The sequence below is a fragment of the Lolium perenne genome, chromosome 4 (genome assembly GCF_019359855.2).
Source record: "Lolium perenne isolate Kyuss_39 chromosome 4, Kyuss_2.0, whole genome shotgun sequence".
Taxonomy (NCBI): domain Eukaryota; kingdom Viridiplantae; phylum Streptophyta; class Magnoliopsida; order Poales; family Poaceae; genus Lolium; species Lolium perenne.
The window spans coordinates 144,781,252-144,853,340 of NC_067247.2; the positions used below are offsets into that span (position 1 = coordinate 144,781,252).

The 72,089-nt window shown below is 46.9% G+C and overlaps 1 protein-coding gene and 4 long non-coding RNA genes across 7 annotated transcripts; all 5 read right to left on the bottom strand.

Moving 5' to 3' along the window:
* Positions 1–23,408: 23,408 nt before the first annotated feature.
* On the bottom strand, positions 23,409–26,545 carry LOC139830532 (uncharacterized). Its single transcript, XR_011742869.1, has 3 exons — positions 26,039–26,545; positions 24,854–24,938; positions 23,409–23,644 (listed from the first exon to the last, which is right to left on the bottom strand). It is a non-coding gene; the product is annotated as an uncharacterized lncRNA (long non-coding RNA).
* A 997-nt stretch (positions 26,546–27,542) lies between these two features.
* LOC139830533 (uncharacterized) lies at positions 27,543–30,793 on the bottom strand. The gene is made up of 2 exons (XR_011742870.1): positions 30,157–30,793; positions 27,543–29,056 (listed from the first exon to the last, which is right to left on the bottom strand). It is a non-coding gene; the product is annotated as an uncharacterized lncRNA (long non-coding RNA).
* Positions 30,794–37,325: 6,532 nt separating this feature from the next.
* On the bottom strand, positions 37,326–46,160 carry LOC139829952 (uncharacterized). 2 transcript variants are annotated; one of them, XR_011742871.1, is made up of 4 exons: positions 44,101–46,160; positions 43,831–43,941; positions 43,266–43,350; positions 37,326–37,652 (listed from the first exon to the last, which is right to left on the bottom strand). It is a non-coding gene; the product is annotated as an uncharacterized lncRNA (long non-coding RNA). The 2 variants fall into 2 exon arrangements; XR_007846377.2 differs by lacking the exon at positions 37,326–37,652 and adding an exon at positions 41,721–41,952 and having other exon boundaries at positions 44,101–46,159.
* Positions 46,161–47,159: 999 nt separating this feature from the next.
* LOC127294126 (uncharacterized) lies at positions 47,160–53,413 on the bottom strand. Of its 2 annotated transcripts, none has more exons than XR_011742873.1 (6): positions 52,601–53,413; positions 52,331–52,425; positions 51,766–51,850; positions 48,354–50,455; positions 48,084–48,194; positions 47,160–47,603 (listed from the first exon to the last, which is right to left on the bottom strand). It is a non-coding gene; the product is annotated as an uncharacterized lncRNA (long non-coding RNA). The 2 variants fall into 2 exon arrangements; XR_011742872.1 differs by having other exon boundaries at positions 52,331–52,441.
* A 1,030-nt stretch (positions 53,414–54,443) lies between these two features.
* LOC139839153 (uncharacterized) lies at positions 54,444–55,403 on the bottom strand. The gene has a single exon (XM_071829198.1). The coding sequence runs from the start codon at positions 55,401–55,403 to the stop codon at positions 54,444–54,446; it is 960 nt and encodes a 319-aa protein (XP_071685299.1).
* Between the last annotated feature and the right edge of the window lie 16,686 nt (positions 55,404–72,089).

The window sequence follows — 72,089 nt, forward strand, 5'->3', positions numbered from 1 at the left end:
AACAATTGTATCATATGTATAGAACCGTCGCAACTGTGCGATATTCCATGGGTTCTCAACGTCTTTTTCTGAAGTTGGGTTTTTGAGCCGATATGCTCCTCCTGGTATCACTTCAGTGATGATGTATGGTCCTTCCCATGGAGATTCGAGTTTCAAGGGTCTCTCTTGCTTCAGCCGCAGTACCATATCTCCAACATTAAAGCTTCAACTGTGTATTCGTCGGTTGTGATAATTTCTCAACGCCTGCTGGTATACCATCGTTCTTGCCAAAGCAATATCTCGAGCTTCGTCAAGGAGGTCCACAGCATCCTGCAGCGCGATGTTGGAGGTGGATTCTGTGTATGCTGTCACCCGAGGAGCTTCGAACCGAACGTCGGCTGGCAGGGCTGCTCCGGCTCCATGTACCAGAAAGAACGGGGTGTATTGGGTCGACCTGTTAGGTGTAGTACACAAACTCCAAAGTACGGATGGTAATTTCTCGACCCAGGCCCCAGCCGCACCCGTAAGGCGTTTCTTGAGTCCGTCCCTTATTAGACCGTTGATCCTTTCCACTTGGCCGTTGGCCTGTGGGTGGGCCACTGATGCAAATTTCAGCTTGATTCCTCCATCATCACAAAATTTTCAAAACTCTTTGGAGTCAAAGTTAGTTCCGTTGTCTGTGACGATGCTGTGAGGCATACCAAATCGACAGGTTATTCCCCTGAAGAACTGAACGGCGGTTTCGGCTTTCTGGTTTCGAACAGGTACTGCCTCGATCCACTTGGTGAACTTATCGACTGGGACCAGTAGGTACGTTGTAGCAGAAAACGCCGCGTGGGGTGATGAACGCAATTAACTCCTGGTCTTCTTTCTTGAGCTTGATCTGATTATACTCGGAGTATGCATCGAGGAAGGAGAGACGGTCGCATCCAGCTGTGGAGTCAACTATCTGGTCAATACGAGGCAGCGGGAAGTGGTCTTTCGGGCAATGCTTATTAAGACTGGTGTAATCGATACACATGCGAAGGGCGGTTGTGTCTTTTTTCGGCACCATGACGGGATTAGCCACCCACTCGGCTTCCTTGAGCTCCCGAATGAATCCTGCCTTGCGGAGTCGACTAACTTCTTCGTCAATTGCTCTTCTCTTCGGCTCGGAAAATCGGTGCATCGACCGTTGTACTGGTTTGGCTGTTGGGTCAACATTAAGGGCGTGCTCAGCGAGTTCCCTGGGGATACCTGGCATGTCGGCTGGTTCCCATACAAATATCTCCCAGCGCTCACGGAGGAACTCGATGAGCGCGTCTTCCTATGCCTTCGTAAGGTCTGCCGACATATTGACCGTCTTCTTCGGGTCAGTGGGGTGCACCTGTAGCTTCTTGGCTTCCTTCGCAGCGTCAAACTCGTCGGATCATACGTTTCGATTGTCGGCTGGTGGCTGTGTGTGATCTGTAACGGCGTCGACTGCGTTGAGTTCTTCCTTGGCTTCGAACTTCGAGGCGATCTTTTGGAAATCTCTGTTGCAGTTGTCTGAACGGGTAAAGCTTCCATGAACGGTTATCGGTGTCCCATTGTTGCCTGGCATCTTCAGTTTCAGGTACGCATAATGAGGTACGGCCATAAATTTGGCAAACGCAGGCCTGCCGAGGATGGCGTGGTACTGAGATTCCCAGTCAACTACTTCAAACTCGATCTTTTCCTTCCTGAAATTGCCAGGCGTGCCGAAGACTACAACCAGTGATGTTTTACCGAGAGAATAAGCGAGTCGAGTCGGTATAATGCCACGTAATCCTGTGTCGGGCTCTCTTAGCATGTCGACTGTTAAACCCATTGCTCTCATTGTGCTGGCAAATAACAGGTTCAAGCCGCTTCCTCCATCCATGAATACTTTGCTCATACTGTACCCTCCGATCTGTGCTTCAAGAACAAGGGCTGCATGACCAGGCCTTGGAACGGCCTTCGGGTGATCCACCTTACTGAAGGAGATGCTCTGATCTAACCAGTCGATGAATTCGGGTGTATCGACCATAGCGACTTCCAGATACTTTACTTCTCGTGAGAATTTTTTGATTTCTCTCTTTGAAAAGCTGGTTTTATGGATCATGCTGACCTGCCCGCATGGTTCCGGAAAGACCTCAGCTGGTATGTACTTGTCTCCTCCTGCTGGCACGTATGGCTCTGGTACGTATGGTTCTGGTGGATAACTGTAGGATCCTGCCCTTCTCTCCATTATGTGAACCCTTGACATAGCTTCGGCATTCAGGTCATCGCAGAACTACCGAATTTCCAGGAAATGTCGACAGTTTCTTAGCAGGTGGCTGGATTTCTCTCGACCATCCTTCGGATCGATGTAAGAGTGAAGATAGCACGGTGCCTCGAGCTGCTCCGTAGCCGATAGATACAGTGATCGAGTGCGGCCCTTGATTGATTGTGTGTCCTGGTATCCTCGTTCGAGTTGATGAGGGTGAGTCGCTATTCGTTCTTCCTCTTCGCGGCGCGAGTCCCTTCGTCTTTTCCTTCGCCCCGTCGTGACGTCGAAATTTCCTCGGTTGCCTTCTTGCATATTCCTGGATGAGACTTTTAGGGTTGTTGTCGGAGTGACACCTTCCGAAACTGAGGTCCCCGGGCTAGATGCACTCGACGTAGGGAGGCGAAGGAAGCCTCCGGAGTCGATGATGAAGTGGACACCACCAAAAGTAGTATTCATGCCGCCACACGATTCTGCAGGGATCTGATACGTCTCCAACGTATCTATAATTTCTGATGTTCCATGCTAGTTTTATGACAATACTTATATGTTTTGTTCACACTTTATATCGTTTTGATGCATTTTCCGGAACTAACCTATTAACAAGATGCCGAAGTGCCAGTTCCTGTTTTCTGCTAGTTTTGGTTTCAGAAATCTTACACAGGAAATTTTCTCGGAATTGGACGAAATCAACGCCCACGATCTTATATTTCACGGAAGCTTCCAGAGCACCGAAGAGGGGCCAGAGGAGAGCCAGGGGGCCCCACCCCACATGGCGGTGCGGCCAAGGGGGGGGGGCCTACTGTGAGGGGCCCCCGTGGCCCCTCCGACTCCGACTCTTCACCTATAAGACTCCCCGTGACCTAAATCCTCGACACCGATTGACGAAACTCCAGAAAACCTTCCAGAGCCGCCGCCATCGTGAAACTCCAATTCGGGGGACAGAAGTCTCTGTTCCGGCACCCTGCCGGGACGGGGAATTGCCCCCGGAGTCATCTCCATCGACATCACCGCCATCTTCATCGCCATCGCTGCTTCCCATGATGAGGAGGGAGTAGTTCTCCCCCGAGGCTGAGGGCTCTACCGGTAGCTATGTGGTTAATCTCTCTCTCCCATGTACTTCAATACAATGATCTCATGAGCTGCCTTACATGATTGAGATCCATATGATGAGCTTTGTAATCTAGATGACATATGCTATTCAAGTGCTTAATTATGTGAACTTTGGAGTTACTGTGACCTCGGTGTAATGGTGACAGTGTGTGCGCCGTGTGTAACTCCCTTATGAATTGTGGTGTGTTAGTACCTCCTATGAATTGCTCACGGTGACGGCGTGGGGTGTTTATAGTACTTGGGAATACGCCTTTGAGGTGTGCTTTTGCACACTTGCCCAATGAATTTGAGTTCTCTGTCCAATAAGAGAGTAGTATGATGAAGTGCTTATATTTATATTCAATTATGATTGCAATGTTGAGAGTGTCCACTAGTGAAAGTATGATCCTTAGGCCTTGTTTCTAAGCATTGAATCACCGTTTACTTACTGTTCTGCTACATGTTTACTTACTGCCATCTTTATTTCAGATTGATATTACTACTCATAATCATCCATATCACTTGTATTTCACTATCTCTTCGCCGAACTAGTGCACCTATACATCTGACAAGTGTATTAGGTATGTTGGGGACACAAGAGACTTCTTGTATCGTAATTGCAGGGTTGCTTGAGAGGGATATCTTTGACCTCTACCTCCCAGAGTTCGATAAACCTTGGGTGATTCACTTAAGGGAAACTTGCTGCTGTTCTACAAACCTCTGCTCTTGGAGGCCCAACACTGTCTACAGGAATAGAAGCGTGCGTAGACATCAAGCTATTTTCTAGCGCCGTTGCCGGGGAACGAAGAAAAGCTACACCACAAAGATTTCTACCTCCCACGTCAACCACGCGCCAGTTGTGGGCAGCAAGCTATTTTCTGGCGCCGTTGCCGGGGAGGTAAGGTAAAAGGTATTCACATCCTCCGACTATTAAGCTATTTCCTAGCATTGTTGCCGGTGTGTGAGTGCTCTAAGCCATTTCCTTTAGATCCTGCAATTGCATCTTTTTGTTTCTTATTTTTATTTTCACTACTTAGGCATAATGGAAAACAACAAAAAATTTAGTGAGCTTTTTAATCTATTTCCCGAGTTAAGACATGAATTATTTGATGCGAAAATTAAAAAACCTATGGAACCTTATTTTCATGCTAGTAGCAATGTTATTAGTATGAACGCAATTACTGCTAATGCTATGGAGAAGTCTAAGCTTGGGGAAGCTAGTTTTTATGATCTTTTTAGCTTCCCATCTTTAGGGGAGAAAATTTGCTCTGATAATGCTTTATCTCCCATATGCGATAACTCTAATGATGCTTGTGATATTTTAAATCCACCTACTGAAAGTATTCCTTTCAAGATACCCATGAAAATTACTGAACATGTTATGGATAACCGCTATGAAGGAGATGGAACTGTTCATCCTGGAGATCATTTACTGTTTTTGCATGAATTATGCGGGTTATTTAAGTGTGCAGGAATCTCTATGGATGAAGTGAGGAAGAAACTATTCTCTATTTCGCTGTCTGGTAAAGCGGCGCATTGGTATAAATTGCTGAAGAATAGTCATTCTCTTGGTTGGGAGGAAATTGTACCTCTCTTTTATTCTAAATTTTATCCTCCTCATGAAGTGCATACTGATATAAATTACATTTATAACTTTTATCCTCGTGATGGAGAGAGTATTTACCAAGCATGGGGGAGATTGAAGTCACTAATGCTCAAATGTCCCATTCATGAGCTCCCCCGTAATGTTATTATTAATAATTTTTATGCAAGGCTTTCAAGACACCACAAGGACTATCTAGATGCCTGTTTGGAGGGATCTTTCACAAGCAAGGAGGTTGAAGCTAGGTGGGATCTTCTTGATCGGATTGAGGAGAACGCTGAAGATTGGGAGAACGACAAAGGTAAAGAGTCAGGTATAAATTATGATTATGAATGCATTGAAACTTTTATGGATACTGATAAAATTCGAAATATGAGTGCTACTTATGGTCTTGACTCTCAAGTTGTTGCAAATCTTTATAAAGCTTTTGCCTCTCATTTTGAATTGCCTAAGAAGAATTTTGATAAGTATCATGAACCTTTTAAAGACACTTGCATGAAGGATGAAACTGTTATTAATGATTGCAATAAACATGCCCAAACTTCTGAAAATGCTATTTCTTATAAGCATGTTAATTTTTGTGGAATGCATAGACCCTGTGGAATTAATCAAATCGAAGATGAATATTGTATCCATCATATGAATGAAAAAACTAGAAAGTGGTCCAGGGCTCTAGATGATCTTGGTAAAAAAAGTTTGTGCCCTCTATCCTTTTATTTGTGAACTTTGCCATAGAGCGGGTCATTTTAATTTTCAATGCTCCTCCAATGATAATTCGAACCCCATGAGTGCTGCAAATTTGTATTGTGATGATGAAATTACTCCTAATCAGCATGATGAACTTACTTTATTTTTGTGGTGTGAAGAGTTATCAAGAAAAATCTCTTTGTTACATATGAGTGATCTTGATATTGATGATGTCCTGCATGGGTATTTTTCTTATTGCATTGATAATTGCCATACAAGTACTTACATACAAAATATTTTAGAAGACGACACTTTGCCAAAATATGATAGGACCTCTGTGTGTTTTGAAATCATTAATGAAAAGGAGGAATCCTCCCAAGTTTCTTCTATTGTTTCTGGAAATAAAATAGGTTATGTGGAGAAGCCTCCCTTCAAGCCTCTTCCTCCTAAAGAAGGGAACGAGGAGAAGGAAGAGAAGAAGAAGAAGGGAACGAAGAAGAAGAAGAAGAAGGGGAATAAAGAGAAAGAGGTAACAGCATATCCCCGCGTGTATGAGATAACGATAGGTAACTGTAAGTATGTTGCTCCTGATGATTATTATGATAATGAATCTGAGTACAATGATCTTCCTATGCCCTTTACTTACATTAGTGATCATGATTTGAAAGAGCACGTTACTTTTGATACTGAAAATCTCTGGGAAACTAATTCTGAAAATGATGATAATAATTGCCATAGTATCAGTACTATCCATGCTTCCTCCCATAATGATATAGAAAGCTCTAAGCTTGGGGATGAGGTGTTTGAAAATCCTTTTGCTACTGATCATTATATGTTTGATACATCTCCTTCTAGTAACAATGATGGTATGGTCACAGATGAACATACTGTGAAAGATAACTATTCTATTTCTTATGATGACACTATGCCTCCAATCTTTGATGATCTTTACTATTAAATCTCAATTCGTTGGTTCGTACGTGTACGTAAAGGCATCGATCGATCTTGCGCTCTATCGACCGAACGGGCCAAGTGGGCCGAGCCCAAAGCAACCACCCACACCGTCCCTGGCTCCCTGCCGAAGTGCCGATACAGGTTTGTTTATTTTTCTTGCCGCACACCACCCGGACATACTGCTCCAATGGCTGCACCTCCGAGGCTCAAGCTACGCAGAATCATAAAAAGACACGACGCATTCGGCCGGTCTTGGCCAAGAATCGATAGGTGCAGTGCTGGGGAAGGCCTCTCCGCGAGGAATCGGTCCGGCCGTCCAGGTCGACGCCAGCTCGCCAGATTTTTACAGCCGGAGGAGGTGATTTCCATGGGAAGAGAGTGACGGACGAGGTACTTGCGAGAAGAGAGGAGACCCAACAGTAGACGAAGGCACCAGACTTGCGTACCTAAAAGTTCGCCTGTCACCCTCCTATGGAGTTGAGATAGAGAGATCCTCTACATATGGATATACGAATAGATGTACCTACGGAAATTGCATGGAGATATGATGGCTTAAATTAGATTTTTACAACGGACCTAATACAAAATTTGGTTAATGTGGTTTCGGCGCTGCATTAAATCATAGGGTTCAGGGTCATTGCAGAATGGGATACGATAAAAAATCAGACCAAATTCTCGACACTAGATGCCTACCCATCAAGAATGCTTAGGGTCGTCTGAAAAACAGTTTTAAGTAGTGCAAATTCTATGGACGCGGCATTTTTGATCCCGGGCACATCTGCTCCCGCGCGTGGATTGGTTGTGACGAGCGTTGGAAGGTGTGCCAGTGTATTTCTCTGACCAAATACAAGACGTTAGAAAAGTTGGATACCTAGCAACTTTCATGATGGCAGTACTAGTTATTATAAAGAATGCTATGATATAGGTTATAACTATCCTTATGAAACTTGTCATAGTTATGATTGGATTGCCAAAAACAATTCCCTTAGTATGCAACTTGTTTACCATGTTCAAATTCTTGATAATGATCCTGCTCCAATTACTATTAATGAGAAGAATTCTTCTTATGCCAAAATTAATGATACTTTTATGCATATGAACCATGATAAGAATGTTTTAAGTGATGGTTATATTGTGGATTTCATCAATGATGCTACTGAAAGTTATTATGAGAGAGGGAAATATGGTTATATGCATCTTAATAATATTAAGTTTCCCCTCTTTATGTTGAGAATCTTGAAGTTGCGCTTGTGTCGCCTTCCTATGCTTGTCACTTTGCTCCTCATGAACTTGTTCATTTACAAGATTCCTTTTCATAGGAAGTGGGTTAGGCTTAAATTTTTTTTGAATTTGCTTTTTGATGCTCTCTTTTGCTTCAACTACTATTTCTTGCGAGTGCATCATTAAAATTGCTGAGCCCATCTTAATGGCTATAAAGAAAGCACTTCTTGGGAGATAACCCATGTCTTTATTTTGCTACTTTTTGTTGTGTCTTGGAAGTTGTTACTACTGTAGCAACCTCTTCTTATCTTTATTTTATTGCATTGTTGTGCCAAGTAATGTCTTTGATAGTAAGGTTGATACTAGATTTGGATTACTGCGCAGAAATAGATTTCTTGCTGTCACGAATTTGAGTAGGATTCTCTGTATGTAACTCAGAAAAATCTGCCAATTTACGTGAGTGATCCTCAGATATGTACGCAACTTTCATTAAATTTGAGCATTTTTATCTGAGCAAGTTTAGTGCCCCAGAAAAATTCGTCTTTACGGACTGTTCTATTTTGACAGATTCTGCCTTTTATTTCGCATTGCCTCTTTTGCTATGTTGGATGGATTTCTTTGTTCCATTAACTTTCAGAAGCTTTGGGCAATGTCCAGAAGTGTTAAGAATGATTATGTCACCTCTGAATATGTGAATTTCTGATTATGCACTAACCCTCTAATGAGTTTGTTTTGAGTTTGGTGTGGAGGAAGTTTTCAAGGGTCAAGAGAGGAGGATGATACAATATGATCAAGGAGAGTAAAAACTCTAAGCTTGGGGATGCCCCCGTGGTTCATCCCTGCATATTTTAAGAAGACTCAAGCATCTAAACTTGGGGATGCCCAAGGCATCCCCTTCTTCATCGACAACTTATCAGGTCACCTCTAGTGAAACTATATTTTTATTCCGTCACATCTTATGTGCTTTACTTGGAGCGTCTGTATGTTTTTGTTTTTGTTTTTGTTTGAATAAAATCGTATCCTAGCATACTTTGTGTGGGAGAAAGACACGCTCCACTCGTTCATATGAACACTGGTGTTCTTAGCTTTACTTTTAATGTTCATGGCGAAGGTTGAAAACTGCTTCGTTCATTGTTATTTGGTTGGAAATAGAAAATGCTTCATGTGGTAATTGGTATAATGTCTTGAATAATTTGATACTTGGCAATTGTTGTGCTCAAATAGATCATGTTTAAGCTCTTGCATCATGTACTTTGCACCTATTATTGAAGAACTACCATAGAGCTTGTTCAAATTTGGTTTGCATGATTGGTCTCTCTAAAGTCTAGATATTTTCTGGTGAGGGTTTGAACAACAAGGAAGACAGTGTAGAGTCTTATAATGCTTGCAATATGTTCTTATGTAAGTTTTTCTGTACCGGTTCATACTTGTGTTTGCTTCAAATAACCTTGCTAGCCTAAGCCTTGTATTGAGAGGGATTACTTCTCGTGCATCCAAAATCCTTGAGCCAAAAACTATGCCATTTGTGTCCACCATACCTACCTACTACATGGTATTTCTCCGCCATTCCAAAGTAAATTGCTTGAGTGCTACCTTTAAAATTCCATTTTTTGTCTTTGCAATATATAGCTCATGGGAAAAATAGCTTAAAAACTATTGTGGTATTGAATATGTACTTATGTATCTTATTTCTTAATAAGTTGCTTGTTGAGCGATAACCATGTTCCTGGGGACGCCAACAACTATTTTACCTTTGTTGAATATCATGTGAGTTGCTATGCATGTTCGTCTTGTCTGAAGTAAGGGAGATTTATCATGATCAAATGGTTTGAGAATGCATATTGTTAGAGAAGAACATTGGGCCGCTAACTAAAGCCATGATCCATGGTGGAAGTTTCAGTTTGGACAACAATCCTCAATCTCATATGAGAATATTATCTGTTGTTGAATGCTTATGCATTAAAGAGGAGCCCATTATCTATTGTCTATGTTGTCCCGGTATGGATGTCTAAGTTGAGAATAATCAAAAGCGAGAAATCCAATGCGAGCTTTCTCCTTAGACCTTTGTACAGGCGGCATAGAGGTACCCCTTTGTGACACTTGGTTGAAACATATGTTATGCAATGATAATCCATGTAAATCCAAGCTAATTAGGACAAGGTGCGGGCACTATTGGTATACTATGCATGAGGCTTGCAACTTATAGGATATCTTATACATAACACATATGCTTTATTACTACCGTTGACAAAATTGCTTCTATGTTTTCAAAATAAAAGCTCTAGCACAAAAATAGTAATCCATGCTTCCCTCTGCGAAGGGCCATTCTTCTACTTTTATGTTGAGTCAGTTTACCTACTTCCTTCCATCTTAGAAGAAAACACTTGTGTCAATTGTGCATCGATTCTTACATACTTGCTTATTTGCATTCATCATATTACTTTGTGTTGACAATTATCCATGAGATAAACATGTTGAAGTTGAAAGCGATTGCTGAAACTTATATCTTCCTTTGTGTTGCTTTAAAACTTTCTACTAAGAATCAATTGCTTTATGAGTTAACTCTTATGCAAGTCTTATTGATGCTTGTCTTGAAAGTACTATTCATGAAAAGTCTTTGTTATATGGTTCAGTTGTTTAATCATTGTCTTTACCATTGCTTCGAATCACTTCATTCATCTCATATGCTTTGCAATAGTATTGATGAAGATTATGATAGTAGCACGTCACTTCAGAAATTATCCTTATTATCGTTTACCTACTCGAGGGCGAGTAGGAACTAAGCTTGGGGATGCTGATACGTCTCCAACGTATCTATAATTTATGATGTTCCATGCTAGTTTTATGACAATACTTACATGTTTTGTTCACACTTTATATTGTTTTGATGTATTTTCCGGAACTAACCTATTAACAAGATGCTGAAGTGCCAGTTCCTGTTTTCTGCTGTTTTTGGTTTCAGAAATCTTACACAGGAAATATTCTCGGAATTGGACGAAATCAACGCCCACGATCTTATATTTCACGGAAGCTTCCAGAGCACCAAAGAGGGGCCAAAGGAGAGCCAGGGGGCCCCACCCCACATGGCGGCGCGGCCAGGGGGGTGCGCCCCCCTACTGTGAGGGGCCCCGTGGCCCCTCCGACTCCGACTCTTCGCCCATAAGACTCCCCGTGACCTAAATCCTCGACACCGATTGACGAAACTCCAGAAAACCTTCCAGAGCTGCCGCCATCGCGAAACTCCAATTCGGGGGACAGAAGTCTCTGTTCCGGCACCCTGCCGGGACGGGGAATTGCCCCCGGAGTCATCTCCATCGACATCACCGCCATCTTCATCGCCATCGCTGCTTCCCATGATGAGGAGGGAGTAGTTCTCCCCCGAGGCTGAGGGCTCTACCGGTAGCTATGTGGTTAATCTCTCTCTCCCATGTACTTCAATACAATGATCTCATGAGCTGCCTTACATGATTGAGATCCATATGATGAGCTTTGAAATCTAGATGCCATATGCAATTCGAGTGCTTAATTATGTGAACTTTGGAGTTACTGTGACCTCGGTGTAATAGTGATAGTGTGTGCGCCGTGTGTAACTCCCTTATGAATTGTGGTGTGTTAGTACCTTCCTATGAATTGCTCACGGTGACGGTGTGGGGTGTTTATAGTACTTGGGAATACGCCTTTGAGGTGTGCTTTTGCACACTTGCCCAATGAATTTGAGTTCTCTATCCAATAAGAGAGTAGTATGATGAAGTGCTTATATTTATATTCAATTATGATTGCAATGTTGAGAGTGTCCAGTAGTGAAAGTATGATCCTTAGGCCTTGTTTCTAAGCATTGAATCACCGTTTACTTACTGTTCTGCTACATGTTTACTTGCTGCCATCTTTATTTCAGATTGCTATTACTACTCATAATCATCCATATCACTTGTATTTCACTATCTCTTTGCCGAACTAGTGCACCTATACATCTGACAAGTGTATTTGGTGTGTTGGGGACACAAGAGACTTCTTGTATCGTAATTGCAGGGTTGCTTGAGAGGGATATCTTTGACCTCTACCTCCCTGAGTTCGATAAACCTTGGGTGATTCACTTAAGGGAAACTTGCTGCTGTTCTACAAACCTCTGCTCTTGGAGGCCCAACACTGTCTACAGGAATAGAAGCATGTGTAGACATCAAGCTATTTTATGGCGCCGTTGCCGGGGAACGAATAAAAGCTACAGCACAGAGATTTCTACCTCCCACGTCAACCACGCGCCAGTTGTGGACAGCAGAATCAGGTACGGCGCCTCGGGGTGTGGTACGAACTCGAAGGACCCGCAGCGGATTGAATCTTTCGGATCTGATGGCGTTGGTGACTCGAGTAAGAACGCCGCAGATGTGACTGGTGCTGCCGATGACCTTCCTGGTGCCGACAGCTTCCCACAGACGGCGCCAATTGTCGAGGGTACTCCTCGGCAATGCCCTCCGATTGGGGCTTAGGGTTGATGGAATCCTGAAGCCTGACACGAGACATCGGTTCACAGACAAGCGGGGAGAGCAATTTACCCAGGTTCGGGGCCCTCGATGAGGTAAAACCCTTACGTCCTGCCTGTCAGATCTTGATTATGAAGATATTGGGTTACAATGGGGTGCCGAAGGTTTCGGCTGAGTTCTCGTCGAGAGGCTAAGTGCTACGGCGACCTAGCTCTAGACTTCTGGAGGCTAAGATTGCTATGATTGATTGTGTCTCTCGGCAGCCCCTCTCCTGGACTTTATATAGGAGGCCAGGTCTCAAGAGGTCCAACCGAGTACGACTAGGTTTACAATAGTCCTAGCTCTAAACTGTCCTTGTTCGGCTCCTTCCATGCCTTGTCCGCCAAGGAATCTTCTGCTGCGCCAACCAAGTGGCCCGCCTTGCCATCAAGTACCTTCATGGGCCTCCAGTTAGATTGTATAGGATAGGGCAATGTCGGTTACCTGAAGGGTAAGGCCCACGTCAGAAGGTGTTGTTCGTCTGCAAGTCAGGTGAGCACCGGGCCATCACCGGGGAGTACTACTTAAGCCGGCTGAACACGCACATCATCAGCTTGGGCCAGTTCGACGAGAATGGCTGCCAAGTGCTGATCGAGGATGGAATCCTCCGAGTGCGAGACCGGGAGCGGCCACTCAGGGTGAAGGTCAAGCGTGAGGCCAACCAGATGTACAAGTTGACTGCGCAAGTCGCCCTGCGGGTGTGTTTGGCAATACACACTGGTGCAGACTCGGCGTGTACTTGGCATGCCCGGTTCGGGCACCTCAACTTCGACAGCTTGCGCCAACTGGCGAGAGGCGACATGGTGTGTGGCCTTCCCCTAGTGGAGCATGTGAACCAGCTCTGTGATGCCTGCCGAGCAGGGAAGCTGCGGTGAGCATCATTTGCGCAGCAGGAACGGTACCAGGCGAAAGAGCGACTCGAGCTGGTCCACGGCGACGTCTGCGGGCCGATCACCCCGGCAACACCAAGCGGGAAGAGGTACTTCCTCCTCCTTGTCGATGGCCTAACGCGGTACATGTGGCTTGCCCTTCTCGCGACGAAGGATGAGGCCGCAGCCGCAATCATCCGACTCCAAAAGGGAGTCGAAGCGGAGTCTAGCTGCAAGCTACAAACTCTAAGGACGGATCGCAGAGGCGAGTTCACCTCCGGCTCCTTCACCACGTACTGCGCGGAACTCGGAGTGGAGTGTCACCTAACGGCTCCATACTCCCCGCAGCAGAACGACATCGTCGAACGATGCAACCAGACGATTGTGGGCATGGCCCGCGCTCTCCTGAAGGCCAAGAAAGTCCCCGGTGAGTTTTGGGGTGAGGCTGTGTTGACGGCAGGGTTCATCTTGAACAGGTCGCTGACCAATAGCGTGGACGGCATGACGTCGTTTGAGGCCTGGCATGGCCGCAAGCCAGATATGCACTGCATGCGCACATTTGGATGTGTGGTGCACGTCAGAGAGACGCGACCCGGGCTGAACAAGCTCGACGATTGCAGCAGGCCAATGATTTCCGTGGGCTACCCCGCCGGCACGAAGGGTTACCGGGCCTTTGACCCGGCAATAGGCCGTGTCCACATCACCCGTGACGCTGTGTTTGATGAAAGCGCACGCTGGGACTAGAGTTCCCCGGTGCTACCGGTGAATACCTTCGGAGCGGACAAGTTCGCGGTTGAGCACATGGTGCTCGAGCCGCTAACGACCCCCGAAGACGGGAGTGCAGATCAAGGATCTAACTCGCCGCCATCTCCCCGGGAAGTGCGTCCCCGGGAACCTACCCTCCTCGGAAACCATGTTTCCGGGAGTGCGGCGTTTCCCCAGCCCGGGAACAAGTCTCCTCCAGCCCGCTCACCATCAATACCCGGGAACGTGACAGCGGAGTCCCCGACTTCGGCTGCCACTAGCGTAGAGTTTGTCACGCCAGCATCAAGGTACGCAAGTACGCTTGATGCAGAAGACGACTTGGCGTTCGAGCACCGGTTCCGCACCTTGCGGAACATGGTCGACGCAGGCCCGGCAACGAAGCCAGATGAGGAACTCCACTTCCTCGCCACTAAGGAGCCAGGCTCGTTCAGTGAGGCAAAATCGGACGCCAACTGGAGGCGTGCGATGGAGGAAGAGTTGGAGGCCATCGAGGAGAACTCGACATGGAACCTCACCACTTTACAACCAGGTCACCTCGCGATTGGCCTGAAGAGGGTGTACAAGGTGAAGAAGGACGCGCAAGGCGTGGTCCTTAAGCACAAGGCTCACATCGTGGCCAAGGGCTACGTGCAGCCGCACGGGATCGACTACGACGAGGTTTTCTCTCCCGTGGCCCGACTCGAGTCAGTTTGGCGACTGCTGGCACTTGCGGCAAGTGGGGGTGGGACTCCCACCACATGGACATCAAATCAGCCTTCCTCAACGGCGAGTTGGAGGAAGAGGTATATGTGCAGCAGCCACCCGGCTACGCTGCAACAGGGAAGGAGCAACTGCTGGTCCAACTCACTAAGGCGCTCTACGGCCTCAAGCAGGCGCCAAGGGTATGGAACACCAAGCTTGACGCATGCCTCATCAAGCTCGGATTCGCACAATGTGAGTCGGAGCACGGCATGTATGTGCGAGGCGCGACGCCAACTCGGCTCATCGTCAGAGTCTATGTCGACGACTTGCTGATCACCGGCTCCAACTCCAGCAACATCGACAAGTTCAAGATGGAGATGAAGAGTCTGGTCCAGATGTCCGACCTCGGAATGCTGAGCTACTACCTCGGCATCGAGGTACGACAAGGGTCGAGCGGGATCAACATCTCGCAGTTGGCCTATGACCGGAAACTACTGGAGAAGGCAGGGATGGCCGGGTCCAACCCCTGCCAAGTGCCCATTTAGCCGCGCTTCAAGCTGTCCAAGTATAGCACAGCGCCCGTAGCGGATGCTACTGGGTACCCTAGCATCGTTGGGAGCCTCCGGTACTTGGTGCACACCCGATCGGATCTGACCTTCGCCATCGGATTTGTGTCACGCTTCATGGAGGCTCCAACGAAGGAGAACCTCGCCGCCGTGAAGCGCATCCTACGCTACATCGCCGGGTCCGTGCGACTCGGGTGTAGGTATGGCAGAGGCACAGGTGCACCACGCCTCGTCGGCTACAGTGATAGCAACTTGGGTAGGGACGTCGACTCGCGCAAGAGTACGTCAGGCATGTTGTTCTTCCTAGGGAGCAGCCTATTGACCTGGCAGTCGCAAAAGCAGACGATTGTGACTCTCTCAAGCTGTGAGTCGAAGTACGTGGGAGCTGCCACAGCTGCTTCCCAGGGGATCTGGCTGGCTCGGTTGCTGGCCGAGCTCAGCAACGGCGAAGCAGAGCAGGTGATGCTCAAGGTCGACAACAAATCGGCTCTCTCGCTCGCCAAGAATCCCATCTTCCACGAGCGCTCGAAGCACATCGAGGTGAAGTACCACTTAATCCGGGACTGCGTGGAGACGAAGAAGATCGAGCTGGAGTTTGTGCCAACCGAACATCAGCTCGCCAACATGTTGACCAAACCACTTGGTTGAGTCCGCATCGCGGAGCTGTGCTCAAGCATCTGCATGGTGGAGGTGTCGTCCCTGTAACTCAATCCTAGGGAGTGAATGTTGGAATAGGCTTATGTCTCCGGGAGTGTGTCGTTCCTGGGAGGTTGTTCCCGGGAAGGCTGTCGTCCCGGCTCGTGTCCCTCACGGGGAAGATTGTTCACGCATTGCTTGCCACCGAAGTTGTCGACGATGTTGAGCGTGCCATCGAGATCAGCTCCTTGTCGCCTCTAATTCCCACAGACGACACCAATTGACAAGGTATCGACTTGTCAATGCCTACAGATTGTAGACTAGGGTTTTTGTAGGAAGTAGAGGGCAAGTAGATCTCGAGGGTTCAGCCGAAAAAGTACTCGACTGCTAGAAAACTAGGGTTATGTTGACAATGAAATTGATCCTCTCTTTGTCCTTCGACTCCCCCTTATATAGGAGGCGGAGCCGAAGGTTTCGTGATGTACAAGTTACAGAAACCGGGAGACTCTTTGAGTTCATCCCGCAATAGTTACAAGTCTTATTCCTAATATAACTCTATCTTTCCAAAACTAACTCTTAATTGGGCTTCTAGGCTTCATAAACTTCGGGTCATGGGCCTCCAGTAAACCCCGGGTACTATCTTCGGCATGCCCATTGGGGATGCCTATGTCACCTGGGAAGGTGTTCCCTGGAAGACTCGTGCTCCCGGGGGTAGTCTCCCCGGGAAGTCACATCAGTGCATGTACGGGCAAGTACATGTTAGGTAGACTAGGACGTGGTAGACGTCATGCACAGTGGTAGGACGCTCTCTGCGTCATCTACAGCGGTCGGCCGGCCGATCGACCCATCCCGTCGGAGTTCATTGGGATGTTATCTTTTGACTTTGTAGTCACTCAAGCCCTATTTAAAGGGCAACACAGTGAATAAGAAAACTATGGATGTGGAAAGATCATTCAAATGTGCTTCATTGTCACCCCTTCCTCTCTTCGTCTCTCAGTTCATACCGGGGATGGTAGATCTAGTTTAGGGCCAACAGACGTCGGTCTGGCACGTGGCCTTGTGGCTGACGGCGTACTCCGGCACGATGAAGCCCCAGGTGCCGGCGACGCCCATGTCGGTGAAGGAGTTTGATACGTCTCCAACGTATCTATAATTTCTTATGTTCCATGCTACTTTATTGATGATACCTACATGTTTTATACATACTTTATGTCATATTTATGCATTTTCCGGCACTAACCTATTGACAAGATGCCGAAGAGCCAGTTGCTGTTTTCTGCTGTTTTTTGTTTCAGAAATCCTAGTAAGGAAATATTCTCGGAATTGGACGAAATCAACGCACAGGATCTTATTTTTCCACGAAGCTTCCAGAAGTCCGGAGGAGATACGAAGTGGGGCGACGAGGCGCCCACATAGTAGGGCGGCGCGGCCCAGCCCCTGGCCGCGCGGCCCTCGCGTGTGGGGCCCTCGTGGCGCCCCTGACCTACCCTTCCGCCTACATAGGCCTTCGTCGATAATAGTTCCAGTACCGAGAGCCACGATACGGAAAACCTTCCAGAGACGCCGCCGCCGCCAATCCCATCTCGGGGGATTCAGGAGATCGCCTCCGGCACCCTGCCGGAGAGGGGAATCATCTCCCGGAGGACTCTTCACCGCCATGGTCGCCTCCGGAGTGATGTGTGAGTAGTTCACCCCTGGACTATGGGTCCATAGCAGTAGCTAGATGGTCGTCTTCTCCTAATTGTGCTATCATTGTTGGATCTTGTGAGCTGCCTAACATGATCAAGATCATCTATCTGTAATGCTACATGTTGTGTTTGTTGGGATCCGATGAATAGTGAATGCTATGTTATGTTGATTATCAATCTATCATCTATGTGTTGTTTATGATCTTGCATGCTCTCCGTTGCTAGTAGAGGCTCTGGCCAAGTTTTTACTTGTAACTCCAAGAGGGAGTATTTATGCTCGATAGTGGGTTCATGCCTCCATTAAATCTGGGACAGTGACAGAAAGTTCTAAGGTCGTGGATGTGCTGTTGCCACTAGGGATAAAACAACAATTCTATGTCTAAGGATGTATTTGTTGATTACATTACGCACCATACTTAATGCAATTGTCTGTTGTTTGCAACTTAATACTGGAGGGGGTTCGGATGATAACCTGAAGGTGGACTTTTTAGGCATAGAAGCATGCTGGATAGCGGTCTATGTACTTTGTCGTAATGCCCAATTAAATCTCACACTACTCATCATAACATGTATGTGTATTGTCATGCCATCTTTATTTGTCAATTGCCCAACTGTAATTTGTTCACCCAACATGCTTATTCTTATCGGAGAGACACCACTAGTGAACTGTGGACCCCGGTCCATTCTTTACATCGAATACAATCTACTGCAATACTCGTTCTACTGTTCTATGCAAACATCATCATCCACACTATACATCTAATCCTTTGTTACAGCAAGCCGGTGAGATTGACAACCTCACTGTCACGTTGGGGCAAAGTAATTTGGTTGTGTTGTGCAGGTTCCACGTTGGCGCCGGAATCCCTGGTGTTGCGCCGCACTACACTCTGCCGCCATCAACCTTCAACGTGCTTCTTGGCTCCTACTGGTTCGATAAACCTTGGTTTCTTACTGAGGGAAACTTGCCGCTGTACGCATCACACCTTCCTCTTGGGGTTCCCAACGGACACGTGCTGTACGCGTAACAAAGCAATCAAGATTTCTGGCGCCGCTGCCAGGGAGATCAAGACACGCTGCAAGGGGAGTCTCCACTTCCAATCTCTTTACTTTGTTTTTGTCTTGCTTTATTTTATTTACTTCTTTGTTTGCTGCATTATATCAAAACACAAAAAATAGTTACTAGCTTTACTTTATTTACTATCTTGTTTGCATTCTCCATATTAAAAACACAAAAAAACTAGTTACTTGCATTTACTTTATCTAGTTTGCTTTATTTACTGTTGCTAAAATGGGTACTCCTGAAAATACTAAGTTGTGTGACTTCACAACCACAAATAATAATGATTTCTTATGCACACCTATTGCTCCACCTGCTACTGCAGCAGAATTCTTTGAAATTAAACCTGCTTTACTAAATCTTGTTATGAGAGAGCAATTTTCTGGTGTTAGTTCTGATGATGCTGCTCCCCATCTCAATAATTTTGTTGAACTATGTGAAATGCAAAAGTATAAAGATGTAGATGGTGACATTATAAAATTAAAATTGTTTCCTTTCTCATTAAGAGGAAGAGCTAAAGATTGGTTGCTATCTTTGCCTAAGAATAGTATTGATTCATGGACTAAATGCAAGGATGCTTTTATTGGTAGATATTATCCTCCTGCTAAAATTATATATTTGAGAAGTAGCATAATGAATTTTAAACAATTGGATAATGAGCATGTTTCCCAAGCATGGGAAAGAATGAAATCTTTGGTAAAAAATTGCCCAACCCATGGACTGACTACTTGGATGATCATCCAAACCTTTTATGCAGAACTGAATTTTTCTTCACGGAACCTATTGGATTCAGCTGCTGGAGGTACCTTTATGTCCATCACTCTAGGCGACGCAACAAAGCTTCTTCATAATATGATGATTAATTACTCTGAATGGCACGCGGAAAGAGCTCCACAAGGTAAGAAGGTAAATTCTGTCGAAGAAACCTCTTCCTTGAGTGATAAGATTGATGCTATTATGTCTATGCTTGTGAATGGTAGGACAAATATTGATCCTAATAATGTTCCTTTAGCTTCATTGGTTGCCCAAGAAGAACATGTTGATGTGAACTTCATAAAAATAATAATTTCAACAACAATGCTTATCGGAACAATTCTAGTAACAACTATAGGCCATATCCTTGTAATAATGGTAACGGTTATGGTAATTCTTATGGGAATTCTTACAACAATAATAGGAATACACCCCCTGGACTTGAAGCCATGCTTAAAGAATTTATTAGTACACAAACTGCTTTTAACAAATCTGTTGAAGAAAAGCTTGGGAAAATTGATATACTTGCTTCTAAAGTTGATAGTCTTGCTGCTGATGTTGATCTTTTGAAATCGAAAGTTATGCCTAATGAAAATAAAGATATTAAGTCATTTGCTACAGCAAACGCCATCCAAGTTAGAATTAATGAGAATATAAGATTAATGGCCGAATTGCGTGCTAGGTGGGAGAAAGAAGAAAATGCTAAAGATAACAATGTAGCTAAAGTTTGGACTATTACCACCACTAGTAATGCTAATGCTTCACATGTTGCTGCACCTCCTACTATTAATGGTAAAAGAATTGGTGTTGGCAATGTTTCCACTTCTAATGCAAAGCGTGAAAAACTGCCTGAAATCGCTAAAGCTATTAAAGCGCACTGTGATAAAACTGCTGAATTTTTTTCTAATGTTGGGGACAATGATCCCATTGCTTTAGATCATAATGGTTTAGATTTTGATGATTGTCACATCTCTGAAGTTATAAAGTTCTTACAAAAACTTGCTAAAAGTCCTAATGCTAGTGCTATAAATTTGGCCTTTACAAAACATATTACAAATGCTCTCATAAAAGCTAGAGAAGAGAAACTAAAACTTGAAACTTCTATTCCTAGAAAGTTAGAGGATGGTTGGGAGCCCATCATTAAGATGAAGGTCAATGATTTTGATTGTAATGCTTTATGTCATCTTGGTGCAAGTATTTCCGTTATGCCTAGAAAAATCTATAATATGCTTGACTTGCCACCATTGAAAAATTGTTATTTGGATGTTAATCTTGCTGATAACTCTACAAAGAAACCTTTGGGAAGGGTTGATAATGTTCGCATTACGGTTAACAATAACCTTGTCCCCATTGATTTTGTTGTTTTGGATATTGAATGCAATGCATCTTGTCCCATTATATTGGGGAGACCTTTTCTTCGAACTGTTGGTGCTATTATTGATATGAAGGAAGGTAATATTAAATATCAATTTCCTCTCAAGAAAGGTATGGAACACTTCCCTAGAAAGAGAATGAAGTTAACTTTTGATTCTATCATTAGAACAAATTATGATGTTGATGCTTCGTCTCTTGATGTTACTTGATACACACTTTCTGCGCCTAGCTGAAAGGCGTTAAAGAAAAGCGCTTATGGGAGACAACCCATGATTTTACTACAGCAATTTTGTTTTATATTTGAGTCTTGGAAGTTGTTACTACTGTGGCAACCTCTCCTTATTTTAATTTTGTTGCATTGTTGTGCCAAGTAAAGTCTTTGATAGTAAGGTTCATACTAGATTTGGATTGCTGCGCAGAAACAGATTTCTTGCTGTCACGGATTTGGGTTGAATTCTCTGTAGGTAACTCATTAAATTCTGCCAATTTACGTGAGTGATCCTCAGATATGTACGCAACTTTCATTCAATTTGAGCATTTTCATTTGAGCAAGTCTGGTGCCTCTTAAAAATTCGTCTTTACGGACTGTTCTGTTTTGACAGATTCTGCCTTTTATTTCGCATTGCCTGTTTTGCTATGCTTGATGGATTTTTCTATTCCATTAACTTTCAGTAGCTTTGTGCAATGTCCAGAAGTGTTAAGAATGATTATGTCACCTCTGAACATGTGAATTTTGATTGTGCACTAACCCTCTAATGAGTTGTTTTGAGTTTGGTGTGGAGGAAGTTTTCAAGGATCAAGAGAGGAGGATGATACAATATGATCAAGGAGAGTGAAAACTCTAAGCTTGGGGATGCCCCAGTGGTTCACCCCTGCATATTTCAAGAAGACTCAAGCATCTAAGCTTGGGGATGCCCAAGGCATCCCCTTCTTCATCGACAACATTATCAGGTTCCTCTAGTGAAACTACATTTTTATTCCATCACATCTTATGTGCTTTACTTGGAGCGTCTGTTTGCTTTTGTTTTGTTTTGTTTGAATAAAATTGGATCCTAGCATTCATTGTGTGGGAGAGAGACATGCTCCGCTGTTGCATATGGACAAATATGTTCTTAGGCTTTACTCATAATGTTCATGGCGAAGGTTAAAACTGCTTCGTTAATTGTTATATGGTTGAAAACGGGAAATGCTATATGTGGTAATTGGTAGAATGTCTTGAATAATTTGATACTTGGCAATTGTTGTGCTCATAAGGATTGTTTAAGCTCTTGCATCATATACTTTGCACCTATTAGTGAAGAAATACATAGAGCTTGTTTAAATTTGGTTTGCATGATTGGTCTCTCTAAAGTCTAGATATTTTCTAGTAAGGGTTTGAGCAACAAGGATGACAGTGTAGAGTCTTATAATGCTTGCAATATGTTTTTATGTGAGTTTTGCTGTACCGGTTCATACTTGTGTTTGCTTCAAATAACCTTGCTAGCCTAAGCCTTGTATTGAGAGGGATTACTTCTCGTGCATCCAAATCCTTGAGCCAATAACTATGCCATTTGTGTCCACCATACCTACCTACTACATGGTATTTCTTCGCCATTCCAAAGTAAATTGCTTGAGTGCTACCTTTAAATTTCTATCCTTTATCTTTGCAATATATAGCTCGTGGGACAAATAGCCTAAAAACTATTGTGGTATTGAATATGTACTTATGTATCTTATTTCTTATTAAGTTGCTTGTTGTGCGATAACCATGTTCCTGGGGACGCCATCAACTATCTTTGTTGAATATCATGTGAGTTGCTATGCATGTTCGTCTTGTCTGAAGTAAGGGCGATTTACCATGAGTTGAATGGTTTGAGCATGCATATTGTTAGAGAAGAACATTGGGCCGCTAACTAAAGCCATGATCCATGGTGGAAGTTTCAGTTTTGGACAACAATCCTCAATCTCTTATGAGAATATTATTTGTTGTTGAATGCTTAAGCATTAAAGAGGAGTCCATTATCTGTTGTCTATGTTGTCCCGGTATGGATGTCTAAGTTGAGAATAATCAAAAGCGAGAAATCCAATGCGAGCTTTCTCCTTAGACCTTTGTACAGGCGGCATAGAGGTACCCCTTTGTGATACTTGGTTAAAACATATGTATTGCGGTGATAATCCGGGTAATCCGAGCTAATTAGGACAAGGTGCGTGCACTATTGGTAATCTATGCATGAGGCTTGCAACTTGTAGGATATAATTTACATAACATATATGCTTTATTACTACCGTTGACAAAATTGTTTCTTGTTTTCAAAATGAAAGCTCTAGCACAAATATAGCAATCGATGCTTCCCTCGTCGAAGGGCCACTCTTCTACTTTTATGTTGAGTCAGTTTACCTATTTCCTCCCATCTCAAGAAGAAAACACTTGTGTTAACTGTGCATTGATTCTTACATACTTGCATATTTGCATTCATCATATTACTTTGCATTGACAACTATCCATGAGATATATATGTTACAAGTTGAAAGCAACCGCTGAAACTTAATCTTCCTTTGTGTTGCTTCAATGCCTTTACTATGAATTTATTGCTTTATGAGTTAATGTGATGCCCCGGAACCGGTACCATGAGGATCCCAGCGAACCCGCCGAAATCCGCATGATATCGATTCAGAGACGCCCTCCGACACGACGTGCGCGACGAATCACACACGTGATGCCAGAGGAATTAACACGAGCGGTAACATTACAACAGGATTACAATAGAGCCCACAAGAAACATATATTACAACAACGACTCCAACGAGTCAAGATACAAATATACAATACAAGGATCCAAATCATACAGAAGATCAAATACATCCGAGTACGGACAAGATACAAATTGGACTAAGAGTCCTGAAGATAACCAGTGGCGTCCATAACCCTGCCCAGGCCAAGCCGGAAGGGTAACCTTGCTAACGTCGTCATCTCGTACCTGTCAAAGTCGGGCCATCGGTTGCCGACAAAAGGGGGAGGAGACAAAAAGAAAGGAAGGCGAGGGTAAGTACCATTGGCACGTACTTGCGAGAAAAGACCAGCTATGCTCGCTGGTGGGCGGTATAAACTTCACCCGGCTATATGTGGAGTTTAGCGGCAGCAAAGCTACTATCCAATAGAGACACGCTACAACATCCGTCTACTCAGAGAAGATAAGAGAGCGCACAAGGTAACAGTTCTATACTCTGCAAACATAACACAGCCGATGCGATCCCCCTTCGCAAAGAGGTACTGGCAAAGGCACACACACTTTTGAAAAAGTTTTATTAGCAAATTATTAGCAACAACATAAAGGTGTAAGTTGTTCTATGATCAAGCTATACAATTCCAAGTCGTCCATAACCGCGGACACGGCTTATCGATAAGATGTACACCCTGCAGGGGTTGCCCAAATGTAACCATACGCATGCTCGAACCCACTTACTACAGGTGGAGTCTCACATCAAGACCGTTCCCAATGCAAGAGAAAGTTTAAGGGGAGCCACCCCACTAAGCTACCCGTGACGAAGTTCGGCCGTACTCCGATACGGACCCAGAGGTTTGTGCCAACGGCTAAGCTAAGTGTGAACAACCTGCTGTCGCTAATCGTTCCACGATATGAGTACAGAACATAATATAAACACCCGAAGGCAACAGAAGTAAATCGTGCATCGTGCATATGAGCAAATAAAACCAAGGTTGTGGCTCCCAATAAACAGACTCGAGGAAAGGTAGTGGGTGATGGGGGTCCCACTCCCCCACGTACGGGTAGAGCGCTCAATCTCGGAACAGATAACAAGAACTCGGGTCCTAGGGGACATTAGCAAGTCAAAGTTCCGATGCTTTCGCAAAGGGGCTCACAGATGCCTCTGCTTACAATTTTAGTTGTTAACAATAAAGTAAAGCATGTGTATCTCCAACAACTGATATAGCATGTGTTACCCTCCCAACAAGATATCCCGAACATCTCGAGATATCAACAAGACCCTAAACTCGCCTACGACTCGCAAAGCTGGCAAACAACAAACAATAGGTAGGGCGAGGAGGTGTATCTCGGACATATAGGTAACAGGTGGATAGGACACGTGACACAACAGAATCGCAACACAAGGATAGCAATAGATCAAAAGAGCATGTAAAAGTAAAATAGGTGAAGGGGTGGGCTCGCCTGTAAAAAGCTGCAGAAGAACTTGTCGGAGAACTCGTCGTATCTCACACACCACTTCGTGATCCTATCCGGGAAGAAGCAAATGCTGTAAAACATAACGCATGCAAGTCTTACTACTACGTCAAAAGAATCAGCATGATCATGATATAATATGCATGGCATGGCAAATATGATGCGATGCAACTTATCCATATTAATCGGAGTCGGAACCCCGAACAATCAAATTAGGTTTGGGGTTGCATTTCTACCGGCATAGTTAAGTGTTCATTAGCATGGCAACACATGGCATGGGTGAGCTACATCAATTTTAAACGGAGCGGGGAAAACCTAATTGGAATTCCGAAATACTCCGCATTTATATTTATTAGGTGCGATGCAAACTACAACGGTACATCATGATGCGAGATACAAGCAAGTATATAGATGACATATTTAGATTTCTCATATTTTTCTGATCAATTTATATATATAACTTCAGCAAGTACAAACATATTTATATAAAACAAAATAAAAGAAAGAAGAGGGCAGGCAGATGTGATACGGCAGGGTTCAGATAATTTTTCAGATGTAACTGGGAGGTGTTGTGACTTATCTGACGAAACTGAAGTGAAAAGCAGAGGCATGCCGGACGGAGAGTCAAAACACGATGGAATGGATAGGTAGCAACTAAGCATGCAGACAGGTAGCTGGATCAATCGATCCCGTGTCTAGCTAGCTGAAACAAGTATGCTAGAAGGTGGATGGATGGATGGATGGAGATGCATACGGGGTGAAGCTAAGCAACCATGCAGCTAGCTGGGAATTGGAGTCTGCACTTGTGGATGGATCAAAGTATGTACTACCTGGAAACAAAAACAACACTGGCCACTTGCGTGGGAGCGGAACGACAACAAGGAGCAAAGCAGCAGGACACGAACATGTACGAGTGCGAACAGTTTTCGAACCAACTCTGCTAGGTTATACGAGCTGGACTTGGAGATGCACAACGACACGAACGAAAATAGTGGAGATGATGGTTCTGGCGATGAAGACCAACAGGGGCCGTGGTTGTCAGGCGGGAGACTAGACAACACACAGTTAACTGAACCCAAACGTATTTGAGCACTTGGCGACGATGTTCAGAAACGACGACAGCGTTCCAGGCATGATTAGAGATGAGGAAGGGGAATGGAACGGGGAGCTCACCGTGATGGTTCTGGTGGAGTCGGACATGCGCAGCGCAGCCGGGGACGAGGGCACGAACGGCGATGATGCTCCAGGAAGAAGAAAGGTAGAGGCAGCAGCGTCCACGGTTGAGGAAGATGAGGTAGTCGAAGGCGAAGCTCCCGGCTTGCGCTCCTGGTTGGAATCGAACGAGGAGAGCTCGCCGAACGCGTCCCCGGCGCTAGCCTGGCGCGGCGAGGTCCATGGCGACGGTAAGGACGGAAACTCCGGCGACATATGTCTGTTTGCCGAAACTCTGAATTTGATTGGGGAAAATTTCGCCTCGTCGCGTGGAAGAGAGGAAAGGGATGGCGGCGGCGCAGAGGAAGAAAAGAGATGGCAGCTAGGGTTTGAGGGGCTGCCTCGATTGGGATTTTGTGGAGGGGACAAGCGGGAGCAGAGAGCAGGTGGTGCGGTGGTGGAGGTCACGTTTTGTGTGTGTTGAGCATGAGGACAACCAGAGGAGCCTCTCCTAGTTAGCTGATTGAATCGGTTCATTGGGAGGAAATAAAAGGATTGGAAGGAAACTGCCTGTGCTTTTCTATTTGCTAGGATCTTGCAAAAGCAGAGAAGAAATAAGGGGAGAAAGATAGGAATTGAATAGAAAATGAAAGGAGGAAGACTTTGGCAGAACAATTGCAAAACTTCGTTTTAATTCAGAATAATTTAATGTTTGCAAATATTTTGATTTTAGAATTCTAAATGAAATAAGAATATGATAGAATAGTTTTTAATATGAGATAAATAATAATGAAATAGGGTTTATTTAGAGGACATTTAAAAATAACTTCTATTTTGTCAAAGGCATGTATATGATGTATGCATGATGCGGATGACTTTGGAACGACTCGGAAAAAAAAAACAAGAAGCGGCGAAAAATCTAATATATGGTTTTTCCGGGTCGTTACAATCGACACCACTAACAAGGAACCTCGCCCGAGGTTCTACCTCAAGGTACGGGGGAGAGAGGTGAACTATCGGATCTTCAGGCGACGTGTCGAACTCCTCGACACCACTAACAAGAAGTCGTTGTTTCCGCTGTTGATGATGCACTTTCGTCGGGATCCTCCGAAGATCGGACCTAATAGGTGAGGGGCAAAGATCGTCCAACCCACGTCGAAACCTAAGACTCGAAGAAGCAGATAAGAAAAGATTCAAAACTCGCAAGGGTAAGAGGAGCAAGAATATAGATAAGGAGAAAAATCAGAACTAATCAGATCTATCCAACGAGTTTTCAGAAAATAGTTTTGACACTAGACACAACGTCCGTTGGCAAGGTTATCCTACAGGCTAGACTAGTGGGGTACCGTCAACCTGAGCTCTGATACCAACTTGTGACGCCCCGGAACCGGTACCATGAGGATCCCAGCGAACCCGCCGAAATCCGCATGATATCGATTCAGAGACGCCCTCCGACACGACGTGCGCGACGAATCACACACGTGATGCCAGAGGAATTAACACGAGCGGTAACATTACAACAGGATTACAATAGAGCCCACAAGAAACATATATTACAACAACGACTCCAACGAGTCAAGATACAAATATACAATACAAGGATCCAAATCATACAGAAGATCAAATACATCCGAGTACGGACAAGATACAAATTGGACTAAGAGTCCCGAAGATAACCGATGGCGTCCATAACCCTGCCCGAGGCCAAGCCGGAAGGGTAACCTTGCTAACGTCGTCATCTCGTACCTGTCAAAGTCGGGCCATCGGTTGCCGACAAAAGGGGAGGAGACAAAAAGAAAGGAAGGCGAGGGTAAGTACCATTGGCACGTACTTGCGAGAAAAGACCAGCTATGCTCGCTGGTGGGCGGTATAAACTTCACCCGGCTATATGTGGAGTTTAGCGGCAGCAAAGCTACTATCCAATAGAGACACGCTACAACATCCGTCTACTCAGAGAAGATAAGAGAGCGCACAAGGTAACAGTTCTATACTCTGCAAACATAACACAGCCGATGCGATCCCCCTTCGCAAAGAGGTACTGGCAAAGGCACACACACTTTTGAAAAAGTTTTATTAGCAAATTATTAGCAACAACATAAAGGTGTAAGTTGTTCTATGATCAAGCTATACAATTCCAAGTCGTCCATAACCGCGGACACGGCTTATCGATAAGATGTACACCCTGCAGGGGTTGCCCAAATGTAACCATACGCATGCTCGAACCCACTTACTACAGGTGGAGTCTCACATCAAGACCGTTCCCAATGCAAGAGAAAGTTTAAGGGGAGCCACCCCACTAAGCTACCCGTGACGAAGTTCGGCCGTACTCCGATACGGACCCAGAGGTTTGTGCCAACGGCTAAGCTAAGTGTGAACAACCTGCTGTCGCTAATCGTTCCACGATATGAGTACAGAACATAATATAAACACCCGAAGGCAACAGAAGTAAATCGTGCATCGTGCATATGAGCAAATAAAACCAAGGTTGTGGCTCCCAATAAACAGACTCGAGGAAAGGTAGTGGGTGATGGGGGTCCCACTCCCCCACGTACGGGTAGAGCGCTCAATCTCGGAACAGATAACAAGAACTCGGGTCCTAGGGGACATTAGCAAGTCAAAGTTCCGATGCTTTCGCAAAGGGGCTCACAGATGCCTCTGCTTACAATTTTAGTTGTTAACAATAAAGTAAAGCATGTGTATCTCCAACAACTGATATAGCATGTGATACCCTCCCAACAAGATATCCCGAACATCTCGAGATATCAACAAGACCCTAAACTCGCCTACGACTCGCAAAGCTGGCAAACAACAAACAATAGGTAGGGCGAGGAGGTGTATCTCGGACATATAGGTAACAGGTGGATAGGACACGTGACACAACAGAATCGCAACACAAGGATAGCAATAGATCAAAAGAGCATGTAAAAGTAAAATAGGTGAAGGGGTGGGCTCGCCTGTAAAAAGCTGCAGAAGAACTTGTCGGAGAACTCGTCGTATCTCACACACCACTTCGTGATCCTATCCGGGAAGAAGCAAATGCTGTAAAACATAACGCATGCAAGTCTTACTACTACGTCAAAAGAATCAGCATGATCATGATATAATATGCATGGCATGGCAAATATGATGCGATGCAACTTATCCATATTAATCGGAGTCGGAACCCCGAACAATCAAATTAGGTTTGGGGTTGCATTTCTACCGGCATAGTTAAGTGTTCATTAGCATGGCAACACATGGCATGGGTGAGCTACATCAATTTTAAACGGAGCGGGGAAAACCTAATTGGAATTCCGAAATACTCCGCATTTATATTTATTAGGTGCGATGCAAACTACAACGGTACATCATGATGCGAGATACAAGCAAGTATATAGATGACATATTTAGATTTCTCATATTTTTCTGATCAATTTATATATATAACTTCAGCAAGTACAAACATATTTATATAAAACAAAATAAAAGAAAGAAGAGGGCAGGCAGATGTGATACGGCAGGGTTCAGATAATTTTTCAGATGTAACTGGGAGGTGTTGTGACTTATCTGACGAAACTGAAGTGAAAAGCAGAGGCATGCCGGACGGAGAGTCAAAACACGATGGAATGGATAGGTAGCAACTAAGCATGCAGACAGGTAGCTGGATCAATCGATCCCGTGTCTAGCTAGCTGAAACAAGTATGCTAGAAGGTGGATGGATGGATGGATGGAGATGCATACGGGGTGAAGCTAAGCAACCATGCAGCTAGCTGGGAATTGGAGTCTGCACTTGTGGATGGATCAAAGTATGTACTACCTGGAAACAAAAACAACACTGGCCACTTGCGTGGGAGCGGAACGACAACAAGGAGCAAAGCAGCAGGACACGAACATGTACAGGTGCGAACAGTTTTCGAACCAACTCTGCTAGGTTATACGAGCTGGACTTGGAGATGCACAACGACACGAACGAAAATAGTGGAGATGATGGTTCTGGCGATGAAGACCAACAGGGGCCGTGGTTGTCAGGCGGGAGACTAGACAACACACAGTTAACTGAACCCAAACGTATTTGAGCACTTGGCGACGATGTTCAGAAACGACGACAGCGTTCCAGGCATGATTAGAGATGAGGAAGGGGAATGGAACGGGGAGCTCACCGTGATGGTTCTGGTGGAGTCGGACATGCGCAGCGCAGCCGGGGACGAGGGCACGAACGGCGATGATGCTCCAGGAAGAAGAAAGGTAGAGGCAGCAGCGTCCACGGTTGAGGAAGATGAGGTAGTCGAAGGCGAAGCTCCCGGCTTGCGCTCCTGGTTGGAATCGAACGAGGAGAGCTCGCCGAACGCGTCCCCGGCGCTAGCCTGGCGCGGCGAGGTCCATGGCGACGGTAAGGACGGAAACTCCGGCGACATATGTCTGTTTGCCGAAACTCTGAATTTGATTGGGGAAAATTTCGCCTCGTCGCGTGGAAGAGAGGAAAGGGATGGCGGCGGCGCAGAGGAAGAAAAGAGATGGCAGCTAGGGTTTGAGGGGCTGCCTCGATTGGGATTTTGTGGAGGGGACAAGCGGGAGCAGAGAGCAGGTGGTGCGGTGGTGGAGGTCACGTTTTGTGTGTGTTGAGCATGAGGACAACCAGAGGAGCCTCTCCTAGTTAGCTGATTGAATCGGTTCATTGGGAGGAAATAAAAGGATTGGAAGGAAACTGCCTGTGCTTTTCTATTTGCTAGGATCTTGCAAAAGCAGAGAAGAAATAAGGGGAGAAAGATAGGAATTGAATAGAAAATGAAAGGAGGAAGACTTTGGCAGAACAATTGCAAAACTTCGTTTTAATTCAGAATAATTTAATGTTTGCAAATATTTTGATTTTAGAATTCTAAATGAAATAAGAATATGATAGAATAGTTTTTAATATGAGATAAATAATAATGAAATAGGGTTTATTTAGAGGACATTTAAAAATAACTTCTATTTTGTCAAAGGCATGTATATGATGTATGCATGATGCGGATGACTTTGGAACGACTCGGAAAAAAAAAAAACAAGAAGCGGCGAAAAATCTAATATATGGTTTTTCCGGGTCGTTACAATCGACACCACTAACAAGGAACCTCGCCCCGAGGTTCTACCTCAAGGTACGGGGGAGAGAGGTGAACTATCGGATCTTCAGGCGACGTGTCGAACTCCTCGACACCACTAACAAGAAGTCGTTGTTTCCGCTGTTGATGATGCACTTTCGTCGGGATCCTCCGAAGATCGGACCTAATAGGTGAGGGGCAAAGATCGTCCAACCCACGTCGAAACCTAAGACTCGAAGAAGCAGATAAGAAAAGATTCAAAACTCGCAAGGGTAAGAGGAGCAAGAATATAGATAAGGAGAAAAATCAGAACTAATCAGATCTATCCAACGAGTTTTCAGAAAATAGTTTTGACACTAGACACAACGTCCGTTGGCAAGGTTATCCTACAGGCTAGACTAGTGGGGTACCGTCAACCTGAGCTCTGATACCAACTTGTGACGCCCCGGAACCGGTACCATGAGGATCCCAGCGAACCCGCCGAAATCCGCATGATATCGATTCAGAGACGCCCTCCGACACGACGTGCGCGACGAATCACACACGTGATGCCAGAGGAATTAACACGAGCGGTAACATTACAACAGGATTACAATAGAGCCCACAAGAAACATATATTACAACAACGACTCCAACGAGTCAAGATACAAATATACAATACAAGGATCCAAATCATACAGAAGATCAAATACATCCGAGTACGGACAAGATACAAATTGGACTAAGAGTCCTGAAGATAACCAGTGGCGTCCATAACCCTGCCCAGGCCAAGCCGGAAGGGTAACCTTGCTAACGTCGTCATCTCGTACCTGTCAAAGTCGGGCCATCGGTTGCCGACAAAAGGGGGAGGAGACAAAAAGAAAGGAAGGCGAGGGTAAGTACCATTGGCACGTACTTGCGAGAAAAGACCAGCTATGCTCGCTGGTGGGCGGTATAAACTTCACCCGGCTATATGTGGAGTTTAGCGGCAGCAAAGCTACTATCCAATAGAGACACGCTACAACATCCGTCTACTCAGAGAAGATAAGAGAGCGCACAAGGTAACAGTTCTATACTCTGCAAACATAACACAGCCGATGCGATCCCCCTTCGCAAAGAGGTACTGGCAAAGGCACACACACTTTTGAAAAAGTTTTATTAGCAAATTATTAGCAACAACATAAAGGTGTAAGTTGTTCTATGATCAAGCTATACAATTCCAAGTCGTCCATAACCGCGGACACGGCTTATCGATAAGATGTACACCCTGCAGGGGTTGCCCAAATGTAACCATACGCATGCTCGAACCCACTTACTACAGGTGGAGTCTCACATCAAGACCGTTCCCAATGCAAGAGAAAGTTTAAGGGGAGCCACCCCACTAAGCTACCCGTGACGAAGTTCGGCCGTACTCCGATACGGACCCAGAGGTTTGTGCCAACGGCTAAGCTAAGTGTGAACAACCTGCTGTCGCTAATCGTTCCACGATATGAGTACAGAACATAATATAAACACCCGAAGGCAACAGAAGTAAATCGTGCATCGTGCATATGAGCAAATAAAACCAAGGTTGTGGCTCCCAATAAACAGACTCGAGGAAAGGTAGTGGGTGATGGGGGTCCCACTCCTCCACGTACGGGTAGAGCGCTCAATCTCGGAACAGATAACAAGAACTCGGGTCCTAGGGGACATTAGCAAGTCAAAGTTCCGATGCTTTCGCAAAGGGGCTCACGATGCCTCGCTTACAATTTTAGTTGTTAACAATAAAGTAAAGCATGTGTATCTCCAACAACTGATATAGCATGTGATACCCTCCCAACAAGATATCCCGAACATCTCGAGATATCAACAAGACCCTAAACTCGCCTACGACTCGCAAAGCTGGCAAACAACAAACAATAGGTAGGGCGAGGAGGTGTATCTCGGACATATAGGTAACAGGTGGATAGGACACGTGACACAACAGAATCGCAACACAAGGATAGCAATAGATCAAAAGAGCATGTAAAAGTAAAATAGGTGAAGGGGTGGGCTCGCCTGTAAAAAGCAGAAGAACTTGTCGGAGAACTCGTCGTATCTCACACACCACTTCGTGATCCTATCCGGGAAGAAGCAAATGCTGTAAAACATAACGCATGCAAGTCTTACTACTACGTCAAAAGAATCAGCATGATCATGATATAATATGCATGGCATGGCAAATATGATGCGATGCAACTTATCCATATTAATCGGAGTCGGAACCCCGAACAATCAAATTAGGTTTGGGGTTGCATTTCTACCGGCATAGTTAAGTGTTCATTAGCATGGCAACACATGGCATGGGTGAGCTACATCAATTTTAAACGGAGCGGGGAAAACCTAATTGGAATTCCGAAATACTCCGCATTTATATTTATTAGGTGCGATGCAAACTACAACGGTACATCATGATGCGAGATACAAGCAAGTATATAGATGACATATTTAGATTTCTCATATTTTTCTGATCAATTTATATATATAACTTCAGCAAGTACAAACATATTTATATAAAACAAAATAAAAGAAAGAAGAGGGCAGGCAGATGTGATACGGCAGGGTTCAGATAATTTTTCAGATGTAACTGGGAGGTGTTGTGACTTATCTGACGAAACTGAAGTGAAAAGCAGAGGCATGCCGGACGGAGAGTCAAAACACGATGGAATGGATAGGTAGCAACTACGCATGCAGACAGGTAGCTGGATCAATCGATCCCGTGTCTAGCTAGCTGAAACAAGTATGCTAGAAGGTGGATGGATGGATGGATGGAGATGCATACGGGGTGAAGCTAAGCAACCATGCAGCTAGCTGGGAATTGGAGTCTGCACTTGTGGATGGATCAAAGTATGTACTACCTGGAAACAAAAACAACACTGGCCACTTGCGTGGGAGCGGAACGACAACAAGGAGCAAAGCAGCAGGACACGAACATGTACAGGTGCGAACAGTTTTCGAACCAACTCTGCTAGGTTATACGAGCTGGACTTGGAGATGCACAACGACACGAACGAAAATAGTGGAGATGATGGTTCTGGCGATGAAGACCAACAGGGGCCGTGGTTGTCAGGCGGGAGACTAGACAACACACAGTTAACTGAACCCAAACGTATTTGAGCACTTGGCGACGATGTTCAGAAACGACGACAGCGTTCCAGGCATGATTAGAGATGAGGAAGGGGAATGGAACGGGGAGCTCACCGTGATGGTTCTGGTGGAGTCGGACATGCGCAGCGCAGCCGGGGACGAGGGCACGAACGGCGATGATGCTCCAGGAAGAAGAAAGGTAGAGGCAGCAGCGTCCACGGTTGAGGAAGATGAGGTAGTCGAAGGCGAAGCTCCCGGCTTGCGCTCCTGGTTGGAATCGAACGAGGAGAGCTCGCCGAACGCGTCCCCGGCGCTAGCCTGGCGCGGCGAGGTCCATGGCGACGGTAAGGACGGAAACTCCGGCGACATATGTCTGTTTGCCGAAACTCTGAATTTGATTGGGGAAAATTTTGCCTCGTCGCGTGGAAGAGAGGAAAGGGATGGCGGCGGCGCAGAGGAAGAAAAGAGATGGCAGCTAGGGTTTGAGGGGCTGCCTCGATTGGGATTTTGTGGAGGGGACAAGCGGGAGCAGGGAGCAGGTGGTGCGGTGGTGGAGGTCACGTTTTGTGTGTGTTGAGCATGAGGACAACCAGAGGAGCCTCTCCTAGTTAGCTGATTGAATCGGTTCATTGGGAGGAAATAAAAGGATTGGAAGGAAACTGCCTGTGCTTTTCTATTTGCTAGGATCTTGCAAAAGCAGAGAAGAAATAAGGGGAGAAAGATAGGAATTGAATAGAAAATGAAAGGAGGAAGACTTTGGCAGAACAATTGCAAAACTTCGTTTTAATTCAGAATAATTTAATGTTTGCAAATATTTTGATTTTAGAATTCTAAATGAAATAAGAATATGAGAGAATAGTTTTTAATATGAGATAAATAATAATGAAATAGGGTTTATTTAGAGGACATTTAAAAATAACTTCTATTTTGTCAAAGGCATGTATATGATGTATGCATGATGCGGATGACTTTGGAACGACTCGGAAAAAAAAAACAAGAAGCGGCGAAAAATCTAATATATGGTTTTTCCGGGTCGTTACAGTTAACTCTTATGCAAGACTTATTGATGCTTGTCTTGAAAGTACTATTCATGAAAAGTCTTTGCTATATGATTCAGTTGTTTACTCATTGTCTTTACCATTGCTTTGGATCGCTGCATTCATTACATGTGCTTACAATAGTATTGATCAAGATTATGATAGCATGTCACTTCAGAAATTATCTTTGTTATCGTTTACCTACTCGGGACGAGTAGGAACTAAGCTTGGGGATGCTGATAGGTCTCCAACGTATCTATAATTTCTTATGTTCCATGCTACTTTATTGATGATACCTACATGTTTTATACATACTTTATGTCATATTTATGCATTTTCCGGCACTAACCTATTAACAAGATGCCGAAGAGCCAGTTGCTGTTTTTGGTTTCAGAAATCCTAGTAAGGAAATATTCTCGGAATTGGACGAAATCAACGCCCAGGATCTTATTTTTCCACGAAACTTCCAGAAGTCCGGAGGAGATACGAAGTGGGGCGACGAGGCGCCCACACAGTAGGGCGGCGCGGCCCAGCCCCTGGCCGCGCGGCCCTGGCGTGTGGGGCCCTCGTGGCGCCCCCTGACCTACCCTTCCGCCTACATAAGCCTTCGTCGATAATAGTTCCAGTACCGAGAGCCACGATACGGAAAACCTTCCAGATACGCCGCCGCCGCCAATCCTATCTCGGGGGATTCAGGAGATCGCCTCCGGCACCCTGCCGGAGAGGGGAATCATCTCCCGGAGGACTCTTCACCGCCATGGTCGCCTCCAGAGTGATGTGTGAGTAGTTCACCCCTGGACTATGGGTCCATAGCAGTAGCTAGATGGTCGTCTTATCCTAATTGTGCTATCATTGTTGGATCCTGTGAGCTGCCTAACATGATCAAGATCATCTATCTGTAATGCTACATGTTGCGTTTGTTGGGATCCGATGAATAGTGAATGCTATGTTATGTTGATTATCAATCTATCATCTATGTGTTGTTTATGATCTTGCATGCTCTCCGTTGCTAGTAGAGGCTCTGGCCAAGTTTTTACTTGTAACTTCAAGAGGGAGTATTTATGCTCGATAGTGGGTTCATGCCTCCATTAAATCTGGGACAGTGACAGAAAGTTCTAAAGTTGTGGATGTGCTGTTGCCACTAGGGATAAAACATCAATGCTATGTCTAAGGATGTATTTGTTGATTACATTACGCACCATACTTAATGCAATTGTCTGTTGTTTGCAACTTAATACTGGAGGGGGTTCGGATGATAACCTGAAGGTGGACTTTTTAGGCATAGATGCATGCTGGATAGCGGTCTATGTACTTTGTCGTAATGCCCAATTAAATCTCACACTACTCATCATAACATGTATGTGCATTGTCATGCCATCTTTATTTGTCAATTGCCCAACTGTAGTTTGTTCACCCAACATGCTTATTCTTATCGGAGAGACACCACTAGTGAACTGTGGACCCCAGTCCATTCTTTACATCGAATACAATCTACTGCAATGCTCGTTCTACTGTTCTCTGCAAACATCATCATCCACACTATACATCTAATCCTTTGTTACAGCAAGCCGGTGAGATTGACAACCTCACTGTCACGTTGGGGCAAAGTAATTTGGTTGTGTTGTGCAGGTTCCACGTTGGCGCCGAAATCCCTGGTGTTGCGCCGCACTACACTCTGCCGCCATCAACATTCAACGTACTTCTTGGCTCCTACTGGTTCGATAAACCTTGGTTTCTTACTGAGAGAAACTTGCCGCTGTACGCATCACACCTTCCTCTTGGGGTTCCCAACGGACGCGTGCTGTACGCGTAACAAAGCAATCAGAGTTCTTGTCGAAGGCCACGACGCGGGCAAGGCTGAATTAGCCGAGACGGCCGCGGAAGTCCGCGTCGAGCATGATGTTGCTGGCCTTGATGTCGCGGTGGAGCACGGCGCGTTCGCACTCATGGTGGACGTAGTGGATCAGGCTGGCGGCGATGTCCGTGATCACATCATAGCGTGTCTTCCACTGGAGAATTGGATGCTGCTGGTGATGTTTCTCACGGAAGAGATGTTGGTCCAGGCTGCCGTTGGGCATGTACTGGTAGATGAGGAGGAACTCTCCGTTCTCTTAACTCCAGCCCGAAACATATTTTTTTAAATGGGGAGTTTAACCCTGGCTTCTGCATCATGATGATGCACACGGCCTTTTATTAAAAAAGTAGGAGTATAAGGTCTTACATCACGAACATCTCAATCATCGCCTACAGTTGATACAAAAATCAACCACCGAAACAAAAGGAACATAGTAAAACTACACATCACTGTAGTCTCCTAGTATGACGCCAGCCAGTCAGGCATAAGATATCCTGAGCGACCGTCTGGAGCCGTGTGCATCCAGAAACCATGGCATCCCGCTGTCCCTCCGGCGAAAGGAGAGCCCATAGCTGAACCCAGTGTGCCATCATATGTATAACCTGCAAGTAATGAAAAGATTGTTTCTTATTAAAAATAATATCATTTCTCGCCCTCCAAATAAACCAACATAAAGCAGAAACCCCAATACGAATGAAAGCTTTAGATTGTCTATCTACTCCATTTAACCAATTACCAAACATATTTGTAATAGTGGTTGGAGGTGAAAGAGCAAAAGTGAAATTGACCGTACGCCAAAGAAGTTTAGCTAATGGACACTGAATGAACAGATGTTCGAGGGTTTTCTGTTCCCCACAAAAAACACACTTCGTACATCCGTTCCAATTCCGCTTAGCTAAATTATCTTTAGTCAGTAAGACCTTATTACTAAGAAACCACATGAATATTCTAATTTTTAAAGGGACTTTCACTTTCCACAAATATTTTCTCAGATAAGGAGTGTGATCGCTCACAAGGTCCCCATACATAGATTTCACCGTAAATCTACCAGTTGATGTCAAACCCCAAACAAAGTGATCCTGGTCATTATTTAGATTGACCCTTATTAGTTTTTGACATAATTGTAACCATAAAGTCCATCTGTTTCCCAACAAGACCCGTCTGAAACGAATATTCAGCGGAGGTTGCGCCAACACATGAGCTACCGTTACATTCTTATGACGCACAATATTATATAACGACGGATATTGATTTGCTAGAGAGGTTTTCCCTAACCAAATATCCTCCCAGAACCGAGTATTCATTCCATTTCCATTTTTTTTAAAAAAACTCTAGTAAAAAACTCATCCTTCACTCGCATTAATCCCTTCCATAAGGAAGAATCAGTGGGCTTAGGTTGAACTGCCGATAGGGTCTGGTGTCTTAAGTATTTATTGTGTAACAACTCCTGCCACACCCCATCCTCATTAAGCAACTTAAAAAACCATTTACTCAGCAAGCATTTGTTTTTAAGTTCGAGAACCTCAATACCTAATCCACCTTGGTCTTTAGGCCGACAAACAATATTCCATTTTGTCATCCTATATTTTTTCGTATTTTCATCAGATTGCCAAAAAAACCTAGATCTATAGAAATCCAATCTTTTCCTTACCCCAACAGGTATCTCTAGAAAGGACAGCATGAACATAGGTAAACTAGTTAACACTGAATTAATAATGACCAATCTATCTCCATATGACAATAACTTTCCTTTCCAACATCCAAGTTTGCTTTCAAACCGTGTCTCAACTGGATACCACTCAGAATTTCTAAGTTTTCTGTAATGGATAGGAATGCCTAAATATCTAAAGGGAAGCGATCCAGCATCACATCCAAAGATCTGCTTATATTGATCCTCTTCATCCTTTGCCTTTCCAAAACAGAAGACGTCACTTTTATGGAAGTTAATTTTAAGTCCCGAAAGTTCTTCAAAGATACATAAAATTAACTTCATGTTTACATCTTTGATGAGTTCATGTTCCAAAAATAGGATCGTATCATCGGCATATTGTAATATGGAGATGCCACCCTCAACAAGATGAGGGATGAGCCCTCCAACTTGACCATCATTTTTTGCTCGTTCAATTAAGATGGCAATCATATCTACTACAATATTGAACAACATTGGGGACAAAGGATCCCCTTGCTGCAATCCTTTCTTTGTTTGAAAGTAATGACGAATGTCATCATTTACCTTCACTCCCACTCCCCCCTTGCACAAATTGCTGAATTAAGGTACACCACTCTGTAGCAAAACCTTTCATTCTCAAAGTTTGTTGTAAGAAAGACCACTTGACTTTATCATACGCTTTTTCAAAATCAATCTTAAATAATACCCCATCTAGTTTGTTAGTGTGCAACTCATGAATCGTCTCGTGAAGAATGACAACCCCTACTAAAATATTTCTACCCGGCATAAATGCAGTTTGTGTTGGTCTAATAACTTTTGGGGCAATCCCCGTTATTCTATTTGTTCCTGCCTTAGTAAAAAATTTGAAACATACATTTAATAAGCAAATGGGTCTATATTGTTGTATCTGTACCGCATCCTCTTTTCTGAAACAGTTTTTTTCCTTTGTATTTAATAATAGACTCTAGACATTGTTTTTAGAGTATGCATTAGTATTTTTTCGAGATAAAAGAGTTAACGGAAGATTAAAATTTTGAAGTAGAGGTTCGGAAGTAAAGTACCAACGTAATTAATGATGAAGAATAATTACTATCAGATGAGTAACATCCCTCAGAAAAATATCGTTATGTTAAAGTTGAAAATTTGCATTGACAAATAATTTTCGGGGAAACAATTACTTAACGGTCCTGAAAAATTAATGTTAAATAGATAATATCGAAAAAAATACCGCCAAGGTTTTTAAAAATCAGTGACAAATTACGGTAATTTTGAGTGATTCGAACTGTTTCGAAGACCCAACATGCATTTTTTTGCATGGGGCTCTTTCATAAACTGATTTTAAATCAATTAGTTCACCATAATTTTTATCTACAGAACATAAAGATAATGAGATGTCTCCTATGCTTTGCTTGATTATTTGCCAAAGTTAAATATTTTCACTATCAGTAATATAAAATCCATGGAAAAAGTTATAAGAAAATATTACTTTAAACAAGAAAAGAAAAGCAGACCCAGAGCATTAACAGTCCCCTAGAGGGCTCTCGTGCGAGAAAACATGCTCAGCTTTTAGATAGTGTTTTATTTTTATAGGGAAAAGTACTAATATATGTTTAGGTTATCGCGCAACAATGCAGTTAGTAACCAATAAAGCTACTTAACCGTACAACTATGCCCGGCTCGGAAGATAAAATACAAATTTTTATAGTAAATGATGTGTTGTTGGTAGGAAAAGTAAAGCAAAGGGGCCCCGTGCCCGTCCACCAGTCTAACCAGAAGTAGGTCATCCGCCCACTGTTAACCTGGTACTTCGCGCCCAATTTGAAGTACAATTTGATCTTCTGGATGGCGTTCCAGAATTGTGATCCTTTGGTGGGTACCAGTGGGGAGAATAAGTCGTGGTCCCCCAGGTACTTGGCCCTAAGAAGGTCTGCCCATAGTCCTTCCTCATTCTGATAGATCTTTCAGATCCATTTTAACATTAAGGCGATGTTCATGAACTTGGTGTTGAGGATTCCCAATCCTCCAAACTCATGCGGTTTGCACACCGTGGCCCAGTCCACCATATGGTACTTCCGTTTGGGTCCCACTCCCTCCCAAAAGAAGCGGGACCGGTGTTTGTCCATCACCGCATGTGTCGTGTCATGCAGCAGATAGAGACCCATAGCGAACAGCGGAAGGCTGGAGAGGCAAGAGTTGGTGAGCTCCAGTCTGCCGGCTGATGCAAGAAACAGACCCTGCCAAGGCTCCACCCTATGGCCCACCTTCTCAGTGAGGAAGTTCCAGTCCGCAATGGAGAGGGAGCGGTCACTGATAGGTAAGCCGAGGTAGTGTAACGGCAAGCTCCCCAGTTTGCAGTTAAGGGCGTCAGCCACCCTCTGACGTTCCAGGTCGGGGACCCCTGTCACAACCACTTCTCTCTTAGCGAAGTTAATCTTAAGCCCTGACATGTTCTCAAAGCAGAGAAGCAGAAGCTTAAGGTTGGCCAACCCCATATCGGATGGCTCGAGCAGAATCAAGGTGTCATCCGCATATTGGAGTCCACCATAAAGTCGAACAGGATCGGGGAGAGAGGGTCCCCTTGCCTCACACCCCGCGCGTTCCGGAAGTTCTCCCCGATGACACCGTTCACGTTGACCGCGGTCTGGACACCCGAGACCAGCTGCATTAAGCGGTGAACGATCATGGGGGAGAAGCCTTTCCTCAACAGAACTTCTCTCGGGAAGTCCCAGCTTACCCGATCGAAGGCTTTCTCAAAGTCTAGTTTGAGGAGGAGGCCCTTGAGTTTCTTAACCCTCAACTCATGGGCAATTTCATGGAGTGCGAGCACTCCCTCGTGCAGGCACCTCCCTGTGACGCCCCGGAACCGGTACCATGAGGATCCCAGCGAACCCGCCGAAATCCGCACGATATCGATCCAGAGACGCCCTCCGACACGACGTGCGCGACGAATCACACACGTGATGCCAGAGGAATTAACACGAGCGGTAACATTACAACAGGATTACAATAGAGCCCACAAGATACATATATACAACAACGACTCCAACGAAGTCAAGATACAAATATACAATACAAAGATCTGAATCGTACAGAAGATCAAATACGTCCGAGTACGGACAAGATACAAATTGGACTAAGAGTCCTGAAGATAACCAGTGGCGTCCATAACCCTGCCCAGGCCAAGCCGGAAGGGTAACCTTGCTAACTCGTCTTCATCGAACATATCTTCATACCTGCCCGGTTATATCCCGTAGAAGCAGCAATAAGTACGAGTTCGTACTTAACAAGACTTCAAGACGTATAAGCATTCGTCAACCAGTCGTCCTTTGTACTTGAGGCACACAGGGGACTTAGAGGACGCAAGAGGAACGTCATAGGCAATATGGTGGGGTTAAGCGGCAGCGCGCAAGCACTAAAAACCTATAGAGACACTCTACAACATTCGTCTAATCAGAGGAGATGAGAGAGCACAAAAACTAACAGTTCTATACCCTGCAAACATAACACAGCCGATGCGTTCCCCCTTCGCAAAGAAGTACTTACAAAGGCACTCACACGGTTTTCAAGTTTTAACCAGTTATTATTTGAGTTGTTCTATCTTACTACGCAAGTTATTAGTATTGAAACAACAGGTGTAAGTTGTCTATGGTCGAGTCATACAGCTCCAAGTCGTACATAACCGCGGACACGGCTTATTGATAAGATTGTAACCATGCAGGGGTGCCCAAATGTGCCCACACGCACGCTCAACCCACTTACGACAGGTGGATATCACGACACGCACTCTCCTTCACTACAACAATGTCCAGGAAGCCACCTAACTAAGTTAACCCGTTTCGGAGCCCGATCGAAACTCCGACGCGGACTTAGCTGTTTGCGTCTACGGCTTTCGGATGGAAACAGTGCCCGCAGGGTGAATCCATCTTCAGCAATACGTACCGCATCCTACGAGCGTGCAAGAGACAACGGGGTTAGAAGGCAACACGCCTTCCCCAAAAGTAACATCATATCATCTGACCACAAAGAAACAAGCTTGCACACCCGGGAGAAACAAAACAAACATCCAAACTAGTTGTGGCCACTGGACAAAGCTGTAGATTCCGGCAGTGGTCGAGGGGAGACCCGGTAAGCATACCCACGTGTGGTTAGAGCGCTCAGTCTCGGAACAGATAACAAGAACTCGGGGTCCTAAGATATTTAGGAAACACAAGTGAGCCGTCACAAAACAAGCAGCTGACCCACCGATGCCTCCGCTAAACAAATGTCAACAACTAAAGTAACCATGATTCTTCCCAACATATAACCCGATAAGATAACAATAACGGTGACGAGATAAAACAGCACTAGCATGCACTACGACTCGCAAGGACAGACTCGATAACCAAACAATAGCCGTAGGAGGTGGTGGTGGCAATATGGGCTGCTTGAGGTAACAAGTGAAAAGGACACGTGACAAGAACGCAACTTAAGGATAGCATGAGGGAGAAGGCAAAATAAAATAGGTGAGCGACTCCTGCAGGGACAGGAGTATAGGGGAAATGCTTGCCTGTTAAAGCTTGCCGAAGAACATCCGGAGGACTCGTCGTATCTCACCACACCACTTCGCGATCCTATCCGGGAAGAAGCAAATGCTGGAACACACAACGTATGCAAGTCTTACTACTACGGTTAACGAAGATCCAGCATGATCAAGATGATATGCATGACATGGCAGATATGATGCGATGCAACTTATCCAATTTAATCGGAGTCGGAACCCCGGACAAACAATTTAGAGTTGGAGTTGCATTTTCTACCGGCAATTTTAAGTGTTGGTTAGCATGGCATAACATGGCAGGGGTGAACTACTTCAAAATTAAACGGAGCGGGGAACCGTAGCCGATAATTCCCAAATACTCCGCGTATATGTTAGGTGATAATGCATAACTATCATCGGACGACATGATGCAAGATGCAAACAGATGTATGAATGGCATATTCATGTTTCTTATGTTTTTCTGATCAATTTTCATATATAAAACACTTTGTTTCGAGTTATAGTTGAAGAGATGTGAATTTTGAAGTTTAAAACATTTCCAGAAAACAAAGAGTAGAGGCAGAGCTTTTCTTACCCAGGGAGTAGCCGGCCACCAAGGTAGACAGGCGGATCCAGACGGTTACTGCATGCTGACCGGGTCAGAGGCTGCTGATTTGGCGCCGGTAGACGCTGACAAAGGGGCCCACTGTCAGGTCAAAAGAAAAGAATTAAAAAGAAAGGATGGGCTTTGCATTGAACGGGATTAGAGCCTGGGTCTCCTGGTTGGATTCGCAAGAAACAAACCACATGGGAAAACTGAGCTGATTACGACATGATACATGCGCAAGGGAAAGATGACCCGTACCTAAAGCTTAAGCTTTGGATTGCTGTGTGCGAGGTGAAGCTGCGGCATGCAGGCGCACACGGCCGGAGACGGCGTTCCTAGCGACGGGATCGCGGATGTCGGAGACGATCTTGACGGCGCACGGCTACGAGCAGCGGAGGCTGGCCAGCGTTCTGGACGAAGTAGAAGACGAAGGGCGGACGATCCTGGGGCCGGAGAAGCGGGCAGGCAGGTCGAGGATGTTTGCGTCGAGGATGCTGATGCCGGCGACGTGGAACAGAGCGGCCCAGGGTGAGCTCGCAGTGAAGAGAAACGCGGTCGGAGACGGCCTCTGGTCCGCGTCTCGTGCGAGGACGCACCGCATGGCCGCGCGACGGAGAACGGAGGAACGGCGATAAGCGCTGCCGGCGGACGACGATCTTGGCGGAGGCGAGCGCCGGCGAAGACGTTGCAGGTGGATACACGCACGAACGCAGAAGGTCGCGGTTCGAGGACGAACTTGCGGAGGCGAAGTCGACGGGGACGAAGTGATGCCTGAGGCGGCGACGACGGAGGCTGCTGCATGCGCTTGTGGAAGAGGACGGCGACGAGCGGTTGCCGCCGGACGCGGAGCGCGTGTGCTGACTGCTGGCAGGAGGAAGAAAAGGAAGGGAGCGGCGGCGGTAGGGGAAGAAACAGAGCTAGGGTTGGATGGGACAGCAGCTGCTGGTTTTTTATAGTGAAGGAGGCGTCGGTGTCCATCAGTAGGGAAGCGACGTGGAGGCACTTCCACCATGCCGTACAGGAAGAAGAGAATATGCCAAGGAGGATTAGAGTGGGTGGGCTCTGGCTGCTGATTCGGTGGCGATTTTTCTTGGGCTCAAACATTATGGATCAAAAGATGTACACACTCGGCCCTTCAAGACTTCAAAGATAGGGAGATGGAAAGAAGGATGAAGACACGCCAGTGCAACGTTTTCAGAAACTAAACCTTGTATTTGGATTTGAAAATAGCTTTGCAATTTTTATTTTTCAAACTATTTGGTTTGGGATTTTGATAAATAAGAATAGACACTAGGGAGGGTTTACATATAGAAACCATATGAGAGGGGAATAAAATATTTAGGGTTTTATAAAATAGTTTTATTTTGTTAAAACATGGATGATATGATGCATGATGCATGATGATGCACAAAATAAAAAGAACAAACAAATCTAATAGGGGTACTACCCGGGGCCGTTACAATCGACACCACTAACAAGGAACCTCGCCCCGAGGTTCCACGTCAAGCCAAGGGGAAGTTGGTTAAACTATCGAGTCTTCTTGTACCATGTTGACAATCACCCGACCTCGAGGTGGAACCTTCTTCTGGCGATGTGTTGATCTTCTCGACACCACTAACAAGAATTCTTGCTCCATGAAGGAAGGTCGACACCACTAACAAGAAGTCGTTGTTCCGCTGTTGATGATGCGCTTCTGTCGGATCCTCCGAAGATCGAACCTATTAGGTGAGGGGCAAAGATCGTCCAACCCGCGTCGGAACCTAAGACTCGGAGAAACTCAGATAAGAGAGAAGACTCAAAACTCGCAAAGGTACGAGGAGAAAGAACAGAGGTAAGGAGAAAAATCAGAGCTAATCAGATCTATCCAACGAATTTTGGAAAATAGTTTTGGACGCTCTAAACTCAATGACCATTGGCAAGGTTATCCTACAGGCTGGACTAGTGGGTACCGTCAACCTGAGGCTCTGATACCAACTTGTGACGCCCCGGAACTGGTACCATGAGGATCCCAGCGAACCCGCCGAAATCCGCACGATATCGATCCAGAGACGCCCTCCGACACGACGTGCGCGACGAATCACACACGTGATGCCAGAGGAATTAACACGAGCGGTAACATTACAACAGGATTACAATAGAGCCCACAAGATACATATATACAACAACGACTCCAACGAGTCAAGATACAAATATACAATACAAAGATCTGAATCATACAGAAGATCAAATACGTCCGAGTACGGACAAGATACAAATTGGACTAAGAGTCCTGAAGATAACCAGTGGCGTCCATAACCCTGCCTGTGCCAAGCGGAAGGGTAACCTTGCTAACTCGTCTTCATCGAACATATCTTCATACCTGCCCGGTTATATCCCGTAGAAGCAGCAATAAGTACGGGTTAGTACTTAACAAGACTTCAAGACGTATAAGCGCATTTGTCAACCAGTCGTCCTTTGTACTTGAGGCACGCAGGGGACTTAGAGGACGCAAGAGGAACGTCATAGGCAATATGGTGGGGTTAAGCGGCAGCGCGCAAGCACTAAAAACCTATAGAGACACTCTACAACATTCGTCTAATCAGAGGAGATGAGAGAGCGCAAAAACTAACAGTTCTATACTCTGCAAACATAACACAGCTGATGCGTTCCCCCTTCGCAAAGAAGTACTTACAAAGGCACTCACACGGTTTTCAAGTTTTAACCAGTTATTATTTGAGTTGTTCTATCTTACTACGCAAGTTATTAGTATTGAAACAACAGGTGTAAGTTGTCTATGGTCGAGTCATACAGCTCCAAGTCGTACATAACCGCGGACACGGCTTATTGATAAGATTGTAACCATGCAGGGGTGCCCAAATGTGCCCATACGCACGCTCAACCCACTTACGACAGGTGGATATCACGACACGCACTCTCCTTCACTACAACAATGTCCAGGAAGCCACCTAACTAAGTTAACCCGTTTCGGAGCCCGATCGAAACTCCGACGCGGACTTAGCTGTTTGCGTCTACGGCTTTCGGATGGAAACAAAGGTGCCGCAGGGTGAATCCATCTTCAGCAATACGTACCGCATCCTACGAGCGTGCAAGAGACAACGGGGTTAGAAGGCAACACGCCTTCCCCAAAAGTAACATCATATCATCTGACCACAAAGAAACAAGCTTGCACACCCGGGAGAAACAAAACAAACATCCAAACTAGTTGTGGCCACTGGACAAAGTCAGAGATTCCTAAAGTGGTCGAGGGAGACCCGGTAAGCATACCCACGTGTGGTTAGAGCGCTCGGTCTCGGAGCAGGATAACAAGAACTCGGGGTCCTAAGATATTTAGGAAACACAAGTGAGCCGTCACAAAACAAGCAGCTGACCCACCGATGCCTCCGCTAAACAAATGTCAACAACTAAAGTAACCATGATTCTTCCCAACATATAACCCGATAAGATAACAATAATGGTGACGAGATAAAACAGCACTAGCATGCACTACGACTCGCAAGGACAGACTCGATAACCAAACAATAGCCGTAGGAGGTGGTGGTGGCAATATGGGCTGCTTGAGGTAACAAGTGAAAAGGACACGTGACAAGAACGCAACTTAAGGATAGCATGAGGGAGAAGGCAAAATAAAATAGGTGAGCGACTCCTGCAGGGACAGGAGTATAGGGGAAATGCTTGCCTGTTAAAGCTTGCCGAAGAACATCCGGAGGACTCGTCGTATCTCACCACACCACTTCGCGATCCTATCCGGGAAGAAGCAAATGCTGGAACACACAACGTATGCAAGTCTTACTACTACGGTTAACGAAGATCCAGCATGATCAAGATGATATGCATGACATGGCAGATATGATGCGATGCAACTTATCCAATTTAATCGGAGTCGGAACCCCGGACAAACAATTTAGAGTTGGAGTTGCATTTTCTACCGGCAATTTTAAGTGTTGGTTAGCATGGCATAACATGGCAGGGGTGAACTACTTCAAAATTAAACGGAGCGGGGAACCGTAGCCGATAATTCCCAAATACTCCGCGTATATGTTAGGTGATAATGCATAACTATCATCGGACGACATGATGCAAGATGCAAACAGATGTATGAATGGCATATTCATGTTTCTTATGTTTTTCTGATCAATTTTCATATATAAAACACTTTGTTTCGAGTTATAGTTGAAGAGATGTGAATTTTGAAGTTTAAAACATTTCCAGAAAACAAAGAGTAGAGGCAGAGCTTTTCTTACCCAGGGAGTAGCCGGCCACCAAGGTAGACAGGCGGATCCAGACGGTTACTGCATGCTGACCGGGTCAGAGGCTGCTGATTTGGCGCCGGTAGACGCTGACAAAGGGGCCCACTGTCAGGTCAAAAGAAAAGAATTAAAAAGAAAGGATGGGCTTTGCATTGAACGGGATTAGAGCCTGGGTCTCCTGGTTGGATTCGCAAGAAACAAACCACATGGGAAAACTGAGCTGATTACGACATGATACATGCGCAAGGGAAAGATGACCCGTACCTAAAGCTTAAGCTTTGGATTGCTGTGTGCGAGGTGAAGCTGCGGCATGCAGGCGCACACGGCCGGAGACGGCGTTCCTAGCGACGGGATCGCGGATGTCGGAGACGATCTTGACGGCGCACGGCTACGAGCAGCGGAGGCTGGCCAGCGTTCTGGACGAAGTAGAAGACGAAGGGCGGACGATCCTGGGGCCGGAGAAGCGGGCAGGCAGGTCGAGGATGTTTGCGTCGAGGATGCTGATGCCGGCGACGTGGAACAGAGCGGCCCAGGGTGAGCTCGCAGTGAAGAGAAACGCGGTCGGAGACGGCCTCTGGTCCGCGTCTCGTGCGAGGACGCACCGCATGGCCGCGCGACGGAGAACGGAGGAACGGCGATAAGTGCTGCCGGCGGACGACGATCTTGGCGGAGGCGAGCGCCGGCGAAGACGTTGCAGGTGGATACACGCACGAACGCAGAAGGTCGCGGTTCGAGGACGAACTTGCGGAGGCGAAGTCGACGGGGACGAAGTGATGCCTGAGGCGGCGACGACGGAGGCTGCTGCGTGCGCTTGTGGAAGAGGACGGCGACGAGCGGTTGCCGCCGGACGCGGAGCGCGTGTGCTGACTGCTGGCAGGAGGAAGAAAAGGAAGGGAGCGGCGGCGGTAGGGGAAGAAACAGAGCTAGGGTTGGATGGGACAGCAGCTGCTGGTTTTTTATAGTGAAGGAGGCGTCGGTGTCCATCAGTAGGGAGGCGACGTGGAGGCACTTCCACCATGCCGTACAGGAAGAAGAGAATATGCCAAGGAGGATTAGAGTGGGTGGGCTCTGGCTGCTGATTCGGTGGCGATTTTTCTTGGGCTCAAACATTATGGATCAAAAGATGTACACACTCGGCCCTTCAAGACTTCAAAGATAGGGAGATGGAAAGAAGGATGAAGACACGCCAGTGCAACGTTTTCAGAAACTAAACCTTGTATTTGGATTTGAAAATAGCTTTGCAATTTTTATTTTTCAAACTATTTGGTTTGGGATTTTGATAAATAAGAATAGACACTAGGGAGGGTTTACATATAGAAACCATATGAGAGGGGAATAAAATATTTAGGGTTTTATAAAATAGTTTTATTTTGTTAAAACATGGATGATATGATGCATGATGCATGATGATGCACAAAATGAAAAGAACAAACAAATCTAATAGGGGTACTACCCGGGGCCGTTACAATCGACACCACTAACAAGGAACCTCGCCCCGAGGTTCCACGTCAAGCCAAGGGGAAGTTGGTTAAACTATCGAGTCTTCTTGTACCATGTTGACAATCACCCGACCTCGAGGTGGAACCTTCTTCTGGCGATGTGTTGATCTTCTCGACACCACTAACAAGAATTCTTGCTCCATGAAGGAAGGTCGACACCACTAACAAGAAGTCGTTGTTCCGCTGTTGATGATGCGCTTCTGTCGGATCCTCCGAAGATCGAACCTATTAGGTGAGGGGCAAAGATCGTCCAACCCGCGTCGGAACCTAAGACTCGGAGAAACTCAGATAAGAGAGAAGACTCAAAACTCGCAAAGGTACGAGGAGAAAGAACAGAGGTAAGGAGAAAAATCAGAGCTAATCAGATCTATCCAACGAATTTTGGAAAATAGTTTTGGACGCTCTAAACTCAATGACCATTGGCAAGGTTATCCTACAGGCTGGACTAGTGGGTACCGTCAACCTGAGGCTCTGATACCAACTTGTGACGCCCCGGAACTGGTACCATGAGGATCCCAGCGAACCCGCCGAAATCCGCACGATATCGATCCAGAGACGCCCTCCGACACGACGTGCGCGACGAATCACACACGTGATGCCAGAGGAATTAACACGAGCGGTAACATTACAACAGGATTACAATAGAGCCCACAAGATACATATATACAACAACGACTCCAACGAGTCAAGATACAAATATACAATACAAAGATCTGAATCATACAGAAGATCAAATACGTCCGAGTACGGACAAGATACAAATTGGACTAAGAGTCCTGAAGATAACCAGTGGCGTCCATAACCCTGCCCAGGCCAAGCCGGAAGGGTAACCTTGCTAACTCGTCTTCATCGAACATATCTTCATACCTGCCCGGTTATATCCCGTAGAAGCAGCAATAAGTACGAGTTCGTACTTAACAAGACTTCAAGACGTATAAGCATTCGTCAACCAGTCGTCCTTTGTACTTGAGGCACGCAGGGGACTTAGAGGACGCAAGAGTGTCATAGGCAATATGGTGGGGTTAAGCGGCAGCGCGTAAGCACTAAAAACCTATAGAGACAATCTACAACATTCGTCTAATCAGAGGAGATGAGAGAGCGCAAAAACTAACAGTTCTATACTCTGCAAACATAACACAGCCGATGCGTTCCCCCTTCGCAAAGAAGTACTTACAAAGGCACTCACACGGTTTTCAAGTTTTAACCAGTTATTATTTGAGTTGTTCTATCTTACTACGCAAGTTATTAGTATTGAAACAACAGGTGTAAGTTGTCTATGGTCGCGTCATACAGCGCCACGTCGTACAACACCCCGGCCACGGCTTATAGATAAGATTGAAACCAGGCAGGGGTGCCCAAAGGGGCCCACACGCACGCTCAACCCACTTACGACAGGTGGATATCACGACACGCACTCTCCTTCACTACAACAATGTCCAGGAAGCCACCTAACTAAGTTAACCCGTTTCGGAGCCCGATCGAAACTCCGACGCGGACTTAGCTGTTTGCGTCTACGGCTTTCGGATGGAAACAGTGCCCGCAGGGTGAATCCATCTTCAGCAATACGTACCGCATCCTACGAGCGTGCAAGAGACAACGGGGTTAGAAGGCAACACGCCTTCCCCAAAAGTAACATCATATCATCTGACCACAAAGAAACAAGCTTGCACACCCGGGAGAAACAAAACAAACATCCAAACTAGTTGTGGCCACTGGACAAAGCTGTAGATTCCGGCAGTGGTCGAGGGGAGACCCGGTAAGCATACCCACGTGTGGTTAGAGCGCTCAGTCTCGGAACAGATAACAAGAACTCGGGGTCCTAAGATATTTAGGAAACACAAGTGAGCCGTCACAAAACAAGCAGCTGACCCACCGATGCCTCCGCTAAACAAATGTCAACAACTAAAGTAACCATGATTCTTCCCAACATATAACCCGATAAGATAACAATAACGGTGATGAGATAAAACAGCACTAGCATGCACTACGACTCGCAAGGGCAGACTCGATAACCAAACAATAGCCGTAGGAGGTGGTGGTGGCAATATGGGCTGCTTGAGGTAACAAGTGGAAATGACACGTGACAAGAACGCAACTTAAGGATAGCATGAGGGAGAAGGCAAAATAAAATAGGTGAGCGACTCCTGCAGGGACAGGAGTATAGGGGAAATGCTTGCCTGTTAAAGCTTGCCGAAGAACATCCGGAGGACTAGTCGTATCTCACCACACCACTTCGCGATCCTATCCGGGAAGAAGCAAATGCTGGAACACACAACGTATGCAAGTCTTACTACTACGGTTAACGAAGATCCAGCATGATCAAGATGATATGCATGACATGGCAGATATGATGCGATGCAACTTATCCAATTTAATCGGAGTCGGAACCCCGGACAAACAATTTAGAGTTGGAGTTGCATTTTCTACCGGCAATTTTAAGTGTTGGTTAGCATGGCATAACATGGTAGGGGTGAACTACTTCAAAATTAAACGGAGCGGGGAACCGTAGCCGATAATTCCCAAATACTCCGCGTATATGTTAGGTGATAATGCATAACTATCATCGGACGACATGATGCAAGATGCAAACAGATGTATGAATGGCATATTCATGTTTCTTATGTTTTTCTGATCAATTTTCATATATAAAACACTTTGTTTCGAGTTATAGTTGAAGAGATGTGAATTTTGAAGTTTAAAACATTTCCAGAAAACAAAGAGTAGAGGCAGAGCTTTTCTTACCCAGGGAGTAGCCGGCCACCAAGGTAGACAGGCGGATCCAGACGGTTACTGCATGCTGACCGGGTCAGAGGCTGCTGATTTGGCGCCGGTAGACGCTGACAAAGGGGCCCACTGTCAGGTCAAAAGAAAAGAATTAAAAAGAAAGGATGGGCTTTGCATTGAACGGGATTAGAGCCTGGGTCTCCTGGTTGGATTCGCAAGAAACAAACCACATGGGAAAACTGAGCTGATTACGACATGATACATGCGCAAGGGAAAGATGACCCGTACCTAAAGCTTAAGCTTTGGATTGCTGTGTGCGAGGTGAAGCTGCGGCATGCAGGCGCACACGGCCGGAGACGGCGTTCCTAGCGACGGGATCGCGGATGTCGGAGACGATCTTGACGGCGCACGGCTACGAGCAGCGGAGGCTGGCCAGCGTTCTGGACGAAGTAGAAGACGAAGGGCGGACGATCCTGGGGCCGGAGAAGCGGGCAGGCAGGTCGAGGATGTTAGCGTCGAGGATGCTGATGCCGGCGACGTGGAACAGAGCGGCCCAGGGTGAGCTCGCAGTGAAGAGAAACGCCTCGGAGACGGCCTCTGGTCCGCGTCTCGTGCGAGGACGCACCGCATGGCCACGCGACGGAGAACGGAGGAACGGCGATAAGCGCTGCCGGCGGACGACGATCTTGGCGGAGGCGAGCGCCGGCGAAGACGTTGCAGGTGGATACACGCACGAACGCAGAAGGTCGCGGTTCGAGGACGAACTTGCAGAGGCGAAGTCGACGGGGACGAAGTGATGCCTGAGGCGGCGATGACGGAGGCTGCTGCGTGCGCTTGTGGAAGAGGACGGCGACGAGCGGTTGCCGCCGGACGCGGAGCGCGTGTGCTGACTGCTGGCAGGAGGAAGAAAAGGAAGGGAGCGGCGGCGGTAGGGGAAGAAACAGAGCTAGGGTTGGATGGGACAGCAGCTGCTGGTTTTTTATAGTGAAGGAGGCGTCGGTGTCCATCAGTAGGGAGGCGACGTGGAGGCACTTCCACCATGCCGTACAGGAAGAAGAGAATATGCCAAGGAGGATTAGAGTGGGTGGGCTCTGGCTGCTGATTCGGTGGCGATTTGTCTTGGGCTCAAACATTATGGATCAAAAGATGTACACACTTGGCCCTTCAAGACTTCAAAGATAGGGAGATGGAAAGAAGGATGAAGACACGCCAGTGCAACGTTTTCAGAAACTAAACCTTGTATTTGGATTTGAAAATAGCTTTGCAATTTTTATTTTTCAAACTATTTGGTTTGGGATTTTGATAAATAAGAATAGACACTAGGGAGGGTTTACATATAGAAACCATATGAGAGGGGAATAAAATATTTAGGGTTTTATAAAATAGTTTTATTTTGTTAAAACATGGATGATATGATGCATGATGCATGATGATGCACAAAATGAAAAGAACAAACAAATCTAATAGGGGTACTACCCGGGGCCGTTACACTCCCTTTGATGAATGCCGATTGGCTGCGGTCGATCGTCCTATGCGCTAGAGGGGCAAGGCGGGTAGCGTAAGCCTTAGCGACGAATTTAAAAATAACGTTGATTAGAGCGATGGGTCTGAACTGTTTGATGGTATCCGCCCCCTGAACTTTCGGAATGAGAGAGATGACTCCAAAATTAAAGCGCGCGATGTCAACCCTCCCTAGGGCGAAATCTTTCAAGATCTGGAGGATAGGTCCTTTAAGAATATCCCAGAATTTCTTGAAGAAAAGGACCGGTAACCCGTCAGGGCCAGGGGCCGAGTCCGGTTTCATGCCCGCGAGCACCTCGTCCAGCTCGTCCGGAGTAAAGGTGAGCTCCAAGCTCCTGTTCTCCTCATCGGATATCCTTTTGCCAGATGGCCAGAGGTCCTGAGCTAGGGAGAAAGCCCTTTCCTCCCCCTCAGCGCCCATTAAACCCTGGTAGAATTGGTAAACATGCCCCATCAGCTCGGCATGGTCTGAGATCTCCCCATCATCGGTCACCAGGCGAGGGATGAGGCACTTCCTACGTCTCCCGTTGGTGAAGGCGTGGAAGAAGGCAGTGCAGGAATCCCCTTTAAGGGTCCATTGGAGTCTGCTGCGTTGTCTCCAGTAGTCTTCCTACGCGCCGTCCAGCTGCACAATCTGATCCTCTAGGAAGTAGCGGTGAGCCCAACCCTCCTCATCAAGGCCAGAGGAGTCAGCAAGAGTGTCCAGCTCCTTAATCTGGGCGAGGAGGTTATCCCTAGCCTCCCTCTTCTGTTTTCCTAAATTGGCCCCCCACCCTCGGAGGTGTTGGCAAAGGCATCTCGCGATGCACTGCCAGACGTCAATGCTGCATCGGTGAGGCCCCCGCTCTTGGATGCAGAAGATCAGTTTATCTTTGATCATCTGCTCAAAGCCGGCTACCCTAAGCCACCAGGATTGGAAGAAGAATCTCGCCGGCCGGCGAATCCCCTGTTCACCATCATCAAGGAGAAGGGGGTTGTGGTCGGATCCCACCTGAGTGACCGCCGTAAGAGAGCACAAAGGGAATAGCGTCTCCCAAGAAGTGGAGACGAATACCCTATCCAGGACCGAACGGATGGGGGAGAGTTGCTTGTTGGTCCAGGTGAACCTTGCTCCAGTTCTATTGAGCTCTCTAAGGGAAAGGGCAGCGATGGCGTCATTGAATTGGCGCACCCTTGGCCAATTGATATTGTCATTGCTCTTATCCCCGGTACCCCGAATAAGATTGAAGTCACCCCCAACAACAAGAGGGAAACTACAACTCTCCACCTCGGAAGGAAGCTCATCCAGGAACTCCCTAATCCTAGAGTGGTCCGCGGGGCCATAGACTAGGATGCAAGTCCATTTGGCTCTGCGGCTGCGATGGAAGAGGTCGGCACTGATGAAGAACCGCCCCTTCCTCCAGGTCCCCACCTCGAAGCAATCATCACGAAACCCCAGGAGCATCCCCCCGGATTGTCCCGAGGCCGGCAGCCAGTTCCAGCGGAATTGGCCACCACACTCCAGGCTCCTGAGCTCCGAGTCCGAGAAATCCTGACGGACCGTCTCTTGCAGGCCAAGAATGTCGATCATGTCGCGTTGCATGTAATCACGGAGTTGGGTGCGACGCCCTTGTCCCCCAAACCCCCGCAGGTTGTAAAAAAGAGCTCTCATTTGGGAGCCCGTTTTTTGTACTGTCTCTTGGAGACAGCCAGGGCAGGGGCCTTAGCACAAGTTCGCCTTGGGCGGGAGCGAGGCGGCGCTGGATCCTTGCCAGCCCCCGCGGTGAGCGCTGGCACCGGGGTCCCTTCCCCAGGCGTGCCCGGCGCAGCAGGAGGCGAGGCCAGGCCCTCGGCCGGCTCCACCCTAGGAGCCACCTCTACCGCAGCATCCGCCGCAGCCTTGGCCGCCGTCGCAGCCTTGGCCTCCAGCTCAAGGCGGCGCGCAGTTTCAGCAAGCGCGGCTTGCACCTTCTCTTTGGCCCGGATGATGGAAAAGGCTTCACCCGGGTCGGCCGTCGTGGGAGAGAAAACCAAACAGCTATCGCGAACCACCGAGGACAAGTGAGCGTCAGATAGAAGATCGAGGATAGCGAAGTCATTACCTTTGTCGATGGAGTTGGAGCAGGCCTTGCCCTCCAGGTTCTTCTCCGCCGTGAGTCTCTGGGCACGGAGGAGGGCAGAGGTGCCCGCCGTAGCACCCTGGGACCTCGCGCTCTTCCTCACCACCGACGATGTCGTCGAGGTCACCCGCTTGGAGTAGACGGCCTTGGAGCGGCGAGCTTGTGCCAGAGGGGTGGCCTCGGGCAGCTCCTTCAGCAGGTTCTTGTGGACTCCATCATCCTTGGGCTGCGGCAGTTCCTCGTCTTCCGAAGCGTCCACCACCTCCACATCGGCCATGCCGCCAAGGTTGTTGGCCGGCGTGAGCTTGGCAATCTTGGTAGGCGGGCCCTCCGCCTGTTGGCTATCGTCCACCCACGAGGGAACCGGGTCGGTGATCTGCGAGTCCAGGTCGGCCGAGTCCAAGGAGTCCAGGGAGTCGTCAGCGAGGAGGCGGGTCCCTTCCACGCCACTCGCCGGGACCAGGTGGACAACCAACTTGTTCTTGGTAGGCTCAAGGAGGGAGAGGGAGGGTAGGATCTCCGCAGCGACGTCCATGTTAGAGCCATACTCATCAAAGATGCACGCCGCCATGGCCGGGGCGGTGGTGACTGGCAGTCCTCCTTGCCCAGCACCGGCGGAGGGTTGGAGCTGGAGGGCCCGGAGTCCCCGCCCTTGTCCTTGGAAGCGTCCTTGTTCTTGTCTTGGTTGCGGCGGTGTTTGTTCCATTCACTGTCCGAGGGAATGTCGTCTGAATCATCGTCTTCGTCGAGACCATCGTTGGGTGGCGGTGGAGGGCCCCCTGACCCTGCACCCGGAGCACCGCGAGGAGGGGCCTCAGCCTGCACACCGACGATGTACCCCTCGCCGTTCACGAATACTTGGACCGAGCCCTTGATGCGGTCAGGATAGCGGCAGTGAAAGCGCATACGGATCGGCTCACGATCGCGCTTTTGGATCAAAAGCTCGTCCACATCAATTGGCCTTCCAATCATGGTGAACACCGCCATGAGGCGGTCCCTGGTCATCAGGTCCTCCGGCACCCCCGACAAACGCACCCAGGTTGAAGGGAGAACCAGGCTGGGTTTAGGAGCCAGAAAAGCCTCGCGGATCAGGGTATCGGTCTTGCTGAGAGGGAGGTGGAGCTTCCCGCTCCCGGTGCTCAGGCGAAGGGTCTGGCGGGTGGGGAAGACGACCGAAAACTCGGTGTCGGAGAGCCGCTGCACCTGCCAGTCCCAGAGCTTGTCAACCAGATGTTTCAGTTCATCAGAGAGCTGGTTGAGGCGCCAAATCAAACTTGATGATGGCAGCGAAGACATCCCCATTGCCCAGCCCACCACGCAATGGCTCGACGTCGATGTTGTACAAGCCCCCGCCGGAGATGGCGTGACCCATGGTCTGGAGCCTAAGCCCCTTCCCCCTCGAGGGACAGTTTGCGGAGGAATGGCCTTCGCCGCTGCACACGACACAGAGTGGGTCGAAGGTGCAGTCCGATTGGTAGTGGCCTTCCCTACCACATTTGAAACATTCCGCCGCCGCCGGAGCCCCTGCCCGGGGAGCAGGGTTTTGTTTAGCCTTCCCTTTTGGCTGCTGCTGGCTTCCCTCGCCATGATTCTGGTTCTTTTTGGCTTTGTTTTTGTGCTGAGGGCGCTGACCCTGCGTTGCGCGGTCTCCCTGACCCCCGGTAGCCGAGCGGTCGCCGCCGCCCTTGGCCGGCGCCCCATCCGCGCGGTGGTTCGCAAGCGCCTCCTCCCTCCGCTGCTGCTCGTCCCACCACGGCGGCGGGGGGCCGTAGTCGAAACCGCGGTTGCGGTCGTGGTCGCGGTAGTCTTGGTCGCGAAAGGAGAAGTCGTCGTCATGGTAACGGGAGCCGCCCGCATCTAGGAGAGGAGCGCCTTCCTGGTAGCGAGAGGCTACGTTGGGGCGGCCACCGCCACCGGCCTGGCGCCCGCCGTTGCCGTCGTGGCGTCCGCCGCCACCGTCTTGGCGACCCCCACCATCCTGACGCCCAGCTCTGCCGCCCCCACCATCCTGTCGGTTTACGCGGCCACCCTCAAGGCGACGGCCGCCGCCGCCGCCCGCATCGTTGTCGCGCCGTGCGCCGTCGTCGAAGCGGCGCTTCCTCCCATCGTCGTAGCCGCCCGCCATGACCGTGGCCGCAAAGGAGCGGGATAGCGGTGGCGGGGGAAGGATTTGTCGGAGGAGGCGGTGGCACGGCGCAGAGGGGACGTTGAGTTGTTGTCTCACTTCACTCGATCTGGCTAGGAACCCTAGGTTGGGATCGCAGCAGCCCTTAGGCAACCACATCCAGGTAAAGCACCGAGGGTGGGCTGGGCCTGGCCGCTGGGCCACCAGGTCCGGCGATGGGCGTGGAGCAGCCAACATGGGCCAAGCCTCATGGAAGCCCAGGGAGAGGAGAGTCCCGCCCTCCAGGCCCAAGGGCGTGGAGTCCACACATGCGTCCGATCGCGCCTCCCAAGCGGGGCCCACCCAATCGTCGTCTACCCAGACCAGGGAATTCAAACTGTCTGGATCTCCCCGATCCAGATCAAGCAAGCGCCTACCATCGTTGACCGACGGAGGCGTTGCCGGCGGCGAGGCCCGTCCCCGTGAGTCGACAGCAGCAATCTCAGATCCCACAATTGGAGCAGGACCAAACAAACTGGGAGCCAGGGCAGGCCATTCCGGCGTCGCCGCCGGCGGATCCCCATCCCAGCTTGGGGCCTCAGTCCAGAGCTTACGGAGGCAGGTCCACGCGCAGGCCGGGCACGACATCCCAAGCGGCGGAATCATGGAGTCGCCGGCGGCGCCGAGCCACGGAACCTCGAGCCTTTGCCGCCCGGGGCAAAGGACGACCGGCGCGCGGCCTGCAGGGAGCCCCCAAGCTCATGCGCCCGTAGGATGAAGCCACCGAGGGTGCTGGCGGCTGGGCGCCTTCGCCGGAGAGCCTCGAGGTCAGAATCCTCCCCCTCCTCTTCCGAGTCATCCGAAGCCGAGACTGCCGCTCCCTCATAAACGTCAGAGCCAGAGAGAACCCAGAACTTACCTTGTTGTCGACTGGAGAGCACCGGGCGACGCCAGGGGCGCACGACCGCCGCGGCACCGGGCCGCCGCCATCCGCGTCGCCTATCACTTGTCCGCCCGAGACGCTCATCGCCATGTCTAGAGGAAATTTGGCGCACAAGGGTTCCGCCAAAAATCCGGGTCTTCCTCTGGCAACTCATCCGAGGGAGGCTCCCGTCAGGGGACCAATTAGTCAAGCGACATGGGCCATCGAATGGGCGGTGTGCCCTTTGTGGTGAATGGGAAACCTGCGACCATATTTTCTTCACTTGCCACATCGCTAAATTCATGTGGGCAGGAATCAAGGACCTCCTATCCTGCTCATGGAACCCAGCAGGGGCTGCGGACTTCGTTGCCATTGCCAACGGCTTGTCGGGTAGATTCCGTAGGATAGCTTGGTTTACTTTCGCAGCGCAGTGCTGGACGCTGTGGAACATCCGCAACAAGCTAGCTATTGAGGGCTCACTCATCTCTTGCCCAGCTGATGCTATCTTCAAAGGGATTTCTATTTTCGTGCCCTCGGTTCCTTAGTTGTGCTCAGTTTTCCCCAGCTCCTTAGTTTTTCCTCAGTTTTCCCCAAGTGCTTGTGTGAAACCCGCAGAAGCAGCTCAGACGGCAGGATTCCCGTTAAGTTGACCGTTCCGTGCTGACGTGTGGGGCCGCGTCGTGTGGGCTCGCGTCGCGTGGGGCTGGTAGAAAGGGACCGCGTGGGACAGGACGAGATAGCGTTTGGTTGCACGTGAGCAGGAGCTGGGTTTTTTCTCTCTCGGCCATTGGCATTTCCCTTTTAAGAGTACCTTTTCTGCCTCCTTCTCTCTGCCTTTTTTCACCTAATTAGTATCAAATCTAGAGAAGCTTGCATTTCTGTCTTTCTTCAATTATTATTTGTGCCTTTTGGCCCTCGTTGTTTGCCCAATATGGCAGCAAATCTAGTAGGGAGCCCAATCTAGTACTCCATCTGGTCCATGTGTATGTAGTTAAATCTAGAAGCAAATCTACAGGGAATGTACGATAATTTCACAAGGTCATATAGTAGAATAGGGATAGATAATAAGCTGCATTCAGCAGCCAAACATAGTAGGGTTCGAGGTTCTTCACAGCAGTACAACACCATCATACTAACAACATAACAACGAGGGATCCCTAGCTAACAACAAAGGGATCCCAACAACAAAATGGAGGAGGCAGCAGCAGCACACGTCCAGGACTCCACCTACCCCATCTGCCTCTGCCTCCACTTGTTGCTCCCCTTGGGAGCCTTGGGCTTGAGCGGAGGCATGCGCCCGGCGGAGATCTCCACCCGCTGGATGCTGCGGAGGTGCATGCCGAGCGCCAAGTGCTTGGCGAGGAAGGAGTGAGGGTTCACCGACGCGCCGACCTTGGGGTTGGTGTTGCCGATGTTCTCGGCATGCGTGAGGAGGCAGTTGAAGTCAGTGCCGCCGAGCCTCCTAGTGCAGAAGGGGCACCTGTAGACACCCTTGTCGATGGCGAGGTAGGAGACGTACTGGCCGACCTGCAGCCTCCGCAGCACCTGGCGAGTCTTGATGTCATGGTGCTCGTCGTCGCTGCCGACGTCGCTGCCAGACAGCTGATTTATATCAAACGGAAACTATTAGTGAATGAGTTGCAACGATGACTAACGTGCATGATAACAAAGTTAGGAAAAACAGAGGCAGCCTCGGTTAGAGTGGACACGATTATATGTCTACAGGGACGGTGTAAGCGAACCAAAGCTCATGCACAACAGATTTGTACACAGAAATGGTTCGCTGAACCCTCCCTGTAAAAATCTGTGTCCACCGATTCATCATAGGGAAAGAAACAGATTCCAGATCTGAACTTGAACACATTCCAGATTATTTGCAAAATTAAACGGTTGATATCTTTTGATTCGTGCATAAAATAACTGATTGAGATCCTATGATTACTTGCATAAATTAACTGATTGAGATCCCATTATTACTTGCATAAATTAACCGAACGGCCGAACCCCAAATCTTAAACGAAATCAAGGAGGGATCAAAACAAAATGGAATAAAATCGGCGCAAATATTAGCCCAATACTCATCCATCCACAGATCCATCTACACCAGCAAAAATAGGGTTCAAAAAGGAATGGGGAACAAAAAAGGAAGCAACCCGTAGTTACCTCGTTCCATGCGTCCTCCATGGAGGTGTCGTAGGGGTTCGGGGGCGGGACGTACGGCACATACTCGTAGGGGTCATATCCCGACGGGATCTGACCGCGACCGGTGGCAGCAGCCTCTGATGCACCGGCGGAGGAGGCGGTGACGTCCGTTGAGGGGACGGCGGCGACGTCCGTTGAGGGGACGGCGTCGAAGAGGGAGGCGTCGCGCTTGGAGCCGACGGCGCCGTGGACGATGGGATTGGCATTCTCCTTGTCCATCTCGCCGGCAGAGCAGAGGGAGAGGGAGAGGGTTTTTTGCTTTGGAGAAGATGATGGGACGTGAGAGAGGCGGCGTTGCGTAGGCGAGTGAGAGTGATAGAGATAGTGGGAGGAGGCCTCTATAAAGGCAAGGGGTGGTTAATGCGACCCGCGTCCTACGCGTCCACCGCTGCACGTCTGCACGTCTTGGACTTCTGCAATGTGACACGCGTCCACGATTGCACGTCTTCGACTTCTGCACCACGACCCGCGTCTACGCGTCAACAATTGCACGTCTTCCATTTCTGCACCGCAACACGCGTCCTCGAGTCTAACCCTGGAAATTGAGATATACTCAGGTATAACATCAAGTATTATACTAGCATTTTTTGTGTGCTCAGTTTTCCCCTTGAGTGCTAATACTGGCTAGTGCAATATGCTCAGTTTTACCCTCAAGTAGTTGGTCAACAGACAGTCAACAAATGAGATTAACTAGTTAAATGAGTCATTTAATGTGCAAAAAATTCCGAAAAATAGTGGCACATACTCATGGAGTCTTTACCACAAATTACCAGTTCTCAAAACATAGATAAGTCATAGATAAATCAAGTTTTACCACAAATTGCCACTTCTCAAAGGCCTTCTCAAATCACCTAGTAGCTATGAAGGTGCATGGTTTTCCACAATAAGCCCTTCCCAAAATAGCTTTCCCCAAAACATACTTTGTCTAAATGAGGCCACAATTCTCACACTCATGTATATTTGTATTGCAAATAGTTTGAGATAGGCCAAGATGGGTTTCATTGTACAAAACACGCATTTTCCATTTTTTAAATCTCATATTTGAATCCCTTAGTCAGTTTATTACATAGGTGCCCTTGGTTTCTTGATACTACTCACTTTTGCCCTCTCCCTCCACAAATTCTCTCACACGTGCAACATTGCCCTGATTGGTCTAGCCCATGTCACGCGGATCGTGCCCGCCGACCGTTGATCGTATGATCTAACAGGCAGGATAACCCCTCTCTCTCTCTCTGTCGGCGATTACCTTCCACTCTAAGTATGCTAACGGGCAGGATAACCCCTCTCTCTATCATTTTCACGCGCTAAAAAATTATAAACTCTTTTAGGCATTACTTTTCACGAAAAAAATGATAAACCATCACCGATTTGTTGTAGCCATAAATTTTCACGCAAAAAATAATAAACCATCACCGATTTGTTGTAGCCATTAATTTTCACGAAAAAAATGATAAACCATCACCGATTTGTTGTAGCCATTAATTTTCACGAAAAAATGATAAATCATCACCGATTTGTTGTATCCATTACTTTTCACGCAAAAAATGATAAACCATCACCGATTTCACGGTAAAAATGATAAACGAACCAATCTATCTCTGTATTTGAAGTTTGGAAGGGTTCACCATCTACTTATGTTAACTTTCGAGGTTTTGACCTGAAAACAAATGGGTATTATAAAGGGAAATAAAAGTTCAAAAAAAATATAAAAACGAAACAATCTACCTATCTTTGTATAGAAGATCGTCTGTATGATTTTTGAGGTCATTTAGAGAAGGTAGAAAAATCCCTTTTGAGAAGGTCGAAAAAACCTAACTTGTTACAAAAGCTGGTTTCAGTGAGACCTAACCAAATTTGGCATAGATTATGCCATATCTATAACAACAAGGAATATCTAAAAGGGAAAGTTTCACAAAATTTAAAATTTAGGGTAAAAATGATGACATACACGATGCTGTTTTTCGAGGTTTTGACCTGAAAATCAATTGGGTATTATAAAGGGAAATAAAAAAATCGAAAAATATAAAAACGAAACAATCTATCTATCTATGTATAGAAGATCAGCTGTATGAAATTTGAGATCATTTAGAGAAGGTAGAATAAATCACCTTGTTAGAAAAGCTGGTTTCAGTGAGACGAAACGGCATGCGTTTAAGCAAAGTGATTTTTTCGAACATCTCCAAATGACCCCAAATTTGCCATACATGATGCCATACGTGTAACAACAAGGAACCCCATCTAAATAGTGTCAAAAAAGTTTGCCCAACCATATAGCTCTATAAAAAAGAATCTCACCATGGCGCTAGTATAATTTTGGGCTTAGTTACAAACTTTCGTTACCTAACCTTCAACACGAAACTTGTTTCAAATCACTTTTGGCGTACAAGAAACAAATCCCACCTTGATTCGAGCACCACAGCCTCCAAACGATGCCGATGCCGATATCGGTATGGTCAGAACGGTTATGCTCGCCGCCACTGCTAGGTCACTATCGGATGCACCCTCAATCCCGTCCCCTCATTCGATCACTGACACACCAGAGATACCGCCGAGGCCAATGCCGAACGTACATGCTGATGCCAATGCCGAACATGCATGCACGCCGCTGTGGGCACGGCCACGCCGCCCCGCTATGCTGGATGCCACAGACCACCGCGAGGTCTTTCCCTTCGCCACCACACTCTTCTAGCACCCATCTATACACGCCAGAAAGGAGAGACACTAGTTTTCTCTACATTGCTCGCGTTCGTGTCGGACACGGTCAGTCAAAGTTTTGAGGTAGTCGTCGATGTCGTCGACCATTTCTTTTCTTCTTTGCATGGTTAAACGCGTCTAGTTCATATCTATCTAATGCGTCTGGTCTCACCTCATGCAGTTCTTTGTGGACGTCGATCTCATCTCGGCACCCCGCAGGCCACCTCCGCTGTGCCATCGCTATAGAGCTCCGTTTAAAAATTTATTCCTACCCGTGTATTGCCCCTTGTATCAGCGCCATGGTCCACTTGTCATTTGATATATCGAAGCCCCGCTCGTGCGCGTTTTGGTCAGGGATACAGCGATGCTTACGGTCAAACAAAGATGGATGGTCTGACGTGTCTTTGCGGGCTCTACGTGGCCCCACTACTCAGAAGATAACGGTCAACCGTCGAGCAACCGGCCGTTACAGCACCTGTGATGGTTTCAGACAAGGTCTGGGGAAAACTGAGGAAAAACTAAGGAGCTGGGGAAAACTGAGCACAACTAAAAAACCGGGGGCACGAAAATAGAAATCTCATCTTCAAAATGTCTATCTACATGCAGAGCTGGAGGGTTCTGGTCAGACCGAGGGACCGACCACTGCTGGACGTGGCGCTGAACGAGGTTAGGAGGCTACATGCGTGGACCCGGGCTGGGGGGACACTGACGCCATTGACGTCTGCACGCTGCAGCTACCGCCTCTCCGCGCGCTCTAGTTTCCCTGTTACATCTTTGTGTTGTTCTTGGTACCAAACTTTGCGTTCTTGTATTATGGTATCAGCACTTTGGAGGCATCAGTTTATGTTGAGTGTGTATTGTATCGATACTCTATGGTTGTCGTGATGGCTTTATATATAAAGCCGGCCCAAGGGCCTTATGTTTAAAATAGAGAGATATTATATGAGAACCGATTAGGTGAAATCAATGTCCCCTTTCACGAGGAACGGCCAGAACAAAAGCGGCAAGCAACTCTATGTACCTTGGACATTTGGGAGTGGTGTTTTGGAACATGGGTGCGTATGCTCCCTATATTTTAAAATGCATTTTACATACATTTTGAATTTAAAGAAAATTGGAACAAATTTTTTGCACGTACATCTTTACGTGCTACGCGCTCACAATCATAAAAAATCAACTTGTCATTTGACGTGTGTAAAAAAGATAAAACTCGGTGCTAACAATAATGCTTTTCGTAAGATAAGTTTTCTCTTTTTTACATAGACCATACAAAATATTATTTTTTCGTGAAACTTGACAAACACACATTAACACTTTGAAATATAATTTTATGGTAGAGGGAGCATACGCACCCGGGAGCTAAATTGAATTTCCGTTAGACATTTGCATTACTCCACACTATTCCAGCTAGAGATGACGTGTGTTTAACGCATATACGACAAGCATTGCTTGCTACGGAATTTAAGAAATAATATATAGAAGACTAATCACAACAACATGAAACGAAAGCGAATGGGAACCGAGACGGGCTCAATTTAATTTGACTTCATAGGGGGATGTAATGCATACTCGTGTAGTACCATGAGAACAATTCCACGTTTCAAAAGAACATTTTGGATGGAATGGGTCAATTTTCAAAGAACCTTCAGAAATCAAAGTCTACATTGACCTGACCTATAGTGGATCAATATTTGTTGAGAGAATTTTAAAGAGCACGCCTTGCATACTCGTGATTTATTCATTTACCTATATCCTGTATTCCTGTTTCTCTGACTCTTATTTTTTTTTTTGGAAAGTGGAGGAGCTATTTTTTGAGCTAGAAAGGAACGGAAAAGCTCATCACATTTATGTGAATAATTTAAGCCAGTCCGGCCCATAGATAAAGGCCTTTGCAGGCTGAGCCCAACATTTCGCAACAAGGATGTTATGGGATAAATAAGGTACAATGGGCCAAGGAGAAAAGCTCGACGGATTTAAACTGTAGTAGATTTTCTCCTATTCAGCTTAGCTTCACTAGCTTATGTCCACACACAGACATACTCAAATATCTTTTTTCGACAACATAAATATCGTGGTCACTATATGTAGCAATCGCCTATATTTTTTGGTAAAATGGCTGGTGATTTTTGTTGTAATTGGATATATATAAAATGTGTTATTTTTAACCAATTTTTCACAGTCACGGTTGTTATAGCTTTTGATTTTTTAATTGTATTTGTTATCAGTTTTTTGTTGTAAATCTGTTGCCTGCCAAAACCCACCGGCGAGCAGCGATGGGCAACACGGAGAGCCGGGGGGCTCCCAGGACTGCTGGTGGGTCCTGGTCCCTCGGGCGACGGCCCGCAATGCTCCGGCACACGTCCAAGCTGGTGCAAGGGCGTGCCACCTGACCTATACCTGGTCAGGAAGGTGATGAGTTGCTTCAATTAATTTCCTGCATGGCAGACACGTAAACATTAAATACGAGCCTCGATCGGCTCTCAGGTTATCCTGTGAATCGGCTCAGGGAGCCGATCCACCCATGATTCGTATTGGATCTACGATAACATGGTGGCCCTGCTTGATCAATACTAAGCTAAAATGATCTACGACGATTTAGGGTTTTCACCACATAACCGGAACGTCCTACACGTAGTTGAGCCTGGCAGATACGAAAGATAACAGAAAACCAACCCTAGAAAAGGCCTAAAAACCAACATGAAGTTGATCCTCGGAACATCCCTTCTATGATCAGTGAAACCATACCTTACGCACTACTGGATCATTCAACCCGTTTGCAAGGCCTAACCATATGGATATCAAACTAATCCTTGAAGAACAAGGAACAACCGTAACAGATCGAATCTACTAAATAAAGACTAAGCAGGGTGCTGCCCTTACACCTAAGATGGGTGCAAGGGCAGCTAGATATCCAGGGGTAGCATAACTAAGCAAATACGTCGAGAAAATACCAATGCTAGCCCTAACATATCTATGATAACGGTGTTGCTCGCCATCAACAAGGCTTCAGTACGAGCAACACATGAACAACGAGTAAACAAGATACTGCCTAGATCGCAAGATACGATCTAGGCAAAGATAGCGCTACAGGAGAAACCCTCGAAACAAGGGGTGGCGATGCGCCTAGATTGGTTTGTTGCGAACGTGATCGTCCTCCTTCTCAATAACCCTAGATACATATTTATAGTCCGTAGACTTTCTAACTTGGGAATAAACCCAACCGTGTACGAGCTAAACTCTATCTCTTAATTCTAACCGACACGTAACCTACTACAATTTACAGATACACGGGCAATCTAATCCAAACTCTTGTACAAGGCCGATTCATGAATATTTTCCGTGCATATTCTCCAAGCCCATCTCAATCACGGCCCACCTCCTGACTTGGTTAAAATCTGGTGATAACACATGCCCCCTGGTTTTGGCAATGATAATTCCAAAACCACTCTGTTTTTTTTTCTTCGTAGGGTCATGTCGTGGCAGAGCAGGACCGTCGCAGTATCCTTTCATCATGATGCCTTGCCTTCTCAACTTCTCTGCACGATTTGACAGTTTTTGGCACCACTTCCTCGGAAACCGCTGTAGCATTAAATCTCCACTATATCCCCTTTATTTAACCGCGCTGAGCAGTTCGCCTCTTCATCCTCTTGCTCCATACTAGCCATCGGCAAGAAAACCCCTCCTCTGCAGCCATGTCTTCCTCCTCCTCCTCCTCTGCCTCATCGGGTCTCTCCTCCTTATCTTCTTCCTCTCGTGAGCCGACGCCAGAGTGGGACTCGCTGGCGGCGTACGACCTCCGCGCCCCAGAGAAGTGGGACAAGGAGGACCACGATTCCTCCGTCTGGTCCAAGGATGACAAGTCCTTGACCGACGGAGACGACGACTTCCAGTTCCTCGCCGATGGGGAGCTGGAGGCGGAGAGCGAAGATGACCTCTTCTCCTGGGACGACTTCACCTCCTCCGACGAGGAGGAAGAAGAGGAGGACGACGATTCCTCCGACGAATACCCGCCGGCGAAGCGCTTCCGCGCCGGGTCGGATGACGACGACGACGACGATGACGACGAGGATGAAGAGGCCCCTGCCGAGGGCTACGGGAGCAGCGACGAGGAGCCCGCCGGCAGCAGTGCCGACGGCAGCTACGACGGCGACGACGAGGGCAGCGACGGCCCTTAGATTAGGGACTACTAGTATAGGACTAGTAGTAGTAATCGGCTCCTCTTTTGTTCTTCTTTTCTCGAGCAATCGGCTCTTCTCTGTAAAAAAACCCTTCTATTAATGAAGAAAATGTTTCTTATGTCGATTTTGCTTTCATATCAATTTTGCCGATCGTCAAAGCAAGTCAACGCGCAAATAGCCGATGGCAGCGCATCGGCCTTTACCATAAAACACGAGTAAAGCCAAATCAGTTGCCTATTCACACGGTAACCTGCAACCTTCGTCTGAGAGAATAAACTCAGATCCCCCAAATCGCCGCTCGAACAGATCCAACTCACGGCCACGCGAATCTTAGATCTCAATCACGCAGATTCAACTCCTCAGCGAATCCAATGGCAGAATCATCCCACGCCAATGCCACGGTCTCTGGCCTGAAAGTAATCTGTTAACTGCTCAATTGAGCTTGTTCCTCTAGAGTCGATGGCTGTGCATCGGCTTTTTAGTCTGAAGTCGATGTCTGTGCATCGGATGTACTTGTGTCCCGTTGCTTTGCATATTTTTCTAAAGTCGATGTCTGTGCATCGGCTGTGATTTGTATGTACAAAATTTTTTTTACTGGCTGATTTTATGCATCGGCCCCCATATTTCACTGTCCGTCATCCCACATGCTTGGGAAATATTTCTTGAGATGTTGACCATTGACAGCTACTGGGAATTTGACACCGTCCAGCTGCTCGAGCATGTATGCATTACCCTTCAAAACTTGGTCGACTCTGTACGGCCCGTGCCAATTCGGAGACCATTTACCATACACTTTATCCTTAGTTCCCAATGGCAATACAGCTTCCCATACTAGATCACCAACTTGGAACTCCTTTGGTCTTACCTTCTTATTGTATGCACAGGCTACCTTGGCTTTGTTCTCTTTAATCTTCTCCAACGACCAAAGTCTGAGTTCCGTTAGATCCTCAATGCTATCACTCATCAGGGCTGCATATTCTTCAGTTGTTAGATCGTTCTGAAACGTAACTCGTCTCGATCCAGCCGTAATTTCCCAAGGCAATACGGCTTCTTGTCCATAAACCAGATGGTAAGGCGAGGTTTTTATAGCTCCATGACATGACATGCGATAATCCCACAAAGCTTCCGACAATACCTCATGCCAACGTCTAGGGTGCTCGTCAACTTTCCTCTTAATCAGCTTGATAAGGCTCTGGTTGGACGCTTCAGCTTGCCCATTTGCTTGAGCATAGTATGGAGACGATCGGATCAACTTAATTCCCATGTCGTCGCAGAACTTTCTGAACTCTTTAGAAATGAAGACCGAGCCTCCATCGGTCGTGATAGTCTGGGGAATCCTGAATCTATGAATGACATGTTCTTTCACAAAATTGATAACATCTTGGGATTTTACTGACTTCATAGGGACGGCCTCCACCCATTTAGTGAAGTTAATCTGTAATGGCCAAAATCCACTCGTGGCCTTTGCTCGATGCAGGATGGATTTTGCCGATCATATCCATGCCCCAACCCCGAAATAGCCAAGGCTTGATGATGGGGTTCATTGCTGATGCAGGTACCATCTGAATTTTCCCAAACATCTGACACGCTTGACGTCCTTTATAGTACCTGTAGAAATCCTCAAGCATGGTGGGCCAGTAAAATCCTGATCGCCTGATCAGCCATTTCATCTTATGAGCCGACTGATGAGTTCCACAGGCGCCTTCGTGTACCTCGTGTAAGAGCCGATTCGACTCGGCTGGTCCCAGGCATTTGAGAAGCAACCCTTCCAGAGTCCTGTAGAACATGTCATCTCCTATAAGGACATACTTCATGGCCTTATACCTTATCCATTTAGGTGCCCCCCGAGCCGGATCTTTCAAGTAATTGAAGATATCGGCTCTCCAGTCGTCCTGTTCTAGGAATTGCACCTGAACATCGGCTCCTTCTGTTACGTCCTTGTAGCCTGATGCCATCTGTGTGAGATCGTTGGCCTCGGTATTTTGCGACCTTGGGATCCAATTGAAGTTTATGTACCTAAATTGTGCCATCAACTCACGGCATTGCATCCATAATGGGAAGAGCGACTCGCTCTCACACTTGTACTCCTCCGTGAGTTGGGAAATCACCAATTTAGAGTCTCCAAAAAGCTCCACTGCTTCTGCCCCGGCTTCTATAAGCAACTCCATTCCCTTGCGTATTGCTTCATACTCAGCAACATTGTTGGTGCAAGGGGTAGATAATCTGATGGAGAAGGAATATGTTGCCCCCTGGGGCGACACGAGTAGAATGCCGATGCCGCAACCATCATCACAAGCCAATCCATCGAAAAACATGGCCCATGCACGCACATATAGTGCCGCTATATCCGTATTGATTCGTTCAGCAATCAGATCAGCCAACGCTTGTCCCTTGACTGCCTTCGCAGGCTGATACCGGAGATCAAATTCCGATAATGCAAACATCCATTTGCCGAGTCGGCCTTTCAACACAGGAGCCGACAGCATATGTTTGACGACGTCTGACTTGCATATGATGATAATTTCTGCTGTCAACAAGACATGCCGAAGCTTGGTGCAGGTGAAAAATAAGCAGAGGCACAACTTCTCAATCTCAGGGTACCTCGTCTCTGCATCCAGCATCCTCCTGCTGAGGTAGAAAGCAACCCTCTCCAGACCATCATACAGTTGCACCACCACTGAGGCGATGGAAGTGTCAGCCACTGATAAGTATATATAGAATGGTCTGTCTTGCTGGGGCGGAACCAACACAGGTGGCTTCGTCAGATATTCTTTAATCTCGTCAAACGCTCGCTGTTGCTCTGCCCCCCAGTAAACTCCTCATCAGATTTGATTTTTACCAGTCCCATGAACGGCTCGATTCGCCCTGATAGATTAGAGATGAATCTTCTGACGAAGTTGATCTTGCCGATGAGAGACTGTAACTCTTTCTTCGTGGTGGGTGGCTGCATTGTTTACACTGCCTCTTGAATTTTCAGGCCGATCTCAATTCCACGTTCATGAACCAAGAAACCCAAGAACTGACCAGTCGTTACACCAAACGCACACTTCTTTGGATTCATTCTTAGCCCGAATTTTCTAGTTCGGTCCAGGATGCGTCGCAAATCCTCCAGTTGTCCTTCTACGGAGACAGACTTGACCACCACGTCATCGATGTAATTTCCACAAACTTGCCGATCAGATCATGAAAGATGTAATTCATGGCTCTTTGGTACGTTGCGCCGGCATTCTTCAGTCCAAAAGTCATGACTACATATTCAAACAAGCCCACTGAACCTGGTACTCTGAATGCAGTCTTGTGTATATCTTCTGGAGCCATGAAAATTTGATTATAGCCAGCATTGCCATCCATGAAACTTAAAACCTTGTGACCAGCAGCTGCATTGATCAATGTCTCTGCTACCGGCATGGGATATTCATCCTTCAGAGTGGCTCTATTGAGATCTCGAAAATCTATAGCGACGCGCCATCGGCCGTCCTTTTTCTGCACAGGTACGATACTAGAAATCCATTCAGCATACCTGCATGGCCTGATGAATCCGGCGGTCAACATTTTCTCGATCTCTTTCTTGACTTCTTCTAGAATATCGGCCTTCATCTGACGTGCACGTTGCTGGAACGGCCGAAATCCTTTCTTGAGAGGGAGCCGATGCTCAATGATGCTCCTGTCTAACCCAGGCATTTCCGTGTAATCCCATGCAAAGCAATCTGGGTATTCTTTCAACAGAGCTATCATCAGGCTCCTCAGATGCGGATCTAACTTTTTGCTGATAAAAGTTGGTCGTGGCTTATCCCCAGGACCAATGTCAACCTCTTCTAGCTCATCAGCCGATGTAAACCCATACCCTAGCTTTCCGTCGCCTGCTAGATCGATGCTAAACACAGGCAAAACGTATGGCGAGGATAATATGGGCCGATTGCTGGAATCGGCCCCCATTTTGATTGCACTGCTCAAAGAAGGTTTACAACTTGTTCGTGCTCTACTATGGGAGGGAACCTCCCTACTAGGACTACGTGACGTGTTTGAGGTAGGATCATTGCTTTTTATTTTTTGGCGC

What these genes read in the sequence shown, in the direction of transcription:
- LOC139839153 (XM_071829198.1), bottom strand. Translation starts at nt 55,403, where the DNA reads ATGATCGACATTCTTGGCCTGCAAGAGACGGTCCGTCAGGATTTCTCG.